Consider the following 72,089-nt stretch of genomic DNA (forward strand, 5'->3'; position numbering starts at 1 on the left):
GTATCATCTGGGTTCTGTATCTTCTCCTTAATTTATTTTCTAGCTTCCTTTTGCTAGCAAATCATAAAATCTTCCCCATGTCTTGAAGTACACTGATTCCTCTTTATCCTTTATTTTTGGTGTTCATCTCTGCACAATCTATTATCTTTTTTATTATATCTTCATCTGTTGGTACCTTATTTAATTTCGAATTCTGGGCAAATACAATTCTCGCTTCTGTAGTTACATGTATAATCAAATAAGTATCCTCTTTCTTAAGTTTGTCTCGGGGTAATACCTACTAATATATATATCTGGTCTTAAAGACATGATGGTTAGTGGTTCCCAACATAACCCAAGGACATGCAGGGAAGAACTATCCTTCATATAAGGTGTAGCTCCTTTTTTATACAGTAGGAAACTTCATCACTAGTCTATTCAGCCTTATCTCTTTCTTGTTCAATTTGGCCCCCTGTTGTGAAGGGCACAGATCCAAGGTGAGATTAGAAGGGGGACAGATCAAAGATGTCAGTTTTACAGCTCCATTCTGGGATAATATACTCAAGGGCAGACCTAATCCTACTGCAGGAATCCCCCCACTTGCAGGTTTGGCCCTCCGCTCTTTCGAGGACCCACCTCGATGAGGGATATATTAATCCAGAGAGGTGGGCAAGGCGTAGTTTTAGGGGGTTTTTAGTTAAATTTTTGATTCGTATTTTAGGGGGTTCTAGGGTGGGGGGTGGGGTTAGTCAGGCTGAGGGAGGGACCAGTGCCAAGCCGACGGGTGGAGTTAGCAAGGAAGTGAGCAGAGCCATTAAGGGGTGGGGAGTAGCAATACTCCAGAAGAGGGTCTTTCTATTCCAACGGTCGTGGGGAGGGGTAGGTGCGAGGGTAGACAGATCTCATCACCGGTTGGGAGACCGTGGCCGCTGGGTACTGCCGGTCATATGTCCCAACCCCCGCAATCTAGGTGGTCAGGACCTACAGAGCCAGGGCCTGAGACTGATGCTATGCAATGCCAGGTCCGTTGTCAACAAAGCCCCCCTCATTAACGACCTGGTGTCGGAGGGGGAGCCGGACCTGGCAGGAATTACGGAGACCTGGCTGGGCCACAAGGGAGGTCCCCCTCTCGTGGAAATGTGCCCGCCAGGTTACCGCGCATTTCATCAACCACGGGCCCTAGGCAGGGGTGGTGGGGTAACGGTCATTGTGAGGGAAGGTCTTGAGCCAAGAGAGACCACTGTGCCACAGATAACCGGTTGTGAGTCCATGTGCATGAAGTGGGGCCCAGGGAGGCAGTGGGGCTTACTGATTATATACCTGGCTCCTCGCTATGTATCAGCAGCCCTGCCCGAGCTCCTCGAGGTGATCGCCGAGATGGCAGTTGAGACCCCCAGACTGTTGGTCATGGGGGACTTCAACTTGCCATCGGTAGGGGAGACATCCGAGGTAGCTCGGGAGTTCATGGCTTCCATGACAGCCATGGACCTGACCCAAGTAATTCAGGGCCCCACACACGAGGGAGGACACACACTGGATCTCATTTTTGTCTCTGGCCAGTGGAGGAGTGATCTGGGAGTAGGGGATTTAGTCATCACACCCCTGTCATGGTCAGATCACTCACTTCTCCGGCTCGACTTTCCAGCCGCTACTCCCCACCACGGGGAGGCGGAACCGGAATGTCCAAGATGGTTCCGCCTCAAGCGCCTGATGGAACCTGATAGGTTCCAGACGGAACTTGGGCCATTTCCTGTAGCCCTGACCCGCACCCGGATGGAGGACCTAGTGGCTGCATGGAATTGTGTGGCCGCTGGGGCCTTGGACCGGGTTGCGCCTTTGTAGCCTCTCTTGCGGCAGCGAACCACCCAGACTCCTTGGTTTACCGAGGAGCTGAGGGTGATGAAACGCCACAAGAGACGCCTAGAGAGCAGGTGGAGATCGTTTCGTTCTGAATCTGACCGAACACAGGTGAGAGCCCATTTACGGACCTACCTTGTGGCGTTAAGAGTGGCCAAGCGTCAGTATTGTGCCACTCTTATTGCGTCCGCAGATAACCGCCCTGCCGCCCTGTTTGGGGTAACCCGCTCCCTCCTTCAACAGAGGCCGCGGGAAGCCCCTTTGCAGGGTAGAGCAGAGGAATTTGGGGATTATCTGCAGGACAAAATCACTCAGATTCGAACCGAGTTGGTCCCCACTAGTGCTCTGGAAGGGACGTCGGAGGCGGGTCTTGAGGTTCCATTCTGGGAGGAGTTTGACTCTGTTACTTCTGATGATATGGACAGGTTGCGTAGGCGACTCCGAGCTACCACATGTTTACTGGACCCGTGTCCCTCCTGGCTTGTACTGTCATCCTGGGAGGTCACACGAGGCTGGCTCCAGGAGTTAGTCAACGCTTCTTTGAGTGAGGGGTTCCTGCGGGCCGCCCTGAAAGAGGCGGTGGTGAGGCCCCTGCTCAAGAAGCTTTCCCTGGACCCAGCTTTGTTAGTCAACTACCGTCCCGTCTCCAACCTTTGCTTCCTGGCGAAGGTTGTAGAGAGTGTGGTGGCACAACAGTTTCCATGCCACTTGGAGGAAACTGATTATCTGGACCTGCGCCAGTCCGGTTTCTGGCCCGGCCACAGCACGGAGACAGCATTGGTCGTGTTGGTGGATGATCTCTGGAAGGCCAGAGATGGGGGTTGTTCCTCCATCCTGGTCCTATTAGATCTCTCGGCAGCTTTCGATACCATTGACCATGGTATCCTATTGCGTCGACTGGAGGGGTTGGGGTGAGGGGCACCGTTTTGCGATGGTTCTCCTCCTACCTCTCTGGTCGAGCGCAATTTTTATTGGCAGGGGGGCAGAGGTCGACCTCGAGGCTGCTCACTTGTGGGGTACCACAAGGGTCGGTCCTCTCGCCTCTCCTGTTCAATGCATATATGAAGCCGCTGGGCGAGATCATATGTGGGTATGGGGTAGATTACCATCTGTACGCGGATGACACCCAGTTGTACATCTCTACCCCAAACCACCCCAACAATGCCGTCGAAGTGATGTCCCAGTGTCTGGAAGCCATACGGATCTGGATGGGAAGTAACAGACTCAGGCTCAACCTGTCCAAGACTGAGTGGCTGTGGCTACCGGCGCCCCGGGTCAACCAGCTGATCCCATCACTGGCCATTGGGGGCGAACATCTGGCCCCCGTGGATCGGGTATGCAATTTGGGCGTCCTTCTAGATGCCAGGCTGTCAATGGACGACCATGTGACAGCCGTGGCAAGGGGGGCGTTTCACCAGGTTCGCCTGGTGCGCCAGTTGCGTCCCCTATTGGACCGGAACGCCCTTCGCACAGTCACTCATGCGCTTGTGATGTCCCGGCTAGACTACTGCAATGCTCTCTACATGGGGCTCCCCTCGAGATGCGCCCGAAGGCTGCAGTTGGTTCAGAATGCAGCCGCGCGGGCGGTTCTAGGAGTCTCTAGATACTCCCACGTAACACCTCTCCTGAGCAGGCTGCATTGGCTGCCTGTGGCTTTTCGGGTGCGTTTCAAGGTGTTGATTATCATCTTCAAAGCGCTCCATGGCACAGGACCTAGTTATTTGCAAGATCGTATCCTGCCCCTCACATCCCTTCGGCCGACTCGCTCACACAGAGAGGGACTTCTCCGGGTGCCATCCACTAGACTGTGTCAGCGGGCGGTGCCCAGGGGAAGGGCCTTCTCAGTGGCGGGCCCGACCCTCTGGAATGATCTTCCCCCTGACATTAGAATGACCATGGACCTCTGCTCCTTCCGCCAGAAACTCAAAACCCACTTGTTTCATCTAGCCGGCCTGGCCTAATTCCAGTTTTCCCACCTCAGTTTGTATTTTTAAATTTTATGATTTGGTTTTAAGGTTAAGTTTTTAATTTTTATAAATTTGTACAGGGGTATTTAATTCGATTTTAGTTATTTGTATTATTGACTGTATGGTTTTAATTGTGCCTGTACACCGCCCCGAGTCCCCTTGGGGAGAGGGGGCGGTCTAGAAGTCTAATAAAATAAATAAATAAATAAATTCTATTTCTTGTAACATTTTCGCTAGCCATACTCTTATTTTAGTCCAATATTTCCTTGCTTCTGTACATGTCCATCACATATAATAATAAAAACCTGTTGATTGTTGACATTTCCACTAACTTGTCTTTAAACATCTTTGCTAATTTTTCTGGTGACATGTGCCATCTATAAAGTATTTTGTATACATTTTCTTTGTAAGCTGTTGACATGGTTAATTTATAGTTCCTTTCCCATAGTTGTTGCCACTTTTCTAGCTCAATCGTGTAGCCAAAGTTATTTGCTCAAGTTAACATTGTATCTTTAATCACTACTTCTTCTAGTCTAGTTCTTAATAGATAGCTATATAATTTCTTGATTATTCTTTCTTCCCCTCCCATAAGTATCTTATCCGACTCTGATCTCCCCAAGTTAAAACCATACACCCTTTTATCTTTTTCATATCTTGATTGTATTTGCAATTGTGAAAATCAACCTATATCAATCCCTTGTTCTTTTAATTCTTGTTTTTGTTTTAGTTCCCCCCTTTCTGTTAAGCTATCTTTATATCTAATAATATTTTTCATACTATTAATATTTGGATGTGTCAATGCTTCCATTGTTGAAAGTCACATTGGTATTTCTAAATAATATTTCCCTTTTACTCTTTCCCACATTGCTAATAATCCATTCCTTACATAATGTCTTTGAAAAAAACCATGTGCCTTACTTTTACCATACCACAAAAAGCATGCCAACTAGTTGCAAACCATGACCCTCTAATGTTAATAATCTTGTATTTCTCAATAAGATCCATTCTTTCATCCAAGTTAGTCCCGCCGTTTGATAATACAATTCCCAGTTTGATCATCCAAATCCTCCTCGAGCTCTTGCATCTTGCAACATTTTTTTTATTAATTCTTGCTTTTTTCCACCCTTGCCATATGTATTTCCCCACTATCTTATTCATACTTTCAAAGTATTTTTTCTCTAATTTTATTGGTATTGTTTGGAATAGGTATAGCAGTCTTGGTAATATATTCATCTTTGCTACCACTATTCTTCCCATTAATGATAATTGTAGGTTTTTCCATCTTTCTAGATCTATTTCTATTTGTTTTCTCACCTTATAATAGTTATCCTCCTTTAATGTTACACACCTTGATGTCAATTGGATACCCAAATATTTTACTTTTTTCACCACCTGTATGTCCAGTTTCCCCATCAACTCTCTTCTCTATTTTTCTGTCATATTTTTCACCAAAAATTTTGTTTTGTCTTCATTAATCTTCAAACCCACTACTTCTTCATATTCTTCTATTATTTCAACTAGTTTTGGCCCTGTTTCTATTAGATTCTCCATAATAAAGACCAAATCATCCATGAATGCTTGTAATTTATATACTTCTTTCTTGACCCTCATACCTTTTACCTCTTTGTTTTGTCGTATTTCTCTATTCAAAATCTCTAGTGTCAATATAAACAATAATGGCGATAGTGGACATCCTTGTCTAGTTCTCTTCATAATCGCTACCTTTCCTGTCATATCACCATTTACCATTACCTTTTCCAATGGATTATTATATACCATTTTGATCATATTTATAAATCCCTCACCAAATCCCATCATTTGTATTGCATTATCATAAATTGACAGTTCACATTGTCAAAGGCCTTTTGCGTGTCCAGAAATAACTATGCCATTTGGGTGGGCTTCATAGTACTCTAGCGTATTCAATACAATTCGCATATTGTCTCTGATCTGTGTCTTAGGGAGAAATCCGTTTTGGTCTATGTGTCTATTCATTTAAAAGTCTCTTCATTCTTTCTGCCATTATTGATGCAAAAAATTTATCCGCATTTAATAGTGAAATGGGTACTTATATAGTTCTTTATTTATTGCAGATCTGACTCTTCTTTTGGTATAAGAGTTAGATATGCCTCCATCCATGTTTCTGGCATCTTTGCCTCCCTTAATAATTCATTAGATAGTTCCAATATTACATTACTTAATATTTGTAATGTTTGGTACAGTTCTGCCATTCAAGATAGAGTTTTCCAATAGTTCTTTTATTCTTGTATTATTCAGACAAAAAGCAATATATTGCTTCACAAGAGTTGTCTTGCACTTTGGGGCCTGGGTCTGGGTTCATTCCAGTCTTCTCTTTATACCCAGCTTCGTGAATTCATGTGTATGGTACATCATACCCCAGTCACATCAGAAACTTCATATTCTTACTCTTTGTTCCATGATTCTATGAAAAAATGCAACCCACCGCATTCCTTGTGCCACTAATGTTCCACCTGATATCATCAGTAATAATTCACTCATACACACATCCAAGATCTTGTGTTATCAGTGATACACACATTCCAGAAACATGAGTTTTCCAGTGGGTTCAATAAAAAGCTAGATATGATTTTACTATAGGCCAACTATACTCATGCCTTATTCTAACATGTGTTATACATTGTGTGTCATATATACAATATATTCATATATATGATATGTAACAATAGTAACTTCCTTAGCTTACTAGCACTGCCATAGCCAGAACATTAAATGCTGAAATCATTACGACAACACATCCTTCCTCTAAGTCAATCTTATACTATGTAAATTGCATAAAGGCAGTTGCATAATAATTCTAATAAAGCTATTGATTTTAATTTGATTTTAAGTTGCATACTATTTATGTCATAGATATTTTCTTTGAATTATAGGAGATTCAATATTGAAAAATGTTTTCTTGATGATTGATCACTAGTGTATTTTATGTGGTATTTGGAATTTCAAATTTTCTGATATTACCTCTTTTTAAATGAATTTTCAGGAATAACTGAAGTGACTATCTGAATTTCTTAAGCAAAGTTCACAGAAGTATACAACTTTACATATCATGTTTTTTATTTTATCCATATTAACAGTCTATTTCACACATTTTAAGTTGCAAAACCAGAATAAATTATCTTCTACAAATGTACCTTTAAACCATATCACATATTTGATATTACAAATATTTTATAAATACATAAGCTTGTGATGAGATGGGCAGAGCAAACAAATTAAATTAATAAATACTTTTATAAGTACACTTGCAATTCACCATAGTCCAGACATCTCTAATGTACATGCAAAAGATATTCTTTTGTAGAATATCTATCTTGTAACATTTTCCCTATCTTTTTGAACAACTGATACATGCGCTTTAAAAGATTGTGTGGTGCATAATTCTCTTTCTCATGCAACTGGTGCATGATCGGTTGGATATTAGGGACTAAAACATTTGAAGAACAGTTGCAGGAATTTGGTATGCCTAATCTAGTGAAAAAAAGGACTAGGTGTGACATGGTAGTAGTGCTCCAATATATGAAGGACTGCCACAAAGAAAAGAGCATCAATCTATTTTCCAAAGCAGCAGATGGCAAGACAAGAGCAATGGGTGGAAATTAATCAAGGAGAGAAGCAATCTAGCACTAAGGAGAAATTTCCTGATGTGAGAACAATCAACCAGTGGAATGGCTTGTCTTCAGAAGTTGGGGGTACTTCATCACTGGAGGCTTTTAAGAAGAGATTGGACTGCCACTTGTCTGAAATGGTGCAGGATCTCCTGCTTGAACAGGAGGTTGGGGGGGGGGAATCAAATATCCCTTCTATCTGCTATTTTGTTGGCCATCAGTAAGAAATGTTTAGTGGCTGGTTGCTGATTTGACTCAATTTTTTTTTGAATTGGGCCAGTGTAGAACATGTATTTTGTATTGTGGCTGATTCTCTGATCTGTTATTTTATGTTATGCCATTTAAAAATATGTAGGTATGATAGTTAAACTAAATAATAGGAGGAAAGAGATTTTGCTATCTGGAGCTTGATGCAGTTTAGATGAGATATTTGAACTGCGGGTAGGATTCCACTCAATGTGGCTTTTCCACAACTATGGTAGAAAGAAATAACAGTATGATGTGGCAGGCCGGCCACAGAAAGCCATCATCAAAATAATTGACAGCATGGTGATCAAAAAGGTGAAACAGGTCCAAATTAACACAGCTTTGTTTCTCTTGTCCTGTTAAAAGATAAGGGCAAGAAAGCAAGCCACAAGAACTTAGCACTAGTTGCCGATCTCCTCAATTGACCTATCTAGTACGTCACGAGTAAGGATGACTAAGACGAAATTTTGTAAGATTCGTTGCATTAGCGACGACACTGAATAAAGGAGACACTTTCCAGAGAGCTCAATCACAGCCGCTCTATAATCTTCATCCGCCTGTAACTTTTCTCGCTTTTCCACAGGCTTAGAAACGCGTGCGCACGCGCAACTGCCCCGCTTCACTGTACTGGCCGGCGGTCTCCTCCTTTCCTTTCACTACTTTGGGGGCTTTCTCAGGTAAGGATGCTGAGAAGAGGGCCAACAAAAGAAGGGTAGGATGACCGGGCGGGCTGTTTATTCGAGGGTCCCTGGGGCATTTTGTAGGAAAGTAAAAGATTATCTTTTCTAGCTGCTGCACTTCATCCCGAGCCTTTTGCTTTGCCATTACGGCGGCGGGAGACAACAGAGCGAGATCTAGCGCCCACCATGGATGCCCACTATGATATCGCACGGTCGGCTGGCCGGCCCGCCCCATTGATACCAGGGGTAGCCGGCCTGCTATTATGAAGCCCAGATCTGTCCGACTTGTAGGACTGTTTCTCTCCCGCCCTGTTCGATCCGCACCCCACCCAAAAGAAGCCGATCCGCTGAGGAGAAACTGGCGTGCGTGGGATAAAAACCAGGCTGGGAAAGCAACGTGAGGTGTTGACGTGCAGAAAGCGCTGTGCTACTCAATTCTGTTTCATTAACTGTGACTAATCTTATGTGGTTTCTGGGAAAATGTGCTGTTGTGGATAAATTGCATCGTAGCGAAACGTATACAGAGACCGAGTATTTCCAGAAACCTGTTCCTTATTTGCATAATTTGTGTAGTGTTTGGTGCAACTTTCCGTTTCCATTCTTTCCCCACTCAGAGTCTGAGGAAATAGAATGGCTACTAACGATCTGAAGAAAAAGACAGAAGACGAGCAATGTGCAAAGTAAGAATTAAACGGAGTTTAGACACTATATCTCATAAATGAGGAATGGGAGGAAATAATCTCTCTCTCTCTCTCTCTCTCTCTCTCATCCATCATAGAAATAGGTATTCTTAAAAAAATAGGGGTGCAATATATGACAATTACCACTGTGTTTATTATAACAATATTCTTATTTATTGATTTGAATGCAAATTTTTGAGAACTCCAAAATATTCAATTTTTCTCTAATATGTAACAAAATTACTGCTGGACCATAGTTCAATAGGTGGTTGGGCAATTTCCATAAATAAATTTTCTGCAAAAGAATTACATCAAAATGTTTACAATGAGTAAAACTTAATCTGTTTAGTGTCACTGCACAGTAAATAAGGAAATTGATCATACAACGATGTATTGTATTCATGATGATATCAGTGAAATATTTTTTTTCAAGAAGAGATATACTAATTTAGACATTATACTAGCCTTGGTTGAATATAGCTATTTTGAGATTATGAATCTGTTTAACTGTTTATTGATAGAGATGGCAGAGTTTGTGTCCCTAATCCACACCTTAAGAAAATGAAAGATGACATCTTATATCATTTTGCCCTTGGGACTAGTACTCATGATTTTCCTGCCTTATTTGGAGATGTAAAGGTAAGAAAGAAAATAGTTTCTAGACTGTTAAATGAAAGCAATTATTTTCACTTTCCATTCTGCATTCAACTCCTATGAGTGTCTTTCTTTTTTCTTGTGCTATTATATCAGAAATGGTTTGGGATAAAGTTTGGAGAATCAAAAAACGAATAACCTGGAGCCAGAAAAATAGTGGCAAGGGGAGGAGGCTAATTGTTCTCAATTACTTGTATTTTATGTTTCACCAATCATTCTATCAAAGCAGCAGTCTCACCAAGAGATGGGGTGGGGACTTTCTCCAAGAATATAGAGATTTACAGATACCATGTTTCTATATTCAATACTTTGAAGACTTAATCAGAGACTGGCCCTTTGTCTCAGCCCTATTTCTGTGATCTTCCTCCCCAAGTAATAAGAATGCCACCAGATTAGCGAGGTGAAGACAACATGTGATCATCAATTACTGGTAAACTGGAAGTCCTCTTTCTCTCATCAATGGCTATGCTAAATTAGCTGAAATGATCTTGGAATAATAGACATTACTTAATTTTTAATGGGGTCTTTCACTTTCTTCCTGGAGGCCACTAGCCGCATTTCAAAATGCTTTGGAATATGTTTTAAATGATGTTCAAGTAAAATGGATCCCTCCTTACACAGAGTATTCAAATTACAACTGGTCACTTGGAGACAGTTTGAAGTTATGATGGATTTGAAATTCCAGTTGCTGCAGCATTCCCGGGATCACATGCAATTCATCCACCCTTATCACTGACCTCAGAGATACTGTGCCTGCGCTGGCCAGCTGAATTCACCCTTTTTTAAAGCCATTTTTCGCCCTTCCTAGGCTCCAGAGGCTATAAAGCCTCTAGAGCCTGGGGAGGGCGAAAAAAGCATGCAAAAATGGGGGGGGGTCGCCCCTGTAGTGCGTGCATGTGCACTGGGGGGTTGCACATTGCATTATGGGTGCGGCACGCCTGCACACGACCCCCCTGTGCTCCCACCACTTATGGCCCAAAAATGGCCACGTGAGCCAAAAAAGGTTCACCATCGCTGTCCTAAGGCTTCCCTCACCCCGAGGCACCTTGTGCTCTGCTTAATGATCTGTGTGCTTTCTTAATGACTGTAGTGGGGAAAGCAGGGATGGAGATGACTAAGTGAGATAATCACATAGGTGCTTCTCTTAATGACCATTATGATTTGCAACTGTAACGGACAGGGTCCTTTATGTTCTAAGCCAAGAACTACCTATACAGTAAGCTTCTGCATCTGCCAGTTACTACTTCCAAATACTTCTGTCACATTCTTATGCCTTTCTATTGAAGAATGCTTACAATTAAATATCTAGATAACCTGCTTTCAATGTATCGATGGGGAAATATAGTAATAATCTCTTATCAAAATTCTTTATGAATATGCTCAATGGAAAAATAGAATCAGCTACATATATATTGATTTGCTATGTGTTGTGGTCCAGCAGAATCCGGTTGAGCTACTACTGGACGGATAGCAAGGAACCATATGAGTCTGCCCTGGACGATGTGGAGGACCCTGTGCAGGGTTCAGACTCAGAGCAGGGACCAGAGAGGCTGGTTGGCCACCAGGAGGCGCTTGAGGCATGGAGCAGTGGGGAGGATCAAAGGCAGTTTGTCCCTGATGCTAGATTGAGAAGGGCTGAGAAACGGAAGCAGCAACTCCGTAGGCAGACTCACAGAAGATGATTAAGCACAGGTGGTTGTGGATTGGCCCCTCCCAAGAGAGATTATAGGTGAGGCATTGGGAGGGGACATTTGCAGGAAACAACCATTCGAATTAGTTAAGAAAATCTGTCTGTGTATTCTAGCCGTGTCTGCTTGTTTGGACTATCTGCATTGCTTCATTTGAATTATCTGGGTTGCTCTATTGAACATGAGTTGTCTGGGCCCTCAGCCAAAGGATTCGTTATCTCAGTAATTAAACAGTGGCAAACAGCCAAGCCTGTGTTCTGGTTTATTCACAGACATGGAGAGGGGGGTCAGAACAGCTATGTAGTGTTCTTAGAAAATGAATTTAATCATGTCCAATAATAAACCACTTGGGTTAACTTCTTCAAGCAACTCTGTGTTTCCTATTTAAAAGATCTGTATTTCAAGCTTCTAGAATCTAAAAGTGACTAAATGGCACTTTAAAAGCTGAAAAAACATTGGAAGGCATCTCCTAATGGGAAGATCAAGAATTTAGCTTAGGTATGAAAATTTGCTGGGTGATTTGGGACCTATCACTTAGCCCAACTCACTTCACAAGCTGTTATAGGGAAATTAGGGGAATGAAGGAATATTAGGAATGTTTGCCACCTTGAGTTATAAAATTAATAAAGGCAGGATTGATTTATTTTTTAAATGCATGCAATGGAATTAGAAATTGCTGAATTAAAAACAACTCACTGGTACATTTACTTTCTATTATGAATGGGGCTTTTATAAAATACACTTTATATTTTGACTTTGTTCTTTGATTTTTGATTATATAAAAATAAATGCATGAAAATGCATAAAAATGGAGTCCGGTATCTGTAGTAGAGTAGAGACCTAAGCAATGTAGATTTTGGTTGAATTGTTTAGTCATGAAGAAAAACCTATATAGTTGCCAGAAATAAAAAGCAACAACTTGGTAATACGTAATCTATCAAATCAGTCAGTTGTTCAGTTGCTTTTGTCATGCAATAGATATAATTTTACTAGCATTATCTGTCAGTAACTACTACTTGTAAATGCATTGTCATCTCTTTTTTGATTGTCTTTAATTTTTCCAAGTGTTGGAATCTTCTCAATTATTCTTGCCTTAAATATTCAGAATAATTAGGTTTCAGTTTCAATACCAATCCTCCCAGTGAGCAATCTTCTCTACAATATATTCCAAATATTTAAATAAATTAATGTGGCAGTATAGAGCTTTGGTGCAATCAGTCTCAATCTAATTTTGAGTTCCTCTAAATTATAAATTTTAAAACCTAATTTCTCCTGATAGTGTAGTCAACTGTGAGCAGCATCGCCAAGGATGAAATATGGTAGATGGTGTTATCTACAAAATCTGGGAGACACACACACAGGTTGCTACCTAACTTCCTTGTTCTATGTGAATTGAAAACCACACTTTGGAAAACCTATTGACCAAGTACTATATTTTTCTGTGTATAAGACACCCCATGTATAAGATGCCTCCTTGTTTCATGTAGTTTCTTGTAGTAAGCACACTATAAGTCATCACTATACAGAAGTCATCTTGTTAGAGTGCGTAATACAACAAGAACAGGAAATGCATCACAGGAACAATAGAGATGAAACCTAGAGTGGTAATGTAATAAAGGAAACAACTACAATAAAGAGGAATGATAGAGCTGCATATAAGATAGAGGCTCAGTCAGCATGTGCGGCCTTCTTCCCAGCCTCCTGTGTATAAGACACACCTCAATTTTGAAATAAATATTTTAAAGAAAAAGTGTCATACACAAAAAAATATGATATATATCGGGTGGCTTTTAACCGGTATGGACCGATACGGCCGTACCGCATGGTGAAATTTAGTGTGCCTTCCCGTACCCGTTGGTCAGGAGGGCCTGGACCGGAACACTCCCTCCCCTTGTTCATTCTTTCACTCACCCCGCCCATCCTCACCATGCTGCCAAAGGGTTCTCAGAAGAAGAACTAGAAGAAGAAAGAACTGGTGAGTGGCTGTGGCTGGTGTGGGGAGGATGTTAGGGAAGAGGGAAGAGGCAGAGAGGGGCTGCTAGAAGAGTGTGTGCGTGTGCACAGGCTGTGGGTTTTAAAAAACATCTGAGTGAATCCAGGAAGAGGCATAGGGGTAGGAAGATGCTATAGGAACACACGCTTCCAGCCCCTCTGCCTCTTCCCTCTTCCTGGATTCACTCAGACATTTTTAAAACTCACAGCCTGTGCATACGCACACACTTCCAGCCCCTCTGCCTCTTCCCTATTCCTGGATTCACTCAGACATTTTTTAAAACTCACAGCCTGTACACAGCACACACACTTCCAGACCTTCTGCCTCTTCCTGGATTCACTCAGACGTTTTGAAAACTCACAGCCTGTGCATATGCACACACTGTTCCACTCTTTTAAAAACATCTGAGTGAATCCAGGAAGAGGGAAGAGGCAGAGGGGATAGAAATGTGTGTGCTGTGCATACGCTGTGAGTTTTAAAAACATCTGAGTGAATCCAGGAAGAGGGAAGAGGCAGAGGGGCTGGAGGTGTGTGCTGTGCACAGGTTGTGAGTTTTAAAAATGTTTGAGTGAATCCAGGATGAGGGAAGAGGCAGAAGGGCTGAAAGAGTGTATGCTGTGCACAAGCTGTGAGTTTTTAAAACTTCGAGTGAATCCAGGAAGAAGGAAGAGGCTGAGGGCTGGAAGTGTGTGTGTAAGGTGGTCAGTAATGTTGAAGACCAACAAGGACAGCCATATTTCCTCTGTAAGTAGCTGTTTTATTGTTTTGTGTACTTATTTTATTCTTATTTAAGTAGTAAGTGCACAAAATAATAAATTTCCTTTTTTATATATCTTCTTTTTGTAGGTCATTCTTTGGGGCAAATAATTCAGTGACATCGACTTGGCCACTCCCACCCAGTCACATGCCTGCCAAGCTACTCCCACCCAGTCACATGACCACCAAGCCATTCCCACCCAGTAAAATGACCACCAAGCCATTCCCACAAAATAGGCCACACCTATAGAATAGATTCTAAAAAAAATTGAAACCCACCACTGGTATGTATTCTAATCTTACATACAAAATTTTCCTATAATAAACACTTGAAGACATTAATGCTGCATAGTAGGGCAACATCTAGAAATAATTTTAGTTCAGGTAGGTTTTGAAACCATCATTTTTAATATCAATGTAGATTGAAAGGATAATTTTTTCTAAGAATGTGTTTTATTTATTTAATTCTGCTTAGTTTGTATGTGTTGGAGGAAGTCCTTCACGGATGAAAACTTTTATTACCTACATTGCTGAACTGCTGGATATTGGTAACCCTGGTTATGACTATCCCAATATATGTGCTGGAACAGATCGGTATGCAATGTACAAAGCAGGACCTGTACTGTCAGTCAGTGTAAGTACAGTATAATATATATATTAAAAACAAAATACTGTATATATGGAAAAATATATGAAAAAAAGATACAGAGGTCTGTGATTTTAAACATTTTTATTTGGACTAATTAGAATGTTTCATATACAGTTCTCTCCATTTATCATATGATTTGAGCTCCATTATCATTTCAAAGAAGGACTTCGGTAGAATGTTTGTCTTGGTCTTGTTTGTTTTTTTTTAACTTTTATAGTCTTTCTTTTTATCCACAACTGCATTATGGTTAACAATTAAGCAAATATTTTCACAGTCCAATTCATTTATTTTATTATATATTTTTCTGTAGAATTTGTGTTGGTTCTGGTTTGGTGCATATATTACTATTAGCAGAGTCGGTTTTTGTGTTATTTCCAAATTGATCATTAAAATCCTATCGTCTTCATCAGCAAAGATTTATTTAGACTTTATTCTTTTTTTAATATATGGTGAGTGGCTATGTCCATCAAATCATGTCAAAAGGTTCGTATCTAGCACACATTTCAGGTAAGCCCAAAGCCACTTAGTTTGCAAACCCTTCAGCCAATGCCAGATGAGAGGACCCTGCTGTAGAACACTGGCTACTTAGAGTGCTTTGTTAAGAGGTTCCTGATAAATATATTATTTTTTATTCAGCAAAAATGTTCAGTTTCTATAAGTAATGGAGAATAATCTGTCATGCTGTTTAACTCCTCTATAAATATGCATACACATTCATACACAAACAGAAAATATGAAATGATAAATAAATATTCATAGTATTCCTCCCCCTCCCATTTTTAAATTTCAGCATGGAATGGGAATCCCTTCAATTGCCATTATGTTGCATGAACTCATCAAGCTGCTGCATCATGCCAAATGCTGCAATGTAACCATTATCCGTATTGGCACATCTGGTGGAATAGGTATTTCTATTGTTATTTCTTTAAAGTAAACAGGTGATTGATTTATATTATCATCAAATACAAATCATATTTATAATGTAGGTTTGACACCAGGCTCCGTGGTGATCACAAAGCAAGCTGTAGATGCTACCTTCAAGCCACAGTTCGAACAGATTATTTTGGGGAAGTCTGTCATTCGTAGTACACACTTAGATGAAAAATTAAATGAAGACCTTATGGAGTGTGCCAAGGAACTTGATCAGTTCAACACAGTTATTGGAAACACATTGTGCACTCTGGATTTCTATGAAGGTAACACTAATTGAATAATACCTTGTACATAGCAAACAAAATTTCAATATGAATAAGCAGATGATGAAGTAAAACATACTTTTCTTAACATTAAATAAGAAATAAACAAGCATGAAGAAAAATGTATATGTAAACTCAAGATGTAATTGAATGCTTTTGCACAAAAAATGGGAAAAGACTCGAATGGAGCCTACCTATATATATTTTGGGGGGGGGGGTGGAATTTCATCCAAGTGTATTCTAATCTTCAAAAGTTGATTTACCTCATAGTAATATTTACTTGGTTCTGATCAGGTGATCCTTTTTAAATCTATTTAAACTGATTTGTTATTTTTAATTTTCTATTTTGATGATAGGTAAGATTGCTTGAATTTAAAATGACTTCTCTTCTTAATTGCATGGATGCCACAAATTTAACATTTGAACTATAGGCATACATAAGGTATCACATTGTGACTTGCACCGAACTAATAATTATTAAGGTATCTTAAGATCGTGAGGTCATGATATGAATTACATAGTTTAGTTATAGAATCCAAACCACTCAAATCGAACAGTATAACACATTAGGAAAATTTTCCCAACTTTTATTCTTCCATTGCAGATTAAGCATTATTAATTATTGTGACAGCATCTGATTGAGGCAGAAAAGCAGGAAAAAATAGAAAATGCATGTGGGAGGGAGGAGGTTTTGTGAATGCAGAGGTCAGCAAGGAGCTCTGTATTGTGTTCATTGGTCTTAAAGTAGCAGAGAAAGAATAAATCCTGGGTTAAAAAAACAATTCCAGAGAAAACTAAATATAAAAATCACTAAGGAAAAGGGCAGAAATTGGGACTAATGTGAATGCGTGTACAAAAAAATAGATTCCCAGAACTACCAAATATGCTTTGTTTAGGATTTACTGTAGCTTAAAAGTTACTAGAATATATAGATATCTGTTCATATCTATTTACATATATATAAATCATTTCTCCAATTTCAATCTTTCTGGCTAAATAATTCCAGATACATTTATTATCTTGATCTGACCTGTTCCCCCTTGCAATTATTTTCCTCTTCTCAAGGTGAATCTTTAGTGGACCTTTAGTTACCTGTTCAGGACCTTATTGCAGAGATGTATATTTTACATCTTTAATGACATGTGTCGTGTATTTGTAGGTCAAGCTCGCCTTGATGGTGCCATCTGCACATATACTGAAGAAGAGAAACTGCAATATTTGAAGGAAGCTCACAAGACTGGAGTAAGAAATATTGAGATGGAATCTTCTGTTTTTGCAGCTATGTGCAATCTTAGTGGCCTCAAAGGTAACTGCATGTACTGTATATAATGTTATTTAATCCACTAACTTTAATTTTAACATACTTAAGAGTTTTTAATATAAGTAGGAGTAATAGAATAATACAGGGACGCGGTGGCTCAGTAGCTAAGATGCTGAGCTTGTCGATCAGAAAGATTGGCAGTTCAGCGGTTTGAATCCCTAGCATCGCATAATGGAGTGAGCTCCATTACTTGTCCCAGCTTCTGCCAACCTAGCAGTTCAAAAGCATGTAAAAATGCAAGTAGAAAAATAGGGACCACCTTTGGTGGGAAAGTAACAGTGTTTCATGTGCCTTCGGCGTTTAGTCATGCCGGAGACCACGGAGACATCTTCGGACAGCGCTGGCTCTTCGGCTTTGAAATGGAGATGAGCACCGCCCCCTTTACCTTTAATAGAATATTGGTATTCAGGGAAGGCAATCTGACTTAGTATTGCTTTCCACCTCCACATGTTCTGTTACAAGAATGGACCATGACTTATTCTGATCCCTACTATTGTCAACTGAATTGCATCTCCCTTAAATGGTTTCTCCCCAATAGGAAGTAAAAATGTTAATAAAAACTTAAAAATAAGAAAGAAAATAAATATTTTTTCTCAGTAAATGTGAATGATGATGATTATTTTATATATTATTAAATTATTATTTTTCAACAATTTGGGAAGAAAATAACATTGATATTGTTTTGTAAATGTTAAGGTGCTGTAGTATGCGTAACATTGCTGAACAGACTTGAAGGCGATCAGATCTCTACACCTCATGATGTTTTGAAGGAGTATCAGACAAGACCACAGAAGCTGGTGGGACAGCTGATTAAAAAACATCTTGGGAAAAAGTGATTTTCTGTACTATATATTTCTAGGAACTTTCCTTTTACTTGAATTCTTGTTTAAAATGTTTCATTGGTATCATAACCTACAATCCTATGTACACTTCTCCTTTAAAAAGAATTGAACTATTTTTGAATTATATGTATGTACTCATGCTTGCATGTATATATACATGTACATACCCTAATTAACAGCAGTTTATTAATTTGCGCGTGTGTGCATACACACACACTTATACATACACGTGTATATGTGTATGTATATACATATAGTTACATACAGTGATGGGTTCCTAGTGGTTTGGGGGCCTGTGTCGCTGGAACAGGTAGCGGCCCAGGCCTGCCACACCCCCGAACCAGTTCCCCGGTTGGTGCAGCCATCTTGTTTTTCAGTTCTGTGCATGCTCAGAACAATTTTAATTGCACTGCTCATGCGTGCGCATCACACGCACACAAAGCGCGCACATGAGCAAACCAGCATTAGTGACACCCGGAACCCACCTGGATACGTGTGTGTGTGTGTGTGTGTGTGTGTACACACACTCATATACACACTGCTGTTAAGTACATTAAGTGTATTAGAAAATGTTTTAATTAACTCTTATTATTTTCCATGATAAAATCTATTATTAAGAGCTATGGTGGCACAATGGTTAGAATGCAGGATACTTCTGCTAACTACCGGCAGTTCAAATCTCACCGGTTCAGGGTTGACTCAGCCTTCCATCCTTCCAAGGTCAGTAAAATGAGGATCCAGATTGTTGGGGGAATATGCTGACTCTGTAAACTATTTAGAGAGTGCTGTAAAGCACTATGAAGCGGTATATAAATCTAAGTGCTATTACCATTAAAGCAAAGTTCTAGTGCTACTTAAAATGTATGTCCAAAATATTGGGTAAATTAAGCTTGGAAGCTGACAAGATTTATTAAATCCATGGCAATCATTAGTCCATTAATTTTTTAATGACTTACAGTCTTAAGACTGTAAACATTTTCATACTTATTTGGGCATCGGATTGCATAAGATTATGCTTTGTAGGCCCTTCCTTTTTTATTTTTCAAGTCCTAAAAATAAGAAATTGATTTCAGATTTTGTTATGTAGTTAAGAGAAAACAAGGGATTGCATTCAAATAGATGCTCAACTTTAACCCATTCTAGGATAGACTATATATTGCAGTTTTGAAATGCTGTGCTTTTACCTTGGACCTGTTTGACTACTTTAGGACTAGGTGTCATCTTCTTTCCACCAAATTAGTTTTACAACATTGTTTTTAGACTAAAAGGAAGGGGAATGCCTTATACTTTGCAATCAGTTCTCAAAGAAAACTTTGAACATAAATGTTACACTGAAGATATGCATCACAATAACTCTGCAGAAACAGCATTCTGACTGGATAATTATGAAGAATATACTTATGCTTACTCTGTATATAAAATATATAAAAATTCTTCAATGTATAAAATATATGACAAAAAGGAAGTCTGGAAAGTTGGTCTTTTATAAATTTGAATAATGAATCTCTACTCCTTATGTTTTTGCTAGTCATAGAGAAAAGTGATGAATAAGAAAACATACATTATAACTCAGAATGCTCCTAGCAAGCATTAACTGGTATGAATCTGATTCAAACATTCCATTTATAAGTCAATTTACAATTACTTAAATAAATAAATAATAAATAAATAAATAAATAATAAATAAATAAATAAATAAATTATATATGTTTAAATTACTTTATATATATATATATATATATATATATATATATATATATATATATATATATATATATATATATATATATATATATATATATATATATATATATATATATATATATATATATATATATATATATATATATATATATATATATATATATATATATATATATATATATATATATATATATATATATATATTTTTTTAAAATAAATATGTTACAAAATTAAAAAGTTCCATTTGCATTTGAGGTTATTGCCTGTCTTCAGTTTGATCCTTGATGTTCAGAGCTTGCTTGTTTTCTTGCAGATGTTTCATTACCCAAATTAGGTAACATCATCAGTGCTAGTAAGGGTTTGCACTCAGTTTATATTCTAGTAGCTTGCCCTGTCAGTGTTGGTGGTCTTTGAGGTTCTTTGGTTGGGCTGTTTACCCTTGGCTTCTCTGGCAATTTCTTGATTGGGGTATTATTTACTTGATTGTTGGTCTAAGACAGTGTTGGCGAACCTTTCAGCACCAAATGCACGCAGAGCCACCTCTCCGGGCACACCAGCCATTGCCCGTTGCTCTTCCGGGTTCCAGCGCACACACAGACACCAGCCAGATGGTCTTGTGCCATAGGTTTGCCACCACAGGTCTAAGGTTAACCTTGGAGTTAATCTATGCTTATCTAGATGCTTTGATGTTTTTGTTTCCTTTTGGGCATGTTGTTTCCTGCATAGTATATAAATATTGTTTTTATCTATGTGTATTGGTGGCCAGGGTGGATTTGATTTAAATCAGGTCAATTTAAATCATGATTTAAATCAGCAGTAAAAAGGCTTGATTTAAACCAACTCAATTTAAATCACAATTTTTAAACAGCAACTGTCATCTCTGTCCTGCAGTGGCTTCTCCTCTGACCTGCTGTTTACTCACCGACAGTCCCATTTACTTTAATGGGATGGCTGGTGTTGCGGCAGTAACAAGGTAAGGAATGTGCTGGGCAGCAGTGAGTGAATACCCGCTAGCAGGTGCTGCCATGATGGATCTGAAATGACAGGTGCTCTTTAAATATAAAGCCTCATTCTTGCTGGTAGTTAGAATCTTTAATATTATTATTTGCAAGAAAATAATAATGAAGGTTTCCTATTTAGCTTGCAGAGCTTGGATTCATTGAATGAGTTTACCAAAAATGTAAATATTGCAGAATATACAGTCTCATGCTACATACAACTAAGCTCTATTTCATGCTGAATAAACTAAATTATTAATATATCTTAAATGGAAAACTGTCTTTAGATAGAGTTTTATTCCAAAAGCATTTTATTAAAATAAATTTGATAAAAATAATCTGATTTAAATTTTTAAAAATCTGATTTTTTTAAAAAAAAGATTTTTATGCACCTTTTTGATGACTAATTTGTTGGAGTGCCAGGCTTCTAGAAATTCCCTAGCATTTTTGAACTTGGCTTGATCTAGAATGATCACAATTTCCCAATTGAAACTGATTAAGTCTGTCCATGTGTTGTGAAATTAAACAATTTTCATGTCTTCTGTTTTTCCTACATAAAAAAACAGTTGCAGTCATTGCACTGTATGTTGTAGTTGACTCCTGTTTTTTTCTTTCTTTCTGGGGCTACTGCATCTTTTGGTTTACTTAGAATATTTTGAAGAGAGGGAGAAGAAAGTGACAAATATGGTGTATGGAGAGCAGAAGAGCCAATAATTGTTTTTGGGAGTTGATGATAAGATGAATTGATGTAAACATTTAATAACACAATACAATGTTGGCTATGTAATAGTATACATGTGGTGATATGTTATGAAAATGAAAAAATAAAAAACTTTATATAGAAAAAAATAAAAAAGAATATTTTGAACTGGCTTTTGTGCTACTCCGATTCCATGTGGCTGTAATAGTCTGTTAGTGGATTCTAGGATGTTTTTGATGTATGGCAGTATTATTCATTTAATTATGGTTTGTGTTGTGGAGTGTTAAGTTGAGTGATCAGGCATCTTTTGATAAAGTTGCATTTTGCTGGAGTATGTTATACAGGTGCTCTGTTTTCTTTTTCTGTTATTCAGGATTGCTGCAGTACGTTTGTGCTCATCTAAATAAAGTTCTGACGCAGCTTCTCTCATGGAAGGTTGGGTTGTTGATTTGGTAGTGCAGTACTTAGTTGGTGAGGGAGTTTTTCTGTATATTTGTGCTTCTGGTTTGACACTGTGGTCTCTGCTGATCAGGATGTTCATGAAGGATAGCGAGCTGTTTTATTCTTCTCTAGTAAACTGAAGATGTTATTGATGTTTCTGTGGATGTTCTCTGATCCTTTTTTATTATGGCAAAGGTGTATTATACATATCTGATTCATATTTTGGGCTGTATTTATGGAAGTGGTATGGCTTCTAGATGTTGCATAATGACCTCTGCTATAAGTTCCACACATGGTTAACCCCTAGGTATTTCTTTAACTTGTTGGTAACTTTATCCATCAAATTGGAAATATGTGGTTAGGCAGAGGTTTATGAGATCTATAATTCTGGGCATTTTAATCTTCATGTATATAATGAAGTCAGGCTATGGAGCAATGTGATCATAGATTCTGTGGCTAAGTCCAGATCTAGGGATATGAACAGTGTTGGGACATCAAATGAGATCTTGATTTCAAGTAAATCAAGTAAACAATACCACAATCAAGGAACTGCCAAAGAAGCCAACAGTAAACAGCCAATAAACAGTAAACAGCCCAACCAAAGCATCTCTAAGATTACCCCTCACCCTCCTACAACATTGACAAGGCAAGCCACTAGAATATAAACTGACAGCAAAACCCTGTCCTTACTTGTATTGATGATGTTACCTAGTTAGGATAATGAAATGTCTGTAAGAAAATAATCAAGCTCAGAGAATACCAAGGACTCCTCATTTCAATCTTGAGCTACAAATATTTTCCTTTATTGGAAACTAAAGTACATGATTTTAACTAATACAAATGTTCATCCTTGCTGTTGATCTAGTATAACTTAATTTTAGATTTAAATACCAGTGAAAACTTAATTTATTTCTTTATGACTTTTATTGTAACAATCTTTTTACAATGGTATTTAGTTTCCTGCTGTTCTATTGCTTGAACTTTATTTTTATGTTATGATTTAGGCAGCTCTAAGAACTGTGGTTGAAAGTAACAAATATATATTTAAAATAAATAGATGCTTTAGAAAGCTGAATGTATTGACCATTCCATATTTATTTTCTAACTCAAACATGATTTTTTTCTGGACAGGTTTAACATCCAGGTAAAAGCTTTAAGCTTAGGCTTATATCCTCCCTTTATTAATCAAACACAAATGTTAATGGGAACTTCCCAAACAGTTTAGAATATTTAGTGCAATATACTGGGAAAATAAATTCTACAAATTAATTAAATGCCCTGTGAGAGTTTGAAGTTCACATCTACCTGTTCCACTAAAACTTTCAATTTTAAACTCTAAGAAAAACAATTTCCATGTTATTATACTCTAGGTAAAACATCTTCCTTAATGCAAGGTAAAACATGGATGCTTTCATAAATGGAAAAAATACTTTGTCAGTTTTTCTTTTCCCACAGAACATCTTACTTCTAAGTCAGAAACAGACCAGGGCTATCTAAAATAGTGTTCAATCACTTCCGTGTAGTTTCAACAACTTTGGTTTAGCCTTCATGTTGTGACTTGCCATGACACCAGATGCAATCAACCCCCCCCCCCCAACAACAACAACACTTTGAGATAGATGGGGCCAAGAGAGAGGCTTTCCAAAATAATGCAGTAAACGTCGTTAGTTATGGATGTTATTCATCCCAGACAATGATGGGAAAGCAAGTTAGTCAGTCTGCAAAGGTCAGTGTCCTCCCTCCTCTGATGCAAATCCTTGACCGTTCATATCTGAAGCGTCTACCATGCCTACTCTTCCAATAGAGAAAGTGAAGTCATAGACAGTTGAGGGAGAAGATCACAATCCATGCCAAATAAAGTCAGACTTAGGTTCCCTTTCAATCACAGGAAGCTTTTTATCCTAGGAATTAATCCTGTAAAAGCTTTTCCATTGTAAATGATTCAACCAGCTACAAAAAACAGTGAAGACAGGGCTTTTTCCTAGGTACTGGGACTCGACACTTGCATGAGATGATTGGTGGATGATTGTGGGTTTTACAGGGGCCCTAACAATGGTCTTTATACACAAAGTTCTTTCTGGCAGCTGTCATTTGAAGGAAATGCACTTGATCTTAGCTGGGGCACAATCTATTATTCTCCAGTTAGAATTGGAGATCATGCTCTGGCTCATAGAGTTGAATAAGCTGGTCTGGAAAGTTTCAGAAATAACTCATAAATCTCACTGATTGGACTCATACTGTCAGCAACCCAGCTGAATCATTGTAGTCCTAAATTCATAGAGATAGCATGCTGGACGACGCTTTTTTAGGAATAACAAATATCTTCAGTTCAAAGTTAAAGATTATGACAAAGTGGAGCAAGTGTTGGCAAGTAGCAAGCAATGGAGGAAAATCCAGTAATTGTATTATTGTGTCAACAGTCCAGCTGAATCATTGTGATATTGCAGTCACACCTTGCATCTTTTCCTGCTTAAAAGGAGTAATGAACATTGTGGCCATTTCCTGTACTCAGAGTTAAACTTAGAGCAACAAAGCCAACTATTTTTTTTTCTTTTTTGACCACTTATAAACTTATAGCTGGTTCCACTGAGTATCTTTTAAAGCAGGGTATCAGCAGCTTGGATGAGGAAAGTCTTAGTTGATTGCAGTGAGTATAAAGTGATAATATATTTTATATAAGAGCTGGTTTGCTCTAGTGGTTAAAGCAAAAAGCTAGCAAAGAAGAGACTGTTTTAAATTTAAATTATTTATTATTATTTTAAATTATTTAAATTTAAAAAATAATAATATAATAGATGATAGTAAAATATTGCATCCTTTTCTACGGACATAAATGCAAACACTTCCCAAATATGTGTTCCCAATATGTTAACCAATATGTTTCAATTGATATGTCCTATATTGTGAAGGAGGGATACTATTTGTTCTATTTGAAATCAGGCTGGGATTGTTATTATTTTTTTGATGGAATATATCAGAATGCCAGGTAATTAACATAGAACAGCACTTCTACATTAAGTGACACTGACTTTTTGCTTTCTGAATAGTCTGACTGATTCATCATCCCACTGCTGCGGGGAGTGTTCCATTATTTTTCCTTTCAGTTGAGAGTCAACGTGCCTGCCAGCATGTACAACTCTGCCTAAGAAACTGCATCTGCAGTTATTTCCTTCAGTTACTCACAGGTGCGGCTTATCCACCCATGTAATGCTGGGCATAAGAAAGGTCAGCACCTGCTGCTGGAAATAATTCACAAGAATATGATAAGGATAGCGAATAGAGGTTAGCAATCTCAATAAATGGCTGGAAGATTATCTGTGAGGTGATCATGTTTTAGATAAGTAAATGCTGGAAGTGGAGAGTGAGGTGTATTGCCACTCTGAAGCCCCTCCCACAAGCCATGAACAAGGAAGCAAAAATTACAGAGATAAGGAATGTTTAGTGTCAAGATTAGGAGTAAGATATAGAAAATTATATTATTTATACTTATATTTTTATAGTTGAAAATAAAGAAGACCTGGAAAAATTGATCTGAAAAATCAAGGAAGGATGAAAATGAAAAATTAGGATTGAGTCTAATTTTCAAGAAAACACAGCTGCAGATGGACATGAGATGTTTAAAATCAACAATGAAGAAATTGAATTAGTTCAAGAATTTATTTATTTATTGTTCACAATGGCCATTCTACACCTGAAATCAAGCGCAGGATAACCTTAGGCTCACTATAATGATGTATGGGTATGAGGTCTTGACACTAAGAATGGCTGATTGAAGAAAAATTAATGCCTTGGACAGTCAGAGCAACCAACAGAGAGGTGCCGAATTGTATAAAACTAGAACCATCACTAGAAGCAAAAATTACAAGACTATGCTTGATTTACTTTGGCCACATCATGCATGCAAATTCATTGGAGGTGTCAATGATGCTGTGAATGGTTAGTGGATCAAGAAGGTCAAGCAAAGAACTAGATAACATCAAAGCCAATAACAAAAATCCAACATCCAATAACTGAAAAAAGCTGTGCTTGACATGGTAGCATGGTGCACTTGCCTATAAACTTGCCAAAGTCAAACATGACTGAACCTGACTGACTTTAACTTACCCTTATATCAACTGGGAGACAAACTGCAGCAAGTGAGAGATTAAACAGATTCCTAACTAACCTCGCTGAGAATCTTGTCATCCAATACGAATACTTTTAGGAGGGAACTAGAGGAAAAGCTATACTGGACCTGATTCTTACTAATAGAGAAGTGGTAGAGGTGAAATTGCCAGAATTTTGGCCAACAGTCACGTCATATTAGAATTCAACATAATACAAACAGAAGCAATAGAATAAAATCCAACCAGTACTACTTGGTCAGCTAGAAAAAAGTGGGATAGATAGCATCACCATCAGATGGATTTGTAACTGGCTGACAAAGCATACTCAATGAGTAGTCCTTAACGTTACTACATCTGCATGAAGGGAACTATAAAGTTCCATCTTAGGTCCAATACTCTTCAATATCTTCATAAATGACTTAGAAGAGGGAATAGAAGGGGAACTTATCAAATTTGCAGATGATATCAAGCTGGCAGGAATAGCAAAAACCCTAGATGGTAGGCTCAAGATCCAGATCGAGTTCAACAGATTTGAACACTGGGCCCTAATTAACAAAATGAAATTCAATGTAGGGAAAAGTAAAGACTTTCACAGGCAAGAAAAACCAAAAGTACTTATATAGACTGGGTGAAACAAGGCTTAATAGCAGTAACTGTGAGAAGGATCTTAGAGTCTTAGTGGACAACCAATTAAAAATGAGTCAATAGTATGCAGTGGCAGCCAAAAAAGCCAATGCAATCCTAAATTACATTAACAGAGGGATTCAATCAAGATCATGTGAGGTACTAATACCACTCTCTAAAGCCTTAGTAAGACCACACCAAAAACAATGCATCCAGTTTTGGTCACCACAATATAAAAAAGATGTTGAGACTATAGAAAGAGTGCAGAGAAGAGCAAGATGATTAGGGAACCGGAGGCTAAAACATGTGAAGAATGTTACAGGAACTGGGCATGGCTAGTCTAGTGAACAGAAGGACCAGAAGAGACATGATAGTAGTGTTCCAGTATCTGAGGGGTTGTCACAGAGAGGAGGGGGTATCCTATTTCCCAAAGCATCTGAAGGCCAGACAAAGAATAATGCGTGGAAACTGATTAAGGAGAGATTCAACCTAGAAATGAGAAATTTTTGGACAGTGAGAATAATCAACCAATGGAACAGTTACCATATTTTTCGGAGTATAAGATGCACCTTTTTCCCCCCAAAAAGAGGGTGAAAATCTGGGTGCATCTTATACTCCAAATGTAGCTCCCCCCACCCACTCTGCAGGTCACATTGTCAAGTGGTTCCATGAGGCGGGGATCCTCACTTTCACATGGAGCCCTGATTCCCAAAGCAGCCTGTGGAATTGCATTCAAAGCCTTTTCAATGAAAGCGTATTTGAGTTGTAGTGCCACGATCCCCTCCCTGATTCCAAAAAGGGAACTTGCAGAGGCCAAAAAAGTGCATCGTGTTTCAGGTGGCAGGTGGTTCCAGCAAATGCTGCCACCTGAATATGCTTTCCTTCCCAGTTCCCTGGTGCTCATCGCAGAGCCATGCACCCTCCTCCTCCTCTACAGACTCTGCCTTTTTTTTTCTCCTGGCCAGCACCATCAGTCGGGAGAGGCAGGAAGAAAAGTGAGAGGGAAGTGTGGTCGGGCAAGGGCGTAGGAGCCGGGCACGGACATAAGGCAGGCAGATCAGAGGCAGCCGGTCAATTGATGGCTTGCCAACTTGGCTGTTGACCACCCAGAGTGCGCAGGCAGCAAAGGAAACCCGGGTCATGGCCACTGCTGCCTTCTGCCTATGTCCTTTGAGGTGGCTGAGTAGCAACAACAGTGAGGAGAGCACAGACCTCCTGAGCTGCGGGAAGCAGCTGCCAGCAATACCCTCAGGGCATTGCGAGCGGGGAGGGCTCAGTCCCCTCAGGAGTTGCCAAGTGCTTGCTGCCCCTCTGACACCTGTCAAGCCTCCTTCCACCACAGACTCACATTCTCTTTTTAGCTGGCCAGATCTGCCACCTGAAACGGATCTGGCCAGCTGAAAAGGAAATGTGAGTCTGCAGAAGACAAAAGAGCCGTGCGCCCTTCTCCTCTTTCTTTCTACCACTTTTAGGGAGTCCGTGGGCAGAGATCAAGCGGGGGCAGCCAAAGTATCCCAGCTTGGTTTTCCAGGATGACCCAAGGTGCAGAGAGATGGCCTGGAGACCAGGAACTTCTCCCAAAGATCTTGCCATGCACGTCTTTCAGGCCCTTCCTCCGTTCTGGTCCCTGGAGAAAGCAGCGATGCTGGCGTGGGCCCTGCTCCGGCTAGGAAGCCCCAAGCCCGACTCTCCTCCCTGAAAGGCCACAAGAGGACTTGCTAACTTGGTGCACCCATTCAGGTGCTGCAGGCCCGAAGTGAGTGCAGCAGCGCGTGACCCAGTTGCTGGTCCTGCCTGCCAGGGAAGGGGCACAGCGGAACTCAGCCATCAATGTAGGGCAGGCAGCCGCTTCTTGGAGCCCACTGCCCACACCCCTAAAGTGTTGCTGCCAGTGACCACGGTTTCACGCCCTCTCTCCCGGTTAACAGCTGACAGGAGAGTAGAGGCAGCATGCCGGGTGAAGTTTCTTCTGCCGGGTCCCAGGCCTGGAAGGTGCCTTCACCACCCCCACCCCAACGAGCAAGGGGAGGGGAGAATCTAGCAGCACCCGGGGTACATCTTCACCGCTGGCTGGGATGCAGGGCACCCCATCCCCTGCCCCACCTGCCACCCCCAAATTGTGCCCCACTGCAAAATGCACATCTAAATAGAATCTGGCAGCTCTGTTGCATCTCTCAGCCAGTCTTTGCAGGGAAAACCTTGAGCAATAAAGAAAAACTTCATGAGAAGTTTTTCTTTACTGTGCAAGATGTTTCCCTGCATAGAGCAGTCAAGAGAGAGAAGCGGTGGAGCTGCCAGGCTCAAGTAAGATGTGCGCCCCACCCCACCCCATCTCGTGCCCCACCTGTCACCCCCATGGCAGTTCCCTGGGCTGCTTCAGGAATCAGATTCCAACCGAGGTAGCAAAGACATTAGTCATGAATACTGAAGGATGCTGCTGGGAAAGAGACAGAAAGGTTTTTTTCCTGATTTCTTCCCCCAAAATTAAGGTCTTATATTTCAGTTTTGTCAGAGCTCCCACCAGAGCTTACACCAGAGCTCCCACCATGGCTGAAGGTACAGTGCTTGGGTTGGAGGCTGTGGACTTGAAGGAGTCTGCTGTGGCAACTGATACAACTGTGCTGGAGGCTGTGTCAGGACCAGCAGGAGAGACACCAGATGTAAGTCTAAGGACCACTTGGTGGCATGGAAGCCTACAGCAGAACCTCTAGAGGCCAATGCGGGGCAAACCCATGCAGGAATGATAGGAAATTGGTGTCTGGGCTCATCAGTGGTTCAGGACCACAGAGGCTTCCCATCGCATGCTCCCCCTTCTGGAACCCATTTCACCCAATGGCGTGAAAGGCGCAGCTTAGACAGCTATTGGAGTTACTCCACTGTGTTGGGCAGCCAAGCCCTACAGATGCTGCAGGAAATGTTTGGGGCAGTGGGCTTCTGAGATAATGGATGTGGCAGTGATTGGTGAGATATTGCAGCAGGATCCCTGGAACATGGACCCTGACAGGCAGGGGGAGTCGTTGGACAGTCTAGGACAACCAGTCCAGAACGGTATGGTGCCCAAGGGGCCGCAAGAGTAGGAGATCAGCAGCCCAAACTAGGGGTACTCCAAGCTACCCGGGACACCTACAGGTGACGAGCGGCACGAGAGAACTTATGCACCCCACACTCTCCTTACCCAGAGGGTTTCTCCAGCTGGTTATGGGCCCAGAGTGATGAGATATTGGGGGTCACTGGCAATACAGGCTACTTTTGATGGTAGCCCAGAAAGAGTACCCCCCTCCTTAGGCCAGGTGTTACATCACATGGATTGTTATGGCCATATGTATATGTCGCAGTGGGACATGGTGACGGCCATGACAGCAGTGATGGACGGAGAGGCTGCCAACTGGGTGGCTGATTTGTATGGGGATCATGCTGTGGAACTCTGGGACTTTGATCTGTTCCTGATGGCACTGCAGGAAAGGTTCGAAGATGCCACCAGGATCCAGCAGGAGGAAGTAGAATTGCTGGCTGTAAGACAACGAGGGAAGCAGTAGCCGAATATATCAGAGTGTTCTGGCATCTGGCCGGCAAAGTGAAGATGTGGCCAGAAAGGTTGGTGGTGCATTACTTCAAGGCTGGTCTTGACACTACACCGAACCTGCATCTAAACAGGGTTGCCACAGTATTGGCTATAGAGTTCCATGAGGATAAGCCAGGAAGGGAGTGGGGTACACAAGAACAAAGACTGCCACAGATACATCCTATCGGAGTTGCCTCATAAACCCCGCAACCCACTGCAGTTTCCACAACCTACTTCCCCAATGGCAGCTGGACTGCTTGTGGAGGGAAATCTCCATCTGGTAAGCACGAGTCTTGGCAGCTCGACTGACAAGGGCCAGAGGGTATACCTCTCCAAGTAACTATAAAAGGTGGTGGGGAGCATGGGGTGTCAGCTCTGACAATTTATTCATTGCCTTAGTGCTTTGCTGGTCCGATTGTGCTGGAGGAATAAGAAAAACTGCATTTTCAAACTATCTCCGTGTTTGGCTGTTTTCATTAACCCTTTGGAACCTGACAGTAGGATTTTTATCACTGGAAGCTGTCGAGTAGAGACTAGATTGCCATCTGTCAGAAATGGTGAACCAGATGGGTATTTCTTCCAACAATACCACAATTCACTTAACAACTGTGGTAAGAAAGGTTGTAAAATGGGGCCAAACTCACTTAACAAATGTGTCATTTAACAACAGAAATTTTGGGCTCAATTGTGATCATAAGTTGAGGACTACCTGTAATGGAATTTTAGTATATGTCATAAATGCAAACTAATATAATTTTGGATACAAGTAAATCAGTAACAGGGAAATGCTTAGACTGATAAGCATTGCACATATGTAACATGTCTCCCATCTTTTCATTCCTAGCTCCCCAGGAAAAAAAAAAAGGCTTCACATTTTGTAAAGATTTTAGATCCCTTTGACTCTTTCCACAGGAGCCTCCACAGGAATATATTATTATAGCTACCATTCTCTATGCATTCCTATTCCTTTTGGATTAACAAAAATGTAAATTGGGATCTGAAATGTTCAGTTTATTAAGTGTACTCTGCTTCATGTTGCATATCTTATAACAACATTAACATTAATTTAAATATAAGCAATCTTAAGGTAATGGGTTGAAAGTCAGACAGCCTCCCCCTTAAAAAAATCACATGAGTATAAATAATGTACTTGCCACATAGTACATGTCAATTTGTGGGTCCACTCTTTATTTGTATTCCTCATACCTGTGCAGTGCATAGTTCAAATTAAACATTTTGCATTTCACCAGACATCCTATGTTCTCTGCCCTATGGGGATAAATGCAGGTTTTTTCCCCTGTAAATACTTTCCCTGTATTTACACCTGCAATTTACTCCAATCTTCTTTTCAATACTAAACTAAAGATTTATTGGTGACTATATGTAGTTTATATTTTCAAAAAGCCAGTGATGTATTTCAAATACCTAAGGCAAAAAGCGTAAGCTTGGGCTTCTTTAAAAGTGGGTAATAATCAGCCGGAATCCAGTATCTGGAAGGAACTTTAATGGACAAAGGGTTCACTAGACAATGGGCAACACATCACAATTCCCATACCTTTACCCTTGCTATCTTCACTTGCACACAACACACTCTCCCTGCTATTACTAATACAGATGGAAGGCAGAAAACAGAAATGAAGTATTGCTTGTAGTAGATCATAAAGCAGATATTTAACGGATATAGCACTGCTCACCCCTGATTTAATACATCAATAAAATCTGCACAGATTTTAAATTTTTCGCAGATAAAAAACAAAAGAAGCAGGGGTGTGGAGAGGAAAGACACAGACACGAAATCACAATATCTAAAGTTCTCCGGTTTTTAATCCCATCAACTCTCACCAGTATTATTTCAGGAAAAGAAAATCCTCTCCTGAATGATCTGGTCTCAAAACCAAGGGCAGACCGTGAAGCTCACCTCCGACCCAATGTTTTTGGTCATTCTCGGGAGGCCAGGTTGCCTACCTCGCAAGCATGTTGTGAGGAAAAAACGAACTCTTTCCCTGACTCTGATAAGGCGGACTCCCACGGGTGACAAAATAAGGAGGAAACGAGAGGGGGAGCTTCTCGCTCTACCGTATTTGTAAGCTTTATTGTGAATTAGGTTCTCCTCTGACCGGCAAAAAATGTATCGAGAATCTCTGGAGGCAAACGCATTCGCTCACACGCCCAGCATCGACAGCCGCTGCCGCTGCCCGCCTTGCTGGTAGCGCTTGGGGTCGAACCTCTCGCACTCAGCGCCTTCCCGCCGCCCGCGAAGTTCGAAGCGAAACGACGAGTCGCGCAAGCGAAGCGGAGGGGGGGGCGGTCCTCAAAGAGCTGCAACAACAATCCCCGCTGCTATAGCAACGCAAAACATTCCGCCACCCACTGCCGCTCGCTGGCTGTTGGTCTGGCGGTCCCGGGAGCGCGCGGAGAGAAAAATGAGGAGATTAGAGAGAGGCGGCCCTAATTGCCTCCCTTCAGCCAATCAGAAGGCAGGCCGACGCCGGTGATTGCTGGCTACTTGGGCAAAGAAGCGGCGGTGGGAGCTTTTCAGCCCCGCGAGGTGAGGCGCGGTTGCCCTTTCTGCCCTCAGACCGCTCAAGGGCCATTGAGTCGCCGTTCCCTTGGCTCTTTGGCTTAACCCTCATTTTGCAGCCTTTTGCTGGCCGCTGAAAGGTGTTTAGCCTTGAGAGGCAAGGGAGGCATGGCTGGGACGCTAGGATTAAGTCTGGTGCCGCTTATAAAAGTTGCTGGATTCCTTGGCCGCTTTCACAACCTTCTCTCAGGGTCGCTGCCAAACTACACGGGACGGTCCTCATCCTTGCCTTTGCGGCAAGAGAGACTGGCGGGATGTGGACCTGTGTTCGCGTGTGTAAAATAATAACAATGTGTTAATGTACACGTTACCATCTCCTTTCCAGATATTATTTGCAGTTGTAAGGTGTATCCATTCACAAGCTTTGCAAGTATTGATTTAAGTTCAATTGCAATGTTTAAAAGAAGACAATTACAAGTGAAAATTATTAATGCAGAAATATAATAAATATCAGAAAGTGACAAAGCAATAACTAAAATGGAACAATTCATGTTTAGTATATGGAGGATGAGACACGAACCATAAAAGCAAAGTAAATTGAATCATTTTAATCAAATAAAGATTTGAATCTTGGAACTGTTACAAATCTTACAATGGTAGAAGTGCAAATAATGGGTTTAAATAAATTATTTCCAAAGTTATCTAAGATAACTTTTAAATACCTCTTTAATAGGTGGAATATACCGAACTTTGGACCAGCACAAGAGTACTATACCACTCATTTTCCATCTTTTGGTTAAGCCTTTCATCTTTATTCTTCCTCCCATTGTGGAATATTTTACTTAAATTTCATTGTAGATTTAAAAATACCACTAAAGCGATGAAAATGAATTACTTTGCTGTAGAGGTGGAACTAATGCTAACAGCCTTTTGAACAAATTATCTCTTAATTTGTGTGTCATTCTAACTGACATTTTTAAAAGCCAGCTTGACTGGAGGAATAATCTGATGATTGTCATGTAGGCTATGGTATTGATAAGAGCAGGAGGCTGATGTTTTTAGTAACCAGGAGTGCCTTTGATTAATGTGTCTAGTTTCTTTAAAAGAATATTAAATTCTGATAAAAAAGTTGAAACATTTCAAAGCCTTTATTGTCATTGCAATCATATACAATGAAATTGGTTTAACTTCTGGTACAATCCATACAAGGATACCAGACAACATGAATAATATAAAGAATAATCCTTATAAAGTTGTTAGGGGGAAAACTAGTCATACGTTTCCATATGTATGCCATATTCGGTGTATATTCTGTTCAAAGCCAGCAAGAGAGATTACTGTATTTTTCAGAGCATAAGGTGCACTCCCACCCAAAAAAAGAGGGTGAAAATTTGGGTGCATCTTATACAACGAATGTAGCCCCACCCATCAGAGACCAAAAACATGAGGCATGGAGGCAGCTATGATCTGTGGCAATCCCTGTGCCCTGGAACAGCTGATTGGGGGTATTCTGGCAGTCTGATCCATCCGCCAATTAGCTGTGCTGAATCAGGCTGCAATAAGTGCTAAAGCTGACCTGGCTGGTCAGAGTTTGCAGCAGCAATCACATTCAGAAAGCACACACAAGTAACTGATTCAGCAGGATTCAAAATAATAATAATATACAATATAATACCAAAAGCAGGTTTTCTAAGGCAGCAGTAAATACAAGCAAAACACAAGCAGTTTCACTTTCAGTTCTCAGCTAAACCAGGCTCCTTCCTGTCTCCTTATTGTTCACACAGCAAAACTGTTTCAGAGTTCAAATAGCCCTCATTGGTTGACTTAGTTTCTATGCCTATTCATTGGCTGACCTTGTTACCATGTGTTCCAAGTCATGAACTCTTACACACTGACCAGAAGCTAGCCATCTGAATACCATGGATGCTGGTAGGCAGAGGCAGAATTTTTTTCTTCTCATTTTCCTCCCCCAAAACTAAGGTTTTTTTATACTCCAGAGTGTCTTATACCCCGAAAAATACAGTAGACAGAAATTTACTAAAAACTTTAATAATCTGAAAACTCATTATAATGTTGGAAACACAACCTTGAATATTCAATTAGTCATTAATAAGATCATGCCACGGATATTAGAATGTTGTATGTTTGCATAGAAATGTACAATTGCTAGACATGCTTTCTAGATGCTTTATGTCTCAAATTATGCTAGCCAATGAGAACCCATTCCAAATTCAATATGTTTGAACTTTATATAAAGTGATCTCCCCCCCCCCCCCCCATTTCTTACCTTGTAGATGTTGGAGACCTGTCTTTTTGTAAAATTTATACCAACTCAAAGCAGAGGGCAGAATAGCCCTCAAAAACTAAAATAAAGACCAAATGATCATTATCTTACTGAATCACAGCTCACAATATATGGACAGCTCACAATATATACAAAATACAAAAGAATTATAAGAAGACAAAGAAAATTTACATCCCAGTGAATACCAATCCAATAAAAAATATAGCAGAGGCTGTAATGCAGTGCCTGTAATCCATTGCACTCCCATATATACAACCCAAAGTATGGATCCTGTACCTAGATGACATTTTTGTCATAATAAAAAGGACTAAATAGAGAACACACACAAAACTATCAACAACATCTTCAAAGGAATAAAATTCAGAAAAGAAGGAAACCAGAAGACACTATCTTTCCTAGATATCCTCATCAGCAGAGGCAATGATGGCCGGTTAAAAACACAGGTCTACTGTAAAACCACCCCTCCAGCCAGGTGCTCCACCAGCAAAGTAACAAGCTAATGTCCTACAAGAGAAGTTGTGCAAGAACACTTTAGATAAGCACAAACAAATTGCAGCAACCCTGAATATCAGAAAACAGAAACAAATGGTCTATGCAGAGTCTTCCAACAAAATGGTTATTCATGCAATTTCATCAAAAGGTGCCTAACTAGTCAACCCAGTAGAGCACAACAAACAGAAGCTCCGAAAAGAATATTATTGCCACACATCAAAGACACATCAGAAACCATCAACAGACTATTACAATAACATAACATCATCTAAACCAACTATAGCTTTCTAAAGCATCCTGAGTAAACCAAAAGACTCAGGAGACCCAGAAGAAGAAAAACAGTCATCTATAATATACAGTGTAAGAACTGTAGCAATTACTACAGGTATGTAGGGTAAGCAGGCGGAAGACTAGGAGAGCCCATTCATGAACATCAACTATCAATTGGAAGACATGATGAAAACTTAAATTTCAGAACACATAGACAGACTTAACCATAGCTTTAACTAGGAAACTGTGAGCATTCTCGACAAAGCCAACTCCAAAAATGCTATAGAATTCGTAGAAGCCTGCCACTCTGACAAATCAGCTGGCGCAAAAAGATAAGCAATGATGGATTCAGAAACCAGTCATAGCAGGGTATCCAAAATGTATATCTGCATTTGCAGAGTTTATTGCTTGTTACACAGTTTTAGCAAGCAGCAAAGAGTATATAGCAACAGCATCATTATTGGTGATTCTCGGGTGAGCTCAGAAACATTTGAGGTTAACAGGTACTGAGGCGTGGCAGTTTGCTGTGCATGGCCTCTACATAACCTTTATATGACCTCTATATCTACAAAGCAACATCTATATATTATTTTAAAAAGACAATTAGAAAGACAAAAATATCAAAACACCTCTTCCTTCCTCAGTAAGCAACACCCAGATAAATAAAGATTAACTCCAAGATTAACATTAATTCTACAATCAAAAAGCAAACAATAACCCAATCAAGGAACTGCCAAACAAACTAACACTAAACAAAAGCCCATTCAAGGAACCAGCAGGACCACTCCCACCAACACTGATAGGGCTAGCCCAGGTGTTGGCAACCCACAGCTTTGGCGCTACATGCTGCTGTTTCGTCTCTCTGCTATGGCTCCCTGTCAGGTGAACCCACAATTGGCTGGCCCCACCCCTTACCCTCCTCTCTCAGTTACTCCTCGCCTGACCTGTGAAGGTAAGGGCAATGGCGGGGGATGGAGAAGTGGCCGGAGCTGATTCTCTGGCACCTCACTCTAGCTGGCATGTATTCTGGCCCGTGTTGGTGCTGGCCATGCCTCAGTTGCTTGGGGAGACGCCCAACCTGCTCTCCGCCCCGAGACACTGGTCTGACCCAGCTGTGACTGACACTGGTTTTGCTAATATGAGGGCTGGCGGAATGAGATCCAGGAGGAAGGGACAACGGAAAGGAGGACAGGCCCACAGCACCCAGCCGCAGTTTTAAACCTTGCTCAGGGGGCTTTCGCTGCCCAGAGGACAGTTTTTAATCAAAGCCTCTGGCAGCACCTCTCCGCTGGAATAATAAAGAAGGGCAGTGGGAAAAAGGGGTTGGCACCACCAAACCTCACACGCCCACCCCAGGGGTCAAGCTTGGAGAAAGCCGGAGTGCCCTCATCAAAGATGCTTGCCTATCAACCAGTCAACCTGTCCATCTTTTGGTGCGCTTTAGCCGAGCCTGGCTTGAGGGTGTCCCTGCTTGTGTGCGCCCTCCTGGCCCCACCATAGCCAGCCCAGAAGTTGTGAGAGGAGAAGGAGGGGGGAGGTCATCTTCGGGAAAGTGTCCTCCATGGCTCATGCTTGCTCCTCAGCCAGCCCGGATTTCCAAAAAGTTGTTAAGAAGAAAGAGGAGTAGCAAAGAGTCCCAAGGCGAACTCGCCAGAATGGCCAGCTTTCCAAGAGAGAGAAAAGAGATACGGAGACGGAGAGGGAGAGAGACAGAGAGATTCAGACACACACACAGAGAGATACACACACACACACACACACACATTGACATTATAAATATGTACACACATAGACAGACAAAGAGGCAGAGAGGGGGAGAGAGGGAGACATAGATACAGAGAGAGAGATGCAGAGAGAGAGAGATACAGAGTTGGTGGGAGAGAGAGATACAGAAAGTGTGAGAGAGATTTCAAAAGGTTTTTGTGGTTCCCGGTGTTTTTGTTCTCTACCCTAATGACGGCTGGGTAGGCATGGCTAGAGGATCATGTGACTGGGTGAGAGTGAGTGACATCAAATTGGCCACGCCCATCCAGGTTTTGTGGCTCCCGGTGTTTTGTATGGGAAACTGGTCCAAGTAGCTCTTTGAATGTTTAAGGTTGCAAACCCCTGGGCTAGCCAGTAGAATTAACATGAGAATAAACTCACTTCCGATTAGCACTGGTGAGATTACTCAAATATCTGCAAGAAAAAACCAAGCTCAGAAAGCACCAAGGACTGCACAATTCAACTTTAAGCTACTAATATTCTCTTCTATTGAATATCTGTATCTACATAGCCACTAGGAGATGAGAATTGGAATTAGAAATTAAAAAATTAAATTGGGTCAATATTAACTTGGAAATTTAAATTTTATAAAGCATTTATTTTAAAAGTGACCCAGCTCCCTTTAATATTGCTAAACATATCCTTCCTTATGTTACATATTATAAATATGTATATTGTGTAAGTGTTTTAATGAAGGTGCTTGTTAAAATTGACATCTAAATGAAATATATTTGTATTTGATAAAAATATTTCTACCATAGAAATTTTGTGACCCCTTCTACATATGTAATTGTATGTTTGCCAGTAACCATCAAATTCCCTTAAGCCTACATTATTTTTACTTTGCAAGGAGGGAAGGAAGCAAGAGAATAAAATTATAACTATCTTTTTAGTGTAGTATTTGTTGATTCAACAATTCATTTACAAGAACTTGTTTAAAAATAGTGCAAATTGAATAAAAATATTAGTGTACTATTGTAAAAGTTAGAGACGGACTACATAACAGCTAGCCCATTTTTATATACTTTATGATTCCATTAAATATTTAGATATGTTGCATTAACTGAAATCTTAGTACAAGATCCAGAAAGAATCCTACATTAGAATAAATGGATTTCTAAGCAGATTAACTGTATTCTTATATATTCTACTGTAGAAAAGAAAGTATTTCAAAATTTAAATAATAGGCAACTCATGCTTGACATATTTTAATGTAGAGCTTTGTTTTTAATAATGCACATAATTCTTTTTTATCTTAGCTATGGATAAAAAACATGCTATGTCTAGTTTATTATGTATTAATGCTGCAATTCATGTTTAATTTTCTTTTAAATCCTAATTTATATTATTTTAGGGTCAAGTATTAATCAAATCAAACTATGGATGGAAACAAAAAAACTTCAACAGGTGTTTTTTCAATACAAGATTCTAATGAAGCAAGCTGTAGCAATGTCAGCCTAGATACTGACACACAAGTATTAGAGAGGTATGCTTTATTTCCAGTTTATTTTAAAACTGATGTGCTGTTAAATAGATGCAATGAAATATTCTCTCCTGTCACAAATATGCTAAATAACTCCATAAAGAGAGACTGAGAAAGTTCAGTGAAATTGTATTTTCATCACAATTTAGTAAATAATGATTCTGAGAAGACAAAAAAGTGATTTTATTGCATTTCTATTAAAATTTATAAGATAAAATAAAAATAAAAATTGAGAAAGATAAAAAAGTGAAATGAAACAAGAATAAAGCAGTGTCACTTTTTCAGTGCAGTATACTACAAAAAATGTTACAGATACAATTCTACATCCTTTTCCATCCATTCTCCTAGCGTGAGAATTAATGTATGCTTCTATCCATGTTGCATGTAAGATTCTCACTAATCAACTTATATAGTAATTATGTCTTGAATTTTCTTCCAATCTATTTCTGTTTCTGTTTTATATTTATTTTAACAAGTTTCTGAATTAAAATTAAAATCTCACCCCAATATTTTTTTGTTTTGATGCAGTCCACTATATAATGATAAAAAGTAGTCTTGACAGTTGCATCACCAGAATATATTTGAAATTCAAGTATACATCTTTCACAATTTTGGGGGCATTGAATACCAATGATATACTGTATATAATCTGATAATAATTTTGTTTTAGATTATAACACAATGTAAACTTCAGTCCATTCCTCCATATATTTTCCCATTGGTGAATCATATTATTAACATTCTTTGCCCATTGCAGTCTTTAACATACTCAGTTTCAACATTTTATAAACCTTTAGAGTAATACAGAATAATAGGGCTGGAAGGGTCTTCTAGTCCAACTCCCTGCTCAAGGAACAAGACTTATACCATCCCATTCAAATGGTTGTTCAGCCTATTTTTGAAAACCACCAGTGATGGAGCATCTATACCCCCAGAAGGCAAGCAATTCCATTGATTAATTATTCTGACTTTCAGAAAATTTCTCATCATTATCATTAGCATATAGTGCAATTTTAAACTGACTTGATGCAGATAGAGGAACATACCCTTTTGTCTCCTGTCCTCTTAAACTAGGTTCATCTTGAACAAAAACATATTATTTCACTACAAGTCTACCAGATTGGTTTTATTATCATTGTTTTTCTAAAGAAAGCTTTTGGGAGTGACAACTAAAGAAGCATCTTAAGTGAGAGTTTTATTTTTCTAAACTCTTAGGAAAGCATGCTGAATAAAATGATTTTAAAAATCTGCACTCACCTTAGTTTATCACATAGGTGTACTACCCAAATCTCAATTTGGTAAATTTAACTTTCTGACTAATGTTTTTATCCTTATACACCATGGTTATCCATCCTAATGCAAACAGCAATTTAAATATACATCAACTAAAACATCAACTAATAGATCTGAGGAACTGTAACAAAAGAGGGGCTCAATCTATTCTCTAAAACAACTGAGTAACGGATGGAAACCTATCAAGGAGAAATACAACCTTGAACTAAGAAGAAATTTCCTGACAGAACAATTAAGCAGCAGAATGGCTTATCTCCAAAAGTTGTGGGACTCCATTACTTGAGTTTTTAAACAAGAAATTGGACAGCCATCTATCCAGAAGTGTATAAGGTCTCTTGCTTGAGTAGGGCGTTGGACTGGAAGACCTTCAAGGTACCTTCCAACTCCATTATTATGTATTCAATTTTCTAAATCAATTTTGAATTGAATATTGCAGTATCTGCTTTGTTCAATTTGATGAGCTGAAATGTGCTCATTCAAGAATCTACATCAATATAATTCAGTTGGTGTGTATAGATGCTGATTGTTTTAAACAAATTAAATGGAACATCTTATATAAAGCCATTAATGTTAGGAATACTTTTCTATGAAAAATGTGCAAAAGGAATTGGAAGGTCTCTTAAGATTTTGGATGAAACTTGAACCTCTGAAGAGTGATACCAATCAGTACCTTGAGAATATAGTTTTCAATAAGCTAGTGTACAAACTACCTTTGCCTAAAGCTTCATCTCTGACACCCAATAAAAAGAGAATTCAATCCAAAAACACTTCTTAACAAACAATAAATAGTATGGTTTTAACTTACATCTTAATAATATGTGTGAAACCAACCACTTATATGTAACAAATAGAAGTTTAAATAGAAAATGATTACATGATTATCTGTTAATTTCTGGGGACTTTAAATCCATACTGTACCTATGAAGTCCTTGCGGATTTTACTCCACTAGTTGTTGCTGAATATAAGAGGCAGTGTTCATCTCCATTTCAAGGCCATTGAGTCAATGCTGTCCGAAGACATTTCCATGGTTATGTGGCCAGCATGATGTTATGGAGCGCTGTTGTATTCCCACTGAACTGAGTCAAGATTCACTTACTCACATTATAATTGGAGCTGGGACAAGGATGAGAGCTCACCACATCGTGTGCCACTCAGGTCTCGAACCTAAGCTGCCACCTTTCCAGCCAATATGCCCAGTATCTTAATTGCTGAGCCACCAGGCCACCCTATTTATGGCTAATCACATTTCTAGGATTTGAACAGCTAATCATGAATATCTCTGTCTTGTTTATATTTAGTGTCAGTGCATTATTTATCATTCAGTCTTATGGTATGTAGATAGCCATTAAGGAAGCATAGCCATTTTATGATGAATGGTACCAGAAAATAGATTTCAATATTGTTAACATATTAATTGAATCCTAATGCAAAGTTTATAGATACACTCCTCCAGCAAATCCATGAAGATCAGACTTCCTTGAAGTGATCAGTATTAACCTCTAAGATTCGATGCACCTATCCGTTATTATTATTCATTGTACTATTAAAGCCATATTTATTAAACTATTTGCATTCGGTGTTTGGGGAAGATGACCAATCTGAAACTTCATGAAGGTTGATGTGACAATGAGTTTGAGGACTCCTGATGTAGATATTCAGGGTTGGAATGTAGTTTGCAGGCAACTCTATTTGAGAGATTGGCTAAGAATCAGAACTTATTCTGCAATATTTCAGATAATCTAAAATGCACTGTTGCTTATGGTACTGAAAGTTACTAAAATATCTAGTGATTCTACATGATATCTAGTTATTGTAGAGAAACATTAGTAATAATATTCTCTAAAACTATTTGTGATGAAATTATAGTTAACCTAGTTAACCTATAATCTGCAACAGTGACGTGCAGTCAGGTGAGGCAAGTGAGGCACAGCCTCACCGCTCTCATCATGAAAAGAAAAAAAATGTAAAAGGAAAAAGCTGAGCTAGTTGCTGCCTCACCGTGGATGACTCTGCTTAACTGTTAAAAAAAGCCTCTAAAAAAGCGCCCTCTACTATGAGGCAGGAGAACTGCATGCCTCCTCTAGTCTGACTTTAAGTGTTTTACGATCACTCGAGCAGAATTAAGCAAGGGTTAAAAGCCTAAAAATTCCTGAGGTAGTTGAGGCAGCAGTTTTCCTGCCTCGTAGTAGAGGGCACTTTTAGAGGCTTTTTTTAACAGTTAAGCAGAGTCATCCACGGAAGCCAGGCAAAGAGCCATGCTGTGGCACACACACTTTCCCCCAGCCTCTTTCTTTTGGAAGGCTCGGATTGGCTTCCCTTTGGCTTCTCTGCCTCTCCTCTCACCCCAGCCTGCCAGCAGGACGTGAGCGGGTGGGCTTTATTGCATTCCAGGCATTTCCCATTCAGACAGCAGGCTGCATTTGCAATGGTGGAGGTGTTTGGGGAAGGCAGCAGGGGAATGGGGGGGATGGCAGAGGAGCTGCTTTCAAACCACTGGAAAAGATATCAAATCCAACTTTTGTGTTTGTGTGTGTTTGAGAGTGAGTGAGAGAGGGAAGGGGGTAGGAGAGATAGTCCAATCCAACTTCTGTGTGTGTGTTTGTGTGTATGGGTGTGTGTGTTTGTTTGAGAGAGGGGGAGGAAGGGAGAGAGAAACAAATGCTGTTGTTTTAAATCGGAACTGAGCATGCCTGGCTGTGGAATTCTGGGAGTTGAAGTCCACAAGTCTAAAAATATTTGAAACCCACCACTGTGTCAGTGCCTCACCAGCCATAAATCTCACCACACATCACTGGTCTGCAGGTATGGCTTTTTGAAAGATTGGCTAAGAATCCAAACCTATTCTACAATATTTTAGATAATCCAAAAATGTACTGTTGCTTATGGTACTGAAAGTTACTAAGATATCTAATGATTATATATGATATCTAGTTATTGTAGAGAAACATTAGTAATAAAATCCTCTAAAACAATTTCTAATGGATTTATTTAATCTGTTTTAAACAGAGGAATCTGAATTTCTTATGTATACTTTGGAAGAGTAATTTCTTTAAATCTTAAATCTTCATTGTATAGGAAAGCCCTGAATTTTTAACAGATATTACAAAAAAGAAAATAAGTAAATATTTCATTTAAATAATATATTGATAAGGAGGTAAGAAAATTGTTAGAGGAAAAAAATTCAAATTGAAGAATAAAATAATTGGGTAATTTAATCATATATATTCTGATTTCATTCTATAATAGAAGTCAGGTATGTGTAGGAATCAACCTTAAATATCTAACAATACAGACTTTCAACAGGAGATATCTGTGTATATTCATTTAGTGACATGTTATTTGATGTAATACTAGCTTTGTTACAGCTCCCATGTATAAAAGCAGTATTTATGACAGATAGAGACTAAAGACAAGCAATAACTGATCATAATCTTTATGCAATCTTAGATGCTTCATGAGTTATTGTATGTTGTTAGCCCCCAAGTGCTGAATTAAGTAGATTTTTTTCAGTCTGATTAATCTGAAAAAACTTATGCTTTTATATTCTTTTGCAATATAAAGTTTTCTTCATTCCATAGTTTACGTCAAGGGCAAAAATTATCTTGCAGCTGTACAGATAGCCACCCTCTCTTCAGTCATAATCGAAAAAATGCACAATTTCCATGCCCAGCCAAAAGTAAGTTCTTATAATTTGGATCCAGCCTTTTTTTTTAATTAAGATTGGATTCACTGAAACTAATGGAGCTAATTTTTGGAAATTGATGAATCTACTATGTTAGATTTGTGAACCCAAACAAAAGTTGAATTAACTTTGACAAAAATGTTTTACTTATCAATAAAAAAGACACAAAAATAACAAAATTACTAAGCCAATGTAATTAATATCTGAATTTATGCTATAATTTGAAATATTCTGTAGGAAAGGTCAAGAATTGCAGTACTTTTTTGTTTGCCCTTCCAAAAAACTGGGCTGAGTTAACATGCTCCAGGTCTCATCCATAAGTAATATCACTTAATAAGAACTAGGAAGCACATTTCTCTGTCACAGCATTGACATATATTGGGATAATGGGAATGGCAGATCCTTTGATTGTCTTTTGTTGGTTATTTTTCTTCTGGCATTTGGATGATGATAGTATTGTTGTTGTTTTATATGAGTACTATATTGGCCTTTACAGGCCAGAATAAAAACACATGCAATGCTTATGAAAGATATGTCTAACTCCTAGAATCAGCAGTGACAGCATGTAGCCTATGATTAAGATGTGGGCCACATGATTTTCACAGAGTGTTTTCATATAGCAAGTTCTGTTCAACAAATTATTGGGTTGAATCACTGGCAGGAAACTGCTTGTGACTGCCTCTAGATTGCCTTATTTTTTGAATTCTGCAAACAATCTAATCAAAAAACACTGCTGAGTTTTAATATATATTAACAAAGTAGTTTGTTATGCAGTTAAAGCCATATATGTATGTATGTATGTACTTATTTATTTATTTATTTATTTATTTATTTATTTATTTATTTATTAATATGCCACCAGTCTTGCCCAAAGTGACTCTAGGTGGTTCATAGGCATTGAATCAATGCAGAATAAAATAAATAAATAAAGGTCTTTAATTGAAAGATTCAATTAAAATAAAACTAAGGATGGAGATAGAGGGAGCAAAGTGCCTCACACCTATTAGGACCCCAAGCTTGTTGATATAACTACGTCTTCAAGGCCTTTTGGAAGATCAAAAGGATGTGATTGGATCTGATCTCGAGGCAAGATGTTCCAAAGAGTAGGTGCCATGGCAGTTAAGGCTCTTCTTCAGCTGAAATTTCTTGACTGACAAGGTCTTTAGCATGCCCCTTTTGCCGACAGATGTGGGGATGGTAATCCCATCGGTTTGAGCCAATTTCTCAAATATGCAGGGCCTATGCTCTGAAGGTTTTAAAGATGATAACCAACACGTTGAATTGTACCTGGAAGCAAATGGCAGCCAGTGCAGCTGGGTTCTGCACCAAATGAACCTCTGGATTCTTTTCAAGGATAGCTCCATGCAAAATGAATTGCAGTAGTCCATGCGTGAGATGACAGGGACTTGAGTGATTGAGTGCAGATTGCACACCAGATCTCTCTGGGGTAGCACAATTTCATCCAGAACTAAAGAACTTAGACAAGCTGAATATGTGTTCTAATGTCCTGAGCTAGTTATATGGTGCCTTAGCTATTGTATTGCAATTATTTTTAATTATATTTATTTGGTTTATAGGAATTTTATCAATGCTTTTCCATTGTGTATTGCTTGTAAGCTGTCCAGAGCTTTAAGATGGGCATCCAAAATTTATTCCAAACAAATAAATAAAATTATTTTTCCTTCAAAACTTGCCAGTTATTGTGCTCTAGCAAAGAAGCTTCTGACTAAATAATTCAAGAAAAAAAAATAACCATGTGGAACTTTCATGGATTTTGAGGGTGTTCTGATCATATATTGTATTGTTTGATTCTATCCTTCTATATATTTTTCCAGGAAGTATGCTCAGACTCATCTATAATTTGATAGTTCTAAGCCTAATAACTCCATTCTGCTTAGTGAAAAAACTCTTCTGCTTTTTATCAAGGTAAACTGGATCAAGAATCTTTTTGAAGAATAAATTATGACCATCCAGTAATTCTAATGTTTTAATTTGCATTTATTAGCAATCTTACGCTATTTTTCAAGTCATGTTTTTATCTCTACTATTGGAAATCCCCAAATCACATCAGCAGTAATTTCAGAACTGATTTGCATTTTTCTTTTAATATTAATAAAAAGTATCTAGAATAAAGCTGAATATAATTTAAGAATATTGATTTGTATTCCATGCTATTTGATTCTTGGAAGGAAATAGTTTCTTAAAATGTCTGAAACATATAGTATCATTTTCTAAGCAAATAAGACTAAACAGTTAACATTATCACTATAGGTGACTAGTCACCATTTTTTTCTCAGTTAAGGATGAATGGATGGGAATCACCTGTTAGTAAGGAAAGGTCTTTTCTTTGAATTTTCTTTGAATTGTGATTTGCTTTTTTTATATTAGAGGAAAGTTTCCATTAATGCTCACCATTATCCTTGTGCTTTCAAGCATGCCAAATCTCATGCTGGAATGCTAACCTAGTACATAGGTGCCATTTCTGACCCAGCTGACCCATTGAACAATTTGTGAATCGTGGATATTCAAAGAAAATGATTACCAAGGCAGGAAGTTGTTGTTATTGTTGATGTTATTGTTGTTGTCATCATCATCATCATCATCATCATCATCATCATCATCATCATTATTATGTCCTGCACTAAGCACATTGGGCTACAAGTGTACTTCACAGTTTTCAGTCCGCAGCTACAGTTTCTGCATTCTTCCATTTAAGGTTGATGTTCTTCAGATCTTCCTGAAATACATATGTACAAGAAAGTAAGGAAGTACATATATATATAAAGAAAGCATTGGGCCACTGCCGCTCACTTAAAAAAAATAGCTGTAAACATCTGTGTGGAATCCAAGGGAAAGGGATGATGGAGACTCACTTTGCTTTTAGCACACCAATTTACTTTTTATGCTGTTTTAAATTATACTCTGGAATGTAAAACATGAAGTAGGAAGATGATAGTTACAACCAAAAAGATATCATATTAGAGACCCTAGTGTTAGTAATATTTTTATAGTCAATTGGACCATTTAAAGTATCAGTATAGTTACATAGTTGCCCACTAAAAAGAAAAGCCAATAAGCCTGATTACTTAGTATTTATTGCTTTGTACAAGAACTTTGCTCTTGAACAGACCTTTGGGAGCTGAAATTCAGTTGCTACAATTGGGAAATAGTGCTGTAAAGATTTCAGGATTCCTTTTTTCTTAATTAGCAATTAGCGCAAAGATCTTGTATTAGTGGCATACATCTTCATGAACACACAGAGCCAGATTTTCAAAATAAAGCTATCAGATGCAGGTCAGAAAAAATCTAGGTAACCACTAGAAAACAGCAAATATATTTTTGTACCCAGATATAGTAATCCTTATAATAAAAGTACAAAGTTTATTTCTGATTGAAACATTCAGCTAAAGTAAATTTTAATTTTGGAACAAAAACTAGAACTTGTTGGCACTATGAGTCCCTTTACCAAGGTTTATTGAGAGGATGGGGATGAGTTATAAAATTTCAGTAAATTTAAAATTTCTCATTTAAAATGAATATAAGACCACATACAATAGAATGGGGACTTTTGATTTTCTTTCTGATATTTTTTCTGGGGTGCAGAAAGGCAGAGAACATATCTTTTCACAGATATCAGTTATCGGTGCAGTCACCTGTTTATGTACAGGTAGTCCTTGACTTAAAACAATTTGTTTAGTGACCATTCAAAGTTACAATGACACTGAAAAAAATGACATGATCAAATTTCATACAACCATTGCAGCATCTCCCTGGTCATATGATCAAAATCTGGATGCTTGACAGCTGGCTCATATTTATATTGGTTGCAGTGTCCTGTAGTCATGTGATCACCTTTTGCAAGCTTCTGACAAGCAAAGTCAATAGGTAAACAAGATTCACTGAACCGTTGTGTTACTAACTTACAACTGCAGTGATTCATTAACAACTATGGCAAAAAAGATTGTAAAATGGGGCAAAATTTACTTAACAAATGTCTCATTTAGCAATGGAAATTTTGGGGTCAGTTTTGGTTGTAAATTGAGGTCTACCTGTAATAGTCTCCTGAATCTTTTTATTCTGGAAACTCTATCCTACAAAACCAATTAAGTAAACAGAAGATTAAGATAGAATATCACAATGGGATTTTAAGGACATGGGTCCAAATAATTGTGAGATTAATTTTTGATTTTTCTTGTTTTCTGTTGCTTTTAGTGGGAGCCATATTCAGAAAATTGTTGTTTGGGTGACCCTATTCCAGTTGCTTTTTGGTAAGCTTATAATTATGTTATCTTGTATTTAGATTTATACTGTACTATATATATTATATCATATTATGTTATAACATTATTCTAACATCATATAATCACAATATAAAACATAAATGACAACAAGAAAATAGGGAAATAGGTGAAGCTAGGCAAAATCACATCAGATAACTGTACACACAGGAGCCCCCCTGTGTGCTCTCTCCACTTCTCTATATATACCAACAACTGCATCTCAAAAAGTCCCTCTGTTAAAAGGATCTTTAATTTACATCTGAAGTTTACAGATGATACAACAGTGATTAGTCTCATTCGAGACAACAATGAATCTGCATACAGATGGGAGGTTGAACAACTAGCCTCGTGGTGCAACTAGAACAATCTTGAACTAAATCACTCAAAACTGTAGAAATGGTGGTAGATTTTAGGAGAAGCCCTCCTATACTACCACCTCTTATAATACTAGGCAACACAGTATCAACAGTAGAGTCATTCAAGTTTCTAAGTTCTATCATATCTCAAGCCTTAAAATGGACACCTAACATCAAAAACATCATCAAAAAAGCACAACAAAGAATGTTCTTTCTGCGCCAACTCAGAAACCTCAAACTGCCCAAAGAGCTGCTGATTTAGTTCTAGAGAGGAATTATTGAGTCTGTCATCTGCACCTCTATAACTGTCTGGTTTGGCTCTGCAACCAAACAAGACAGACACAGACTTCAGAGGATAATTAGAACTGCAGAAAAAACAATTGCTACCAACCTGCTTTCCATTGAAGACCTGTATACTGCACTAGTCAAAAAGAGGGCTATGAAAATATCTACAGATCCCTCACATTCTGGACATAAATTGTTTCAACTTCTACCCTCAAAATTAATGCTACCAGAACTAGACACAAGGACAGTTTTTCCCCCCGAATGCTATCACTCTGCTAAACAACTAATTCCCACAACACTGTCAAATAATTTACTAAGACTGAAGACTAAGAATACTATTCTTCTTCTCATCCTTCCTTGTACCTATTTCTTCCCACTTATGGCTATAACCATGTTGCTTGTATCTTTACAATTTATATTGTTTTATTGTTTCCTAGTATGATTTGATCACTTATTAGTATCCTATAACTATCACTCAGTGTTGTGTCTTATGATTTTTGATGAATATTATTTTTTCTATATGTATACTGAGAGCATATGCACCGAAGAGAAATTCCTTGTGTGTCTAATCACACTTGGCCAATAAAAAAATCTATTCTGTTCTGTTCTATTCTAGATAGAAATGAGGGAGGGAAAAAATGTGAAAAGAGAAATGTTGGGTAAGAAAAAGGGAAACAAGAAAAGCCTTAACTATCTAATTTTTCGGGTAGTAGAATAAAAATAATGAAATACAGGCTCAACTTTTTATTTTTACATAATATATACTATTCATTTCTACAATAACAAATGTATCTGATTAGTAAATCCTAAAATCAGATTTTTTTTTTGCTTCAAGCACAAAGTCTAGAAGCAGTTTCCAAATAGAAACAAAACTGGATATATTTTTTCTTTAATTAAAGCTAACTCCATCAGTTTTTTTATCCATTCTTCTATTGTTGGGATTGTTGTATCTTTCCATTGTTTCTGTATAAAGAATTATCCTGCAGTCAGCCTATAAAAAAGTTTCACATTTGTTTGCAAATTCTTTGTACAATAGTCAATCAATCATTCAAAAGAGCTGGAAGTTAAAGAAGGTTAAAAATATTGATGAAACAATATGAAGAATTAGATACTTTACCCATTTTAGATTTCAGCTGAAATAGGTATATGTGATACAAAAGTTAATTTGCTGCAGAGGAAAGGTGAAATCAACTTTTTTAAAATAGAAACTTTAAAAAACATTTTTAACAGGTGCTACTTACCTGGGACTGCTTGATGGAAACTGGCTGCCTGGAGATGAGTGGAAAGACTGCTCTATTTGTGATTTGATCCAGGTGATTTCCTATCATTGATTTAATTATTCAGCAATCTCTGTTACCAGCAGATCCAAAATGTGTACAGTATTGTATGCATTATAGTTATCTATAACAAGAATTAATTGTAATTCTTACAGTGTATTTTTCTTATGCATAAGATTGACTCCTAGCAGCTACCTGAAGATTTTGCAGATTCTTAGACAGTAGTTCCTAAAAGTGGTTTGATATTGTTGTGTTCCTGGAGATGAGAGAGGGTGACTGATTCAGGGTCACCTTATTGGCTTTCATACTTAAGGCAGGACTAGAACTCCAGTACCTTCACTATCAGATTGGATCACATGCGGTAGGCTTCAGCAGCTGATTTTTTTTCAGCCCTCAGAGACCTACCAATCATGTTGTAACTCCGGGTACTACAAATGCTAAAAATCACTATTGTTTCCCATTATTTTTCAGAAGGCAAACATAACAACTATTAAGATAGCCTTGATGAAAATAAACCATGGAGAACCCTACCCACATCCTAGTAAGAAAGGAGAAAATTGCTTGTATCATATGTGCCTGCACATTGTGTCATTGCTCAAACAACAAAGCCACCATTCCAAAATTGGTCATTCCTGACTTAGAGGCATTAGGCTGCATTACTTAATATTATGGTATTCAAACTTATGTTGCGGCTACTTTTCTGATTCTGTATCTATTTAAAGGCTAGGAAGTTAATGCCAGGAAATTTTTTATCAGACTTTTTTTTAAACTAGATGAGTATTAATGGGAACAAGTAGTCATATCAACCCTATTTAAAAGATGATTTTTTTCCCTTTTTTTCCAATTAACATTTTGGAATTTCTTTACAGCAACTTTGAAAACATTCAGTGTGCTGGGAGAAGGTTATATCTGGTCTATGAAAGAGGCAACTGGACTTTCTGGTTTTTCTTTGAAGATGTTTCGTTTCTCATCCAAGCTGAAGAAGTTTCTTGGATGAGAAGTGAAACATCTTCAAAGAAAAACCAAAAAGTCCAATTGCCTCTTGAAAAAAGCACCTTTGGGATTAGCTGATCCTGGTTATTAGGAAGATCAACTCCTAAGTACTTGAAAGGATTGCTTCTAGGTCTATATGCAGAACTTGAAAGCCATAAAATGTCCCACAAAAAGGCAATGGTGAAGCAGTTTCATGCTGTGGCCAATGTTTGATAAGGAACTGAACTCAGCTTGAAAACGTCATCTCTTGGTAAAGGACTGAATGTATTTATTATCACCAATTAGCACTTATGCTCTCCCACATAATTAAAATGTTAATATTATATTCAAGTTGGTCCACCTTTGTCCATAATAAACTTAAACAATTATGTAGCGATAGTTGTTCCCAAGCTATTTAAGTAGGCCTATTCATAGGATTTTGATGTAACAAGGATTATAAGAAGCTCATCTCAATTACGCTTCCTACCTGCAGTTTAAAATAAACAATATGCATATTTTAATTTGGATTTATTTTTTCCTTGATATATAGAGTGGAACCAAAGACCTGAGATCCTTAAAGTAAGAAAACATCAAAATTATTTTATGCTGATAGTTTGCAAGTATCTCTACTTCTGCTTATGGAAGAAAAAACACTTTTACACACAAACCAAGAATGATAGTTGGTCATATTAGCCCCCTACCAATGCAGTGATTCTTGGAAAATAATTGTAACAATGTTTAAGTCATTGCTCTGGTTAAATAACCCCCCCCCCCCTTTCTGCTTATTCTTCATGACAATGCCATCGTGATACTGCTTAATGAATGGCTTCAGTGAATCATTGGCTTGTTTCCACTGGCTGAAGTTACCTGCTCTAACCTGCCGGTTTAACTGTATAACAGCTGGGTGTTTCTGGGGCTGGATTCCAAGTTATTCAATGAATAGTGTTAAATCAATATTATATTAAGGCAAGAACTAAGATTAGTCATTCCTCATAATACAATCATATCATGCAATATACAGATGAAATGTGTTTTCTAAATTTTCAGAATTGTTATTATTATATTTCATAGTTTCTGAAATGAAATGATTATAGATGTAGTAAAGGATATGAAGAACAGTACTATGTGTAATTTCCCTTTATTATTTTTCCTAGGAAAGCTAATTACATTTTACAATCAAAGGCACTTCAAATCCAATTTCTGAAGGAGCAGAAGCAAAACCTGCAAATACAACTTCAAGATCTAAAACTGACTATGAACAATATTGCTTATAACACAGTTGGTCAAATACTAGAAGGATATGCAAACAAAGGCATTACAAGATGGGTAAGAGATCTCATAAAATTTTATTGATAGAAATCATATTTGTGCCAAACCAATATAACCAAATTCACCAAATCAAATCCTGGCATGCTAGTAAACCTTTTTCATGTTCTTTTACTTAGTCTTTGAGTTTGAGCCTACTTAACTGGCAACAGCACAATGAAGTCAAGCATACTGAAGGCATGATGCATGGATTTTCCTATTCTGTATTTGTGTGTAATTTTTTATTACCTGTGCCACTTGTGGAGTAGCAATCCATGTCACAAGTGATGTATGTGATGCAACATTTGTGGAAAGTTGCAATTAATGTTCGGGTCTATTTTTAAAAATCATTTCTGGCACCTTTTCTAAATTTTCCCAAAGTTATAGATGTAGTAATGGATGAATTTTAATTTTATCTTTTATCCATTGCAGAATATTGAAAAAATACTTAAAAAATTAGAACAAAAGTTGGATGAAGATATTGTTCAGATGCCAGATTATGCACTCCAATCTACAGGTATTTGCAACAGCTATTCTCTAAATTACATATCTAGAATTTGGAAATCTCTACTATTCATATATAATACAGCTTTATTTAGTATAAACTATAATATGTATTTCAGTTATTAAATTAAAAGAAATGTCCAAGTATTTCATGTAATCATTATACTATTTCTTTTAATAATGCAGTTTGTTAATATGAATATCAACTACAATATCTGAAAAGTCTTCAAAGGCATTTTTGCACACATTTTAATATGCAAGTTCTAAGATGTTCACTATGAAATTGCACAAGCTCATATAAGTTGCAAATTGGTAGCAAAATTTCCAGCTTTCTTACTAAATGCTTATCAGAAAATATTCACAGCCAGATACTGTCTTTTTAGACTTACTCCTAAAAGAATAAGCTCTAGGAATATCCTGGAGCTTCAAACATTAGACAAAAGGGAATTGTAGCCCTTAAATATTTGTTTTTTCTATTTTAGGCAGCCATAGCATTTCACTCAGAATAAATTCCAAGATAGATGTATTTTAGATGTAGCTAATAATTTTATGTCATCTGGTTGCACTTAAAATGTATGGTGGCTAGTTGCATATATTTATCTCTACAATGATAAACTAAGCAACAATAATATCAAAATCACCCTAATATGGCTCTTAATGATCTGGATAAATATAAATATGCATTGCAAATGGTTTATTCCCCAGGGTACATTTTCTGTTATTCTTCATTGATGATAGTAGATGCAGTTCAATTATAAGCATACTGTAAAGAAAAAAGGGGAGAATCTCCCATCCCCAATATTATGTATTGAAGGAGTTTACTAATTGTTTCTTGTACATAAACTGTAACATAGTTTATATTTTCTGGAGTCTCTTTGCTGTCAAATAGCATTAGTCTTGTATGCCTGAATTTTTTTCATATAATATTCTTTAAAATATATAAATGACGAGATATTTAATTGTAATACAATGTTTCTAGGTGCCAGTATTGTTCAGTCCAGAACCACTAGAAGCTACCACTATCCTGATGGAAACTATTCCTGGAAGTCATTCATTATATTCCCTTTTGTGAAATCACCAGATGTAATTCTTCAGGTATAAATAACCATAAAGTATTTGGGAGGCAGTGTTAGACTTCAGGCTCCAATGACTGTAAGATGGAGAATAGATTCTTTGAGATTTTACTGGCAACTGTGGCTAGAATCTTCAGAGGCAAAATGATACACTATGCAAACCAAAGGCAAATGCTTGGGCTCCAGTCTTTATAGACACATATCTTGAATTCAGATTGGCTTTTAGTCAAGCTGATTGGTTCTTTGTGCCACATCCTGATTGCCAACTTTGTAGTGCAAATTCTTGATTCTTGGTTTATGCTTGGTTCTAGTTTATTTATTTAGCATATGACATGGATTCTAGTTGATTACAGTAGTTTGAACAGCTGAGTCTTAATTATATTCCTGGAAGTTTCTGATCTGCCTGAACATTTATTAAAGTTTTCTTTCTTCAGTAGAAGTATTTCAAAGTGTTCCAGGTGACATTCAAAAAATATATAACACCTCATGTAATAAATGTCATTAATTAAACAGAATTTCAAACTATAGAAATGAAAATGAATAATTAAATCCTTCATAATTGACTGAGTTACAGCATGTATACAGTAGAAAGCTTAAATTATTCAGAATTTTCTCTGCATTCTCTTTAAGCCCAGTTACCACCTTGGAAACTGCTGGTCTTTTCCTGGAAGTCAAGCTGAAACTGTTATCAGATTAGCTAAGGAAATTATTCCAAAAGCTGTTACAATACAACATATATCTAAGAAAATCTCCCCCACAGATGAGATCTCTAGTGCTCCCAAAGATTTTGCTATTTATGTAAGCATCATGTTCCAATTTATTTACTAAATTTAAGTAAAAATTAACTTGCAGCTTTCATTCTTGTGATTGTTGTTGTTTAGGACTGAGAGATTGCTATCTAGGTCAGATTGGGATCAACTATCAAGAAGATGATTGTATTTGATCATTTCACTAAATATTTTTATATCTGAATATGCTTTTATATGTATCCCAATATATCCCAATATATTTGATATCCCAATATCCCAATTTTATATCCCAATATGGCACACATATTTCTTTTACACTTTATTATGTTTTTAGACTAATGAACAAACCAACAAACACTAAGTCTTATATTCAGAGATCTTGACAAACATAGACACAATCATAGAATCATAGAGCTGGAAAATTCCAAGTGGAAATGAGTTTCCACCCATTGCTTTTCGTCCTGCCCTCAAATACTATGGAATATCAATTGATCCCCTCTTGCTGAAGTATAATTCTTTGAAAGCTTGTGTTCCTTCATCCTGTTTAACTTTATATGAAATTACTCAGGAAATAATTTATAACTTTGGCATGTAGTGCACGTAGCATATTAATAACTTAGTTCTACTGCTTCCTGCCACCTAACTTTAATAAAGAAAGAGATTTCCTAAGCATCGCACAAAGTTAATTATCGGCTAGATGAAGGAAAACAAATTAAAATCAAATTTAATTCTATGGATTTAACTATCTACTCTAAACTGCTTTCATTAATTAGAGTGAATCTTATAGTGCTTTCTGACATAAAATTTACAAAACAAATTGAAGGAGCTATCACTTTATATTGTTTGATTACAGTCAAATATCAAGCTATCTATTCTAAGAAAGCTAATATGTGAATGGCACAAAATATAATGAAAAAGTCCAATGGTCACTGAATAGATACTTTGTATGTGTGCACACGTCTCTGTACGTATGAAACATAAATACATATACGGTACTCCAGTGCTTTTTGCAAAATGGTCTTTCAAAGGCACTGTATAATTGCTCAGCCTATATTGACATTTTTCAGGATAAAAGAACTATGTATGTTGCTGAAATATGTGAACTAATAATTACATTTTTGCTTCATATTTCTGAGTAGTGTTGGTGATAACTGTACAGTTAAATAATTGATTCTTTAATTAGGATATCACTGGGTCATTAATAAATAGCTAGTAAACCATGAACTGTCTCATATTAGTGACTTAAAAAATTCTTGTCCACAATTTAACTATCTACTTATGTAAGATTTGATTCCAAAATAGATAAAATCTTTGTCTTTCTTCTATTATGGAATGCTCTATGATGTCATGATTGTTGGTAATAAATCCTTTCTTTCCAAAAGGGACTAAAAGCAGAAGAAGAGGAACAAGGAACTTTCTTGGGTCAGTTTACATATGCCATGGAAGGATTCTTAATTCAAACATTCCAGTTGAAAGTATGTAGAAGTTGTTGGGAAATTTCCACACAATTTTAATAAACATTGCTGTTGACTAGGGGAACAGTTATAGTAATCCATACAGTTAGCATAACTATATAACTTTATATCATCATGATTTTCCATAAGATAAAAAAGAAAAGGGATAGGATCTCTGGATAGGTTAATTTCTTTTTACATTAAATCCCAATCTAGTGCTAAATGAATGAACAGTAAGATGCCTATGTGAAATACCAGGTTTTTGCATTTCCCTCTCTTTTGCCTGGACAGAATAAGGGATTATTAGAATTTTACTTTGGCAGATTCTTATTTATTGGCAGATGAGAACCACCAAAGCCACATAGCATCTGTTATGGACCCACATTGTTTATCCGTTGGCTTCTGAATTTAAAATGCTGGTTTTTACCCATAAAGGCCTTTATAACTTGGTTTTTAGCTTCAGGATCCTCCTTCTCATGGAATCAACTCATTTAGTACATGCCTTCATTAATACCCCCATTTGTTTAAAAAAACCACTGCATTTGGAAAGATTGGGGGCAACGATTTGCAGACACCTTATTTTGTTGCAGTTCCTGGATTACAGAACAGTTGTATCCTAAAGTCAGAACAGTAGCCACACTCACGGTCTTTTGGAAATTAATCTAAACAAAGATTTTCTAGAGAAAATTCTGGAGACGAGTGCACATTCTTTACATTTATTATTATTGTTTTGGTTCTAATGTCTTATTTTACTACACTATCACAGGTAATCATAAAACAGGTAATCGCACATGATTGACTCAATCTTTACAATCTTTTTTGCAGCAGTCATTAAGCAAACATGATTGTTAAGCACCATGGTTAGGTGAACTAATTGTTTGCTACAGGTGTTTTTTGCCAGAAACTAGATGTAAACGGCAGCTTTCTGTAAAAATGTAAATTGACGGCAGGAAGCTGAAACAGTTATAAATGCAAACCAGTTTCTCAGTCCCAAAAATGCTGCCATGTGACCATGGGGTGTCAGCTTCGGAACTCCAAGACTGCGCTATAAGTACCTTTTGGGGGTCCATTTTAATTTTGAATGATTGCAAAGCGACCAGTTTTAAGTTGAGGGCTACATACATAGGAGTATACAGATTACAATAATATAGAAACAATTCAAATAAATACATACTGTTTTAATTCAGACCATGAACTGTTAATGTAAAATTAGAATTTGTAAAAGAAATAACTTAAGAAAAATCTTGGCTTTTATGTGCTGTATGCATTTTTCTTATTCTAGTGATTTTTTAAATAGTTTATTAAATCAGCTGCATTAAACCAATATTTTAAAATAAAGTCATGACTGATATTCCTTCCAATTATACGGAAGAAGAATGAGAAGGGGAGTGCTTGAGGCAAGTTATGAATATAGAACTATCCCTATTGTATATACGTGGTGTTTTTATGTTAGTATTCTGTGCACACTAGACATATTGCAAGAAAAATATATTACATGTAATTACCTTTAATCACAATATTTAAGCAATGGCAGAATTAAAAAACCTCTCTCTTTTTCAGAATGAATCTCGTGAATTGATGAGATATATAAAGCTGAAAATAATAAACAACTGGGGCCATCCTAAGTATACTTGCATTTATCGGCTTAGAGTGCATGGAAATCCAAGTTCTGTAGATGATCATGCTAATAAAGGATGAAGTGATAGCAGCCCAATGACAAATTGTTGTAATTTTGCCAAGCTTCTCATTCTAAACTAAAATGAAGAAATGCATTCTAGGAAGCTGATCTATTCTTCTCTGACATCAACTGGGAAACAAACTGCACCAAGTGGAAGATCCAACAGGTTCCTAACAAACCTAGCAGACAACTTTGTTTCCCAAAAAGTAGAGAAGGGAACAAGGGGATCAGCCATATTGGACTTAATTCTCACTAACAGAGAGGAAATGATAGAAGGTATTGAAGCCACAGGAACCCTGGGGGCAAGTGACCATGCAATATTGGAATTCAACGTTATGCAAACACAAGTAGTAGAACAAAGTGAAACTAGAGTCTTGGACTTTAAGAGAGCTAATTTCAATAAACTTAGAGAGAGTTTGGGAAAAATTCTATGGATGAGAATCCTCAAGGGGAAAACAACTCAAGAAGCTTGAGAAATTTTGAAAACAGAGATTACAAAAGCCCAGTCTAGCACAATACCAATGAAGAAGAAAAATAACAACTCCCAAAAGAAACCAGCATGGCTGCATAAAGAACTCTCTGACAAATTGAAAGACAAAAAAGATAAGTACAAAAAGTGGAAAGGGGGGGACATAACTAAGGCAGAATATCAGCAAATAGCCCGAGCATGTAAAGATGAAGTGCGGAAAGCTAAGGCTCACAATGAAAAAAGGCTTGCCACAAAAGTAAAAAATAACAACATGTTAACAACAAGAAAAGAGTTAAGGAAACAATTGGTCCATTGCTGGGAGAAAGTGGCAAGAAGGTGACAAGCAACAGGGAGAACGCAGAATTATTTAACTCATGTTTTGCATCTGTCTTTACACAAAGGGATAAAACAGTCCAACCTATCAAAAACAGCACCACAAAAATCAGATTAGGAACACAAGTTGAAATAGGAAAGAAAATGGTAAGTGAGCACCTGTCTACCCTAGATGAGTTCAAATCACCAGGACCAGATGGATTACACCCCAGGATTCTGAAGGAACTGGCAGATGAGATCTCAGAACCACTGAACTATATCTTTCAGAGATCCTGGAGTACCGGGGAACTACCAGAGGACTGGAAAAGAGCTGATGTGGTTCCCATCTTCAAAAAAGGGAAAAAAAACAGATCCAGGAAACTACAGACCTATCAGCCTGACATCAATGCCAGGAAAGATTCTGGAAAAGATAATCAAGCAACGAATTAGCGAACACCTAGAAGCAAACAAAGTAATAGCCAAAAGCCAACATGGGTTTGTCAAAAACAGATCATGCCAGACTAACCTTATTGCATTCTTTGATAATGTGACAAAATTAGTGGACCAGAGGAATGCCGTTGATATAGTTTACTTGGACTTCAGTAAAGCATTTGATAAGGTAGACCATAACCTACTACTAGATAAAGTAGAAGAATGTGGGTTGGACAGCATCACCACCAGATGGATTCGTAACTGGCTGACCAACCACACTCAACGTGTAGTCCTCAATGGAACTGCATCTTCATGGAGGGAGGTATGCAGTGGAGTACCCCAAGGCTCTGTTTTGGGCCCAGTACTCTTCAACATCTTCATCAATAATTTGGATGAGGGAATAAATGGGAAACTCATCAAATTTGCAGGTGATACCAAGCTGGCAGGAATAGCAAACACTCCAGAAGATAGGCTAAAGATACAGAAGGATCTTGACAAACTTGAACATCGGGCACTATCTAATAAAATGAAATTCAATGGTGAAAAGAGTAAGGTTCTACATTTAGGCAACAAAAACGAAATGCACAGGTACAGTATAGGCGATACCTTGCACAATAGTAGTAACTGTGAAAGGGATCTTGGAATCCTAGTGGACAACCATTTAAATATGAACCAGCAGTGTGCATCAGCTGCCAAAAAAGCCAACACAGTTCTAGGCTGTATCAACAGAGGGATACAATCAAGATTACGTGACGTGTTAATACCACTTTATAATGCCTTGATAAGGCCACACTTGGAATACTGCATTCAGTTTTGGTCACCACGATGTACAAAAGATGTGGAGACGCTAGAAAGAGTGCAGAGAAGAGCAACAAAGATGATTAGGGGACTGGAGACTAAAACATATGAAGAACGGTTGCAGGAACTGGGTATGTCTAGTTTAATAGAAAGAAGGACTAGGGGAGACATGATAGCAGTGTTCCAATATTTCAGGGGTTGCCACAAAGAAGAGGGAGTCAAACTATTCTCCAAAGCACCTGAGGGTAGAACAAGAAGCAATGGGTGGAAACTAATCAAGGAGAGAAGCAACTTAGAACTGAGGACAAACTTCCTGACAGTTAGAACAATTACTCAGTGGACCAGCTTGCCTCCAGAAGTTGTGAATGCCCCAACACTGGAAGTCTTTAAGAAGATGTTGGCTATCCATTTGTCTGAAACGGTATAGGGTTTCCTGCCTAGGCAGGGGGTTGGACTAGAAGACCTCCAAGGTCCCTTCCAAATCTGCTATTGTATTGTATTGTGTAGTACATTATAGTATAGCATACACTGTATAGCTATTATGTATAGTATTTTGTAATAGTATTTCTGTTTCTATTTCTATTATGAAATATAGGTAGTCCTCAACTTACAACCACAATTGAGCCTAAATTTTCTATTGCTAAGCAAGATATTTGTTAAATGAATTTTGCCCCATTTTACAGCCTTTCTTGCTACAGCTGTTAAGTGAGCTACTGCAGTTAAAGTAGTAACTCGATTGTTAAGTGCATATGGCTTCCCCATTGACTTTGCTTGTCAAAAGCTTGCAAAAAGTAATCACATGACCCCAACTCACTGCAGCCATCATAAATATGAGCTGTTGCAAAGTGTCCGAATTTAGATCATGTTACCATGGGGATACTGCAATGATTGTGTGAAAAATTGTGAGGTCATTTTTTTCAGCGCCGTTGTAAGTTCAAATAGTCACTACATGAATAGTTGTAAATCTAGAACTATTTGTAGCATAGATTAATAAACAGAATTTTAAATTATTTGTGACTACTGATTGCTTCAGGGAGAAAAATAAATGAAAAAATTACCACATAGGAAGACAATAAATTATATTTCTCTGTGGCCACAGACATTTATTTTCTGTCTGAGAAAAGCAACATAGCTAAAGTTGGCAGTGATCTCTATGGCTGCCCATGTAATTATATACAGTCGCAGCTCATACACATATATTGAACAAAAGTTTTGTAATGAGGAAAGAATGTACTCTTGCTGCATGCCAGCTTTCTCATAAAAATCATGATATCCTGGCCTATCAGAGATTTGGGATTGAATAGGTGGTTTGTGAAGCATAGCTGTAGATGAAGATATGGTTTTTAAAATCTGGCAAATAAATCCCCTTCTGCAAGAAGATTCTTTCTTGCAATTTGGTTATCAGAAGACTGAAAGCACTTAAGTTTTATGACCATAAGGAAACATGAGTAGCAACCCAATGCTAAAAAGTCATGTACCGTAATACAATCTTCTGCCAGTTACTTTTATATTAAAAGGCATTTCAGAAAGATCTGCATTTAAAAAGTGGAACAAAGTTCTATGATTTAATTATATCTCATATTAAAATAGCTCAGATAGAAGGTTTGATTATTATGAACTGATCTGATCTGAAACCACATGGGCTTTTTTCCTTAGCAATCATTGTTCAGTGATCAAATTTACAAGGGTGTTGAACAAAGAGGTATGACCAGCATCCATACTTAGGACTGTTGCAACACCCATACAATCATGTGATTGCAATCAGTTCCTTGGTAACCCATTTGCACTTATGACAATTTGTAAGCACACTGAGATCATGTGATCAGCATTTGCAATCTTCCCTGATTGCTTCCCAGAAAGCCAACAGGGAAGCTGGCAGGGAAGGTCACAAGCCACTTTCACCAGGCTGGTTCCGGGGGGGGGGCTGGCTATAAAAGGTCTCTCATGAAATCTAAGTTTGGATTTTGGATGTGGGAAGCCCTCCCACTCTGAAGAATGAAATATTTTGGAAATATTTAAAAAGGCAGAATATTATTTTTCCCTAAAGGAGGGAGAAATGGAGAAGCATGTTTTTAGGGACAGAAAGCATCCCCCAGCCATTTTTAATAGCTCGCAGCAGATGCCAGCACTTAAGGAAATAAAGAGCTTATTGAAAGAGGAAGCCGACTATCTAGATGGCTTCATTCATAAGCAAAGCAAATACTGCAGGCAGAAATCCGTTCAAGACAGGATATTTCAAAACTCCTTGCAGCAAAATTTGACAGCTAACAAAAGCAGAATGGTAGGATTAGTACAGCAGCCCCTCACCCAAGATCCAGCACAGGACAAAAACCATTAGCCACAATAGGAATTGCCCAACACCCTTTCAGAACACAAGCCCCTTCATTGCATAACCCACACCCCACTTCCCCAGCAGCATGTCTGGATCTGAATAAAAATTCTGGCACTCATCTAGTTAATTGTTCAGCTGACCCAGAACTGCACGCTGTCTTTCTGTATGGTTCTGTTCATCATTAAACTTACTTTCCAATCAGCCTCTATTTTATTTTATTCCCAGTTGGACCCAACCAAATGGACTTTCCTTCCAACATGGGACAACCCTTTTTTTGCTAGCATTCTCAAAAACAAAAATGTTGCTTGCCGGAGAGAATATTCCCTGTGTTGGGGTGGAGTCTTTTTGACAAGCAGCACTTTTATTCAGTGTTTCAAATTTTTTATTAGTTTATCAAAATACAAAATACAAAGGAAAATGAAAATAATGAGAAATTAGAGGAGGAAAAAGGGAAGAGAGACGATAGGGCAAAGGGAGAAAACGATTTTTAAAAGTGTTTACTTTTGACTTTCACACAGTAGCAGATAACAACATAACAACCTCAACTTTTTACTTTTACGCAGTAATATACACTAGCCATTTGTATTACAAGAAATCTAGCTAATCAGCAAAACCAAAATCAAAGCTTCATTTTTTTTCTATCTCAAGTACAAAATCCAGAAGTGGTTTCCAAGTGCAAACAAAATTAAAATGTTATTTGCTTTGAAGCAATCAATTTAATTATCTCTGCTTTTTTCTTTTATAAACACAAAAGTATATTAGAGCTTTCTTCCGTTACATATATCAAACTGGTAAAAAATTATCTTGGCAAACACATTAAATTTAAGTCAGTCCCTCCAGCTTATTCTCAAAAATTAAAATCTTTTTCTTCTCTGAAATACGTATCAATCAATTATAAAAGTCTCTTTTTCTTAAGGGATTCTCAACCTTGTTAGTATCCATTAATAAAAAGTACCAAACTTGAGAGAAGGACTGGGCCAAAGAAAAGAAAGTCAGATCTTTGATTTATTTAAACCATCAGCTCTTAAAACACATTATGTGCTGGAGTCATTGAAAGGCTGGAGAATTTAAATGTTCATTTCATCTTAGTCTTTCTGGTGTACAGGATTGTGGTAATTTTGTAGATCACCCTATCCCTTCTTATGAAATTGTAAAGGAAAAGACTAAAATAATAATAAGTGCTTTGAACACTTAAAAAGGTGGTCATAAAAAAGATGTAACAAAAGCCCAGAATACTTTTTAAAAGATGTCTTATAGAATGGAACATATTCAGGGCAAATAAGGGTATGTTTTAATGCTATGTTAACTATGACTATGTCAGAGGTGTAGCCAATTTTGATTATTTGCTGGTATCTAGAGTATGTCCTTGGTTTTGCACTCCAGATGTAGTAGATGGACTTCAACTTCTCTAGGCTGGTTTAAGGACAGGCTGTGAGAACGTTCATGCACACTCACAACTGACGTTGCTTGCTATGATTTTTTGTCTGTCCATCCATCCATCCATCTATCATCACTCCCTCTCTCCCTCTTTCTTTGTGTTCTGCCTTTATTGTTTTTATTTATTTATTTGTCAAACATGTACAAGATAACAAGTATCGGTATGAATATAAATTTTTGTAAGTAACTGAAGTGTTGAGGATACATAATACTTCTTCCTTGTTTCGTATTTTCCCCACAACAACCCTGTGAATGGGTTGGGTTGAGAGACAGCCCAAAATCACCCAGCTGGCTTTCATGCCTAAAGTGGGACTAGAACTCACCATCTCCTAGTGATTGGCCCAAAGTCACCCAGCTGGCTTTTGTACCTAAGAAGGACTAGAGCTCATCATCTCCAGCTTTCTACTCTGCTGCCTTAACAGCAGACCAAATTGAGGATTTTTGGTGTTGGGACTTAATTTGGCAGAACCTGAATCTGCCAAGCAGCCCTGTTCTCTCTGGTCTTGTGTGGATGAGTGAGCAGAGCCACCTAGGTGACGCCTCCTTCCATGCAGGGTTGTGGAGCTGACAAGCATTCATCAGGGCAGCTCTGATGTTGCCGAAGAGATGAAAGGCCTGGTGGAGAGCAGTGGTCTCCATGGTCATTATGCTTCAAATCCAGGAAGGGAAAGCTTCAACTTCAGCTTCCAGAATTCCCCAGCCAGCTGAGTTATTCTGGGAATTGAGGTCCACAGGTCTTGAGGTTGGCAATTTTGACTAGATGGTCTCAAAGTTCCTTCCATTCTGTGATTGCTGTGATTCAGGTAGTCCTCAACTTATGGCCACAATTGAGTCCAAAATGTCCTTTGTAAAGGCAATTGTTAAACAAATTTTGCTCCATTTTATGACACTTTTGCCATAGTTACTAACTGAATCACAGCAGTTAAATGAATCACATAGTCATTAAGTGAATCTGGCTTCCCTCATTGACTTTGCTTTTCAGAAGCCGGCGGTTACAAATGATGATCACATGACCAGGGACACTGCAACAAATATGAGTCAGTTGCCAAGCATCTGAATTTTGATCACCAAGATGCTGTGATGATTGTGTGAAAATTGTATAGCCTTTAGTGTCATTATACATCATTTATGAGATGGATGGATGGAGTCACAAAGCTGTAGATGTGACCTTAAATGGACTCCAGAGGATGGTAGAGGACAGGCCTGGAGGAATGTTGTCCATGGGATCACGATGGTTTGGAGACAATTTCGCAACTAACAACAACATGTATAGAATGAAAGTGGTCTTAAGTCCTTTTTTTAATGCATTGTAATTTTGAATGATCTCTAAACAAATGGTTGTGAGTGGAAGATTATCTATATAGCTTTTTTTCTTGCCACACAACATGAGGGTAGCCACATTGCTTTCCTAACTTGGCTAATGCAACCAACCTGGCTTCCATGTCTTCTGCTCTTCCTGCAGCTGCAGAGCCAAGCTCCCATAGTATTGGGACCCTTCAAATCCTCTAAAATCCATTGGCAGTAAGGAGTGGTGAGTCTGCTTGAGGTACTCAAAGAGGACAACCTATTCTCCAAAGCACGGGGGGGGGGGGGAGGACAAGATGGAAACAATGGGTGGAAACTAATCAAGGAAAGAAGCAGTCTGGAATTAAGGAGAAACTTCCTAAAAGTTAGGACAATTAACCACTGGAACACTTTGCTTCAGATGTTGTAGGAGCTTTATCACTGGAGATTTTTAAGAAAACACTAGACAGTCACTTATCTGAAATAGCAAGTCGGAAGGGCAAAAACTTTCCTGAAAACTCCTAAACCGAGAGACTGTAATAATCTTTTTTTCTTTTAAAGTGTGTAACCTTTCCGGACCGCTATTAAACAAAATAAAGGAAAGTGAAACAAAATGGGGGGAGGGGTGGCATCGTTGGCAGCGACCCCTTGTTCGGTTTCCAGGTTTCACCATAGACCGGGGTCCCCAAACTTGGCAACTTTAAGACTTGTGGACTTCAACTACTCTGCAGTAAATCGAAGAAAATGATAAGAAGAGTTCGTAGGATCAGAAATTGGCCTTTTGACGCTGCGACATTCCCGATTCCCACATAAATTGGGCTGGCCGTGAGAGAGATTACGAAACCGATTCCACTGGTCCAAACGGGGAAAGAAAGAAAGAAAAAATCTACGGAGGGACAAGAACTCTATGGTTATGTTTTTGCATAAACTCCCCGCGACATGCCCCTAAGACTCTTAAGACGGGAACCGGAAGTGCCCTTTCCTCCCTTTTTTATCTATGGTTGATTGGTAGAAGGCGAGGGGCAGCTTGGAAGCTCAAGCCGTTGCAGTCATGCGTTTTCGAGCGAAGATTATAGACGTGGGATGTCTCAATCATTTCAGTCGTGAGTAAAGCGTGTGAAAATGGCTGCTGCTCAGCTGGAAAGAAAAAAAGCATTTGGAAAGAGCGTGCTCGGCTTCGCCTCCCCTCCCTGGTTTCTTTTGACCGACTGTCTGCTCGGTTTGCAGTTTTTAAAGAGTGGCGCTTCTTTCCTATCAAAATAGCGGGCTTCCCCTGAGAGTATAAAGGTCTTCAAGGAAAATACCAAGCCTTCTGCTGGGAATGGAAATAGAAACGTGGCTATTGATTCAATGAAATAAAAAGTGTTTCATATATTTGGCAGTCCATCTGTTTGTTCCATGCTACCGAGGAGGCTAAATGGGGTGATAGAGCCGTAGCTGTCAATTGAATTGGATTAAATCAGGCAGATACATATTATTTCCAATGATTTGCTTCCCAGCGTGTGCTAAACTGGAATCAAAGAAGCCATATGAATACTCAGACAATGTATGTAGTACAGGAAGAATTTCATGTTTTCATTCTGCAGTTAGAGAGGTAAAAAATTACAGGGAAAATAAAAAGGGGATTTACAGGGATACTTCAAAAGTTGCAGCCTATCTATAATGAGTCTATTAGTACTGTGTTATCTCAAAGACTCTTTTATTCCTCCATGATTAGCAAACATTGAGTGAGATATTAAAAAAATATTTTATCTCACTCAATGCTTGTTAATTATGTCAATAAAACCAGTTATAAAAATTCAGCCATACTTGCACACAGCTAAATAGCTGAAAAACTATTACAGTGATTATAAATTTGGCTCCGAAGATTCTTTGTTAATCTTACAAAGAATCACAAAGTGATAAGTTAATCACAAAGTGATAAGTTAATATTTTAGTGATGAGTTATTACTGGAGTCCAGTAATTTTTAATGCAACTTCCAAACTATCCCTTAATTATGCCTTTCTGGTAATGAAGTTTCATTTCTATTTTTGTTCCTATAATAGATGTTCTACTATACAGAGATATTAAGAGAGTATGTTGTAAAATGTACTGTCTTGACAGGTGTGATAAGCACAATTGCCAAATTAGCTAAAACCTGTATCCTGCGGCTTACTTTGGATAAACTTTACTTCATCCTCAGTGACAAAGTGGCAAATGGTGGTGTTAGCATGTGGTGTGAGCTTAACCAGGTAAGAATCCAGGGGTGAAAAATAGTAAAAACAGCAGACTGTGAAGTGCATTTGATTTAAATTAGAACTTTGTAACAAGCAAAGAGATGTTTCATTGTGAATACTTGCTCCTAACGAAGACGTATGCGTGTTGTAAAGGAAACAGTATTGTACACAATAATAAGCAGTTCCTCCTATGTTCCTATAAAATGTAAAAAATAATTAGATAGAAATAAATGAACAGAAAGACAGAAGACAAGCAAAAATGCAAGTTTAATTTGAGATAAAGATTCATAAGAACTGAATGATATCCAAGAAGAGCGAGAAAATCATTCTCATAATTTAAGAAGGGATATAGAAGAATAGCGTTTAGATAGCTTAGCATCTGTCTTAGCACAGAATCATCCAAATTAAATAAGCAGAGGTAAATTGACTCATATTTGATATTGCTGTTTCTGTTTGCAAGATTCTCACTGTGAGTGTAGGGTCTGCCCTCTTAAACAATCAAAGAGCCATTTGGACCCATTTCTGACAGAAAAGAAAGCACGGAGCCACAAAACCTGGGTGGGTGTGGCCAACTCAATATCATTACCACCCAGTCATATGACCCCTCCAGCCATGCCTACCCAATTCTGTGGAAAATCTCTCTCCCTCTCTTCTTCTCATTTCTGTTTTTTTCTCTTTTTCCTCTCTCTCCCCTCCCCACTCTCTTTTTTCTTTCTTTTTCTTCCCTTATTTGTTTCTCTCTCTTTTCCCTCTCTCTCTCATTCTCTCCCTCCAGCTCTCTCTCATTTCTCTCTCCCTCTCTCTCATTTGTTTCTCTCTCTTTTTCCTCTTTCTCATTCTCTCCCTCCATCATTTTGACCAACACCCGGTGTAGGTAAAGCAGAGAGGGGAAGATTACTGGAATTGCCTTGGCTACAAAAGTGATTTCTGCTATACTTCCTACTACTAAATAATGCAAGTGCTGGGTGCTCATAAAAGAACTTAAATGCTTTTTAAAACAAAAACAAAAACCAGCATGATTACACAAAGAACTTTCTGATAACCTGAAAGACAAAAACACTTAACTAGAAAAAAATGGAAAGAGACATAACTAAGGTAGAATACCAGCTTATAGGCCAAATCTGCAAAGATGAAGTCAGGAAAGCTAAGGCTCAAAATGAAGTAAGCCTTGCAACAAATGACAAAAAAATAAAATAAAAATTTCAACATATAAAAAAAAACAAGAAAAAAGTCAAGGAAACAATTGGTCCAATAATGAGAGAAGATAGCAAAGAAGTAATGGGCAGTGGAGAGAATCCATAATACTTAATTCATTCTTTGCATTTGTCTTCGTGCAAAAAGATAATACAGCCCAGCCTATCAAAAATATACACTGCAAATACAAATTAAAATAAGAAAATAAGAAAACATCTGTCTGATCTAAATGAGTTCAAATTAATGGGACCTGAATGATTACATCCCAGAGTTCTAAAGGAGTAGCAGATGTGATCTTAGAATCATTGAACCATACTTTTCAAAGATTCTGGAGAACCAGGGAACTACCAGAGGACTGGAAAAGAGCTGATATGGATCTTACCTTCAAAAAGGAAAAAAATAGACCCAGGAAACCAGAGACCAATCATTCTGACATCGATATTTGGGAAGACATGCAACAGATCTGTGAATATCTAGAAGCAAGCAAAGTTATAACCAGAAGCCAAAATGGGTTTGCCAAAAACGTCATGCTAAACAAAGGTTATTTCATTTTTTGACAAAGTGACTAAATAGATGGACCAGTAAAATGCAGTGAACATAAGAATACTGGGATTTCAATAAGGCATTTGGCAAAATAGACCAGAACCTACTACTTGTTAAGCAAAAAAAAAAAAGTGGGATACACAACATCAACATCTGATGGATTTATAACTGACTGACAAATCACACTGCTCATGTAGTCCTTAATGGAATTACATCTACATGGAGGGAAGTAAGCATTCGGGTACCCCAAGGTTCCATTTTAACCCCAGTACTTTTCAACATCTTCATAAACTATTTGGATGAGGAATAGAAGGGGAACTTATCGAATCTGTAGAAGACACTAAACTGGCAGAAATAGCCAACACCCCAAATAAACCTTGACAGATAAACCAGATAAACCTTGACAGACTTTAACAAAAACCCAACACAGATTTCATTAATGGAGGGATAGAATCAAGACCACATGAAGTATTAGTACTGCTTTATAAAGTCTTAGTAAGATCACACTTAGAATACTACACCCAGTTTTGATCACCATATTATAAAAATGTTGTAGAGACTTTGGGAAGAGTGTAGAAGAGAGAAACAAAGATGATTAGTGGGATGGAGAGTGAAACGTGAAAACGGTTGCAGGGATTGGGTATATTTAGTCTAGAGAAAATGACTAGGGGTGATATAACAGTGTTCCAATATTTGAAGGGCTTTCAGAAAGAAGAGGAGGTCAATCTATTTTTCAAAGTATCAGAAGGCAAAACAAGAAACAATGAATGGAGAGGAGCAAGCTAGAACGAAGGAGAAGTTTCCTGGTAGAACAATTAATCAGTGGCACGGCTTGCCTTTAAAAGTTGTGGTGCTCCATCACTGGAGACTTTTAAGGAGAGACCATCATTTGTCTGGAATGGTATATATAGTCTCTTTTCTTTTAGTAGCTTGACTAGAACAGTATGTCAAACTGGCAGCCTGTGGGCCAGATTCCTCACACCCATTCCAGCTCTGCGAAGGGGAAAAACGTCGCAAAACGTCATGTGATGGCAACGTGACATAGCGAGTTTGACACCCGTGGACTGGAAATTCTAGGTCTCTAAAGTCTATTCTAACTCTTACTCTTTTATTTGGAGATTATGTAACAAAGTATATGTGATTATGTAACAAATTCTGAATTATAACAGTAAATCATGCAAGCAATGATAGCATAATGTAGGTTTAATTTAAAGCAGCTTTCTTCTCCCATTCTTAATTGTCTCCAGATGGTAGCATTTATTTCTTGTCACTGCAGATTAGTAGCATATCAGCAGAAAATTCAGAGGGAAGCTGATGGTCAGTGACTTGTATTTTATATATCTCTGATCTAGAGATTTATTAAATTTAGGCATCTGTCAGTAAAGTAGAGTTGAATATTTTATTTATTTAATATATGGCATACGGTTGGATAAAATACAGAGATTAGAATTCTTTGTTGTTCAAACTGAAGGTTTTATTTAAAAAAAACTTCTGTTAAACTATAGAAAGGAGTACAGTCAGGATCTATAATATTTTGTTGTGAGACTTTATGTATGTTGGAAGATTCTAACAAAAGAAAGTTAGTAATTTTTCCATGTGTATTGTTTGTTTAGTTAGCTATTACATGCTGTGTATTGTTTTTATCTGGTCTGTTTGGAGACATGTGTGAATTAATTCTTTTGACCATATTGAACTTGTTTGATAGTTCATACAAATAAAGTTGCAGGATTACATTCATGACTATAACAGCTACCTTACTTATATTTACTTAATTTTGAGAGCAAAAGAAAAACTAAATACTTTTAAATGAAGCCCAATATTAATAGCACTAGTCTTATCAGTATCTTTGCTTTTAAAATTGTTCTAGATGAACTTCTTTGATGAATTCCAGATGGAGGGTGTCTCTGCAGAAAATAATGAAATTTATTTAGAACTGGCACCTGAAAACCTTTCCAGGGCTTTTAAAAGTGCTCAGAATGCCAAGACAGTGAAAATCAAATTGACTAATAAACAGTCTCCTTGTCTTACAGTAGCCGTGGAGCTGGTGAGTAGAGAATTATTCTAAGTCTAGTATTAATCTTTCTATCAAAGGAGAATTACAATGTATTCAAGTGCTTGGTCAATAATAAAAGGTAGAGTTGTGTAAATGCTCATGACACAATAACTTCTTTCAGCATAACTTTTACTCAGGAGGATCTTCATATTGTTGAACATTCTGATATGGTTATCCCTGATATTGTGGCCTTTTAGTTCTTTGAAGTCCCCAGGTTCACTACCTAGTATGAAAGTGGAAGGAAAATAATAGTTTTCAATTAAATTAAATTATGGTACTGAATACTTGGTTACCTCTGCATGAGGATTAGTTTGGGGTTTTTACAGTTCACACAAACCATGTAAAAATGACAACATAGACTCAAAGGAAATCTGTTGCTAGTTATTTCTGTGTGATTTAATTTCTTAAACAACAGAGATCTGCATGTTAGGATTCAGGCTATGAAGAAGTAAATAGTAGATTCAAAGCACATTTTGTACTGTAAACAAAATTGTCATTTAAGATTCCAGGTAGCAGTAATTTCAAATTTGATAGCCAAGACTTTGAAAGTTGATTTGTCTGGCCTAGGCAAACATTCAGAAGGAAATGATTAAGGCTGACCATGTTTCATTGTAACTATCCACACATGATTGGAGAAGAGATAACTTTATGATACCAATATTCACAGGCTTGAAGTCATAGTGTTACTTGCAGTTATGAAGGAGTTGCTTTCTGGTATAAAATGGATGTTGCAGTGAAATGTGGTAATTCTTTAAATAGCCAAAATTGGTCATATAAAGTTTGGTTATATGACCAAATTGGTCATATAAAGTTTCTTTCTTCCAGCCTTCCTTGTCAACCAGTAGCCGCACTGTGACCCATGACATTCCTGTAGCAGTTATCCCCAGAAAACTGTGGAATGACTTCAAAGAACCCAGTGTGCCCAACTTCGATGTAAGTAACTTGATTTTCAGAAAATTGAAACTAGATTTTAAAAAGTTTTAT

General features: G+C 38.0%; 3 protein-coding genes across 4 annotated transcripts in view; all 3 read left to right on the top strand.

The window, feature by feature from the left end:
- The first annotated feature begins 8,270 nt into the window (after positions 1-8,270).
- On the top strand, positions 8,271-19,799 carry UPP1 (uridine phosphorylase 1). Its single transcript, XM_081969994.1, has 8 exons — positions 8,271-8,373; positions 8,991-9,056; positions 9,578-9,695; positions 14,623-14,781; positions 15,587-15,701; positions 15,783-15,992; positions 17,152-17,298; positions 18,010-19,799. The coding sequence occupies exons 2-8, from the start codon at positions 9,007-9,009 to the stop codon at positions 18,147-18,149; spliced, it is 939 nt and encodes a 312-aa protein (XP_081826120.1). The 5' UTR covers positions 8,271-8,373; positions 8,991-9,006; the 3' UTR covers positions 18,150-19,799.
- A 19,222-nt stretch (positions 19,800-39,021) lies between these two features.
- SUN3 (Sad1 and UNC84 domain containing 3) lies at positions 39,022-58,054 on the top strand (the record flags this gene model as incomplete). The annotated part of the gene is made up of 12 exons (XM_081933830.1): positions 39,022-39,128; positions 43,998-44,095; positions 45,937-46,027; positions 48,314-48,369; positions 50,253-50,335; positions 51,822-51,850; positions 52,426-52,597; positions 53,009-53,093; positions 54,060-54,175; positions 54,784-54,951; positions 56,285-56,377; positions 57,917-58,054. 12 exons carry the CDS (start codon positions 39,022-39,024, stop codon positions 58,052-58,054), a joined length of 1,236 nt encoding a protein of 411 aa, XP_081789956.1.
- An 8,012-nt stretch (positions 58,055-66,066) lies between these two features.
- The window catches only part of HUS1 (HUS1 checkpoint clamp component), a 13,486-nt gene continuing 7,463 nt past the window's right edge, over positions 66,067-72,089 (top strand). The window contains exons 1-4 of one of the 2 annotated variants that reach the window (XM_081933160.1): positions 66,067-66,201; positions 67,203-67,330; positions 70,920-71,096; positions 71,931-72,038. In XM_081933160.1, coding sequence (XP_081789286.1) covers positions 66,150-66,201; positions 67,203-67,330; positions 70,920-71,096; positions 71,931-72,038 — 465 coding nt within the window. In that variant the 5' untranslated portion in view covers positions 66,067-66,149. The other variant, XM_081933159.1, reaches the window with a different exon arrangement.

Source organism: Natrix helvetica (genome assembly GCF_964273705.1).
Source record: "Natrix helvetica genome assembly, chromosome: Z".
Taxonomy (NCBI): Eukaryota; Metazoa; Chordata; class Lepidosauria; order Squamata; family Natricidae; genus Natrix; species Natrix helvetica.

Excerpts from the sequence above, each read along its gene's own strand:
- UPP1 (XM_081969994.1), top strand. The coding sequence starts at position 9,007 with ATGGCTACTAACGATCTGAAGAAAAAGACAGAAGACGAGCAATGTGCA. Across the intron at positions 9,057-9,577 it reads GAAGACGAGCAATGTGCAAA|AGATGGCAGAGTTTGTGTCC; the intron begins GTAAGAATTAAA and ends GTTTATTGATAG. Across the intron at positions 15,993-17,151 it reads CACTCTGGATTTCTATGAAG|GTCAAGCTCGCCTTGATGGT; the intron begins GTAACACTAATT and ends GTGTATTTGTAG.